The sequence below is a fragment of the Gossypium hirsutum genome, chromosome D12 (genome assembly GCF_007990345.1).
Source record: "Gossypium hirsutum isolate 1008001.06 chromosome D12, Gossypium_hirsutum_v2.1, whole genome shotgun sequence".
NCBI lineage: Eukaryota > Viridiplantae > Streptophyta > Magnoliopsida > Malvales > Malvaceae > Gossypium > Gossypium hirsutum.
In genome coordinates this window covers 49,729,943-49,789,889 of record NC_053448.1, presented here as the reverse complement: position 1 = coordinate 49,789,889, position 59,947 = coordinate 49,729,943, and the positions used below count along the sequence as shown (strand labels likewise).

Genomic DNA, 59,947 nt, shown 5'->3' with positions numbered 1-59,947 from the left:
GAGAAGCAATAGTGGCTGCGCTGAGATCAAGAAAAAGAATGGGTTTTGGGGGATTGGGAGATTGTTCGGGAAAAAAAGAGACAAAGATTGTAATGATTGTGGTAAGAGTGAAGGTGGAGTTGATGAGAAAAGCGATTTGTTGGTCGTTGATTGCACTGGCGTATCAAGGTCAAGGTCTCTTTGTAGTTTCAGGGGTGGTGGGTTTTTTGGATCGGAAGATAGAGGCGATTTGACGAAATTTTCAGGTGCTAGGAGCTCCATTTCAGCTGCTCGGAGTTCTGGTTTCAATGGCGGTTTGGGTTTCGATGCTGAAAGGAAAAGTGGGCTTAGTGAATTAGGAGAACCGAGGAAAAGCGGTTCTGATAGTGCAGCAGATTTTAAAGCTACGAGAAAAGCTGGTGGTGGGGGTTTCATGGAAGTTGATGGTGGTGCAAACAGGCTGGTGCAAAGGTATTTTAATGGTGGGGATGATGATTCAGGCTTCATTGACTTAAAATTTGGTTTTCAAGCAGAGACTAAGGGTGCTTTGTCAGCTTTTGGCAGCATGAGAAATGGTTGCTCCATTGAAAATGCAAGTTCATGTCAGATAACAGTGGCTGAAAGAGAGATCAAACAAAGCAGAAAAAGTTTCAAGGGATGGCGATGGATTTTCAAATCACCAGAAAAATGAAATTCTTATAGCCCCAATCTTTCAAATTTTTAATCTCTGTTTTTTACTTTGTATTCATGTCTAAGATCGAGTGGCTTGTTTTGATAGAGAAATGTATTCATTGTTGGTATACAGCCTTTTTAAATAAAAGAGAAGATGTTCATAAGGTAGCACCAATGTGAATCTCAACCAAAGTAATTTCTTTTGTTTTCCAGGTAGTTGGATGTAGAAAGAGTATCTTTCAATTCCAAAACCTTATTGGATATTCATAACAAGGTTGAAACTGGAATTATATTATCTTCCTAAGTTAAAAAAAAAAAACATCAAATCTCACTGACATGAACCATATCTTAATCCAATATAGCTGAAGCATTTCTCTCTAAAAAAAAGTGTAGCGGATGACTTGCTGAGACCAACGAGATTCGAGGTTTGTTATCCAAGCCTAACAAAAGTGGTTGTCCAAGTGAGAGTGTGCAAAACCAGTGATGATCGTGAGTGTAACACGGGATTAAGCCAAGAAATGCAAGATATTAAGAAACGGAGAATGGGAGGTGCAGCAAAGAAAGCATAGAATTTCTAAGAAGCTTGAAAGAAACAGAGTTCTGAATTAATGAAGCAAAAAAAAAACCTGACTTTACAATTCTCGCCCTGCTTCTTCTTTTCTCTGGTTTAGAAATTGATTTGCAGTAAACACGCAAAGTTTCTCCCTCAAGGAAACAAACGACTCTACAGACACTGGCTTGGTCAGAACATCAGCTACTTGCAAGTGAGCTGGTACATAATTAACTTGAAGCAAGGCCCTATCTACTTTTTCGTGCAAATCATGATTGCCATGCTTAGTTTTAGCATGCAGAACAGGGTTAGCAGCCGTTTTACTGTATTGGTGTTGTCACACTAAATTTTTGGAGTATCAACAATGTCCACTCCAATATCCCCGAGACAGCTTATACCCACATTACTTCTGATGCTACATGAGCAAGGCTCCTATATTCTGCCTCCGTAGTGGACCAAGACACCAACGTTGCTTCGAGCCTCATGTAATTAACTTTGATCCAAGGAACACACAATACCTTGATGTGGAGCACCTATCATCCACATCACTTCCCCAAATCTGCATATGAGAATGCTGCAGCATGCAAAACTTTCATGGAAGAGAAATATGCCCATGATATATGGTTCCTTTGAGGCTTTTTTTTTTATAATGACCCTAAAATTTTGATTAATTACTTAAATGATCTCCTATTCTGATTTTATACGTAAATGACCTAAAATGAACAATAAAAGTTGGTGGAGCCAAAGAGAGTGGTGCCACCAACATGCCATGCCAGCCACCTGAATAAAAAAAATTAAATTTTTGGTAGTGTCAAAGAGAATTATGTCATCTATATAAATATCAAGGAAATACTTCAATTAAAAAGCATTTGGAGACTTCTAAAAAAACAATTCATTTTTTGGTGGAGCCATTAAGAATGGGCCACCACTTTTTTTACATGAGAGGCTTTTTTTTATTTTGGTTTTTTTTTAATTTTAAAAAATGTTATTTTATTGGAGGCTTCATTTAGAATGGTGCCATCAGTCCACTGTGCCCCTTTTTTTAATGTTTTTTTAAAATTTAAATATAAAAAGTAATATTTTATTTGGTAGAGTCATTCTTTTCGGTGTAATCAAATAGGTATATATAACACACAGTAACAAATCAATTTAAGTTGAATAATTTTTTTCAATTAAATTTTGTTAAAGATGAATGGAAGAGAGATGATGAACTTTTTTTTATGTATTTGTGTTTTTATTAATTTAGTAATTTTTTAAATTTGAAGGTATGTTTTGTTTAACAATAATCTGATGGAGCTTTGACACTGATAAATTTAATGGTTATTTTCGGATGCTAATTATTTATTTGGTAACGGATTTAAATTGGTTATGCAGCCAACAGATAGATTATTTAGGATTTCTTGATTCATCGAGATGTTTGAAGGTTTTAAGAAATCCCAAATCGAACTGCACGGATGAGATCATCAATATCGTCAACATCCGAACTACAATTTAATAGCACTGAGAAACTTGCTCGTGTTACGATTAAACATTGTATTTTTCAATTTGTAAGACACAATGTTGTCAGTCTTGAACAAAATTATTTAATTATGTTTTATTTGTAAGACATAATGTTGTAGGTCTTGAACAAAATCGTTTAAATATGTTTTTATTAGTACTAAGAAAGTTGCTTGTATTGTAAAATTATATATTGCAAGTTAAGTGAAATTATTTTGGAATGTTGCAAATGGAAAATTATATTTTGTAAAATATAATTTGTGAATTATGTAAATTTATAGTTATTTGAAATGTTGGCAATTTAAAATAATTTTAATGTAAATCATGTCTGTAATGTGAATAAATCATTTGATAAGGGGTTTTTTAAAGAAATCAAGAAATAGAGGATCGATGGTCTAAGTGGAGCTACTCAATAAAATCAATTTTTTTAAATTTTAAAAAACCAAAAAAAAAACAGAGAGGCTTTACATGCGAAAAAGTGGTGGCGTCATTCTTAATGATTCCACAAAAAAATGGATTATTTTTTTAAATCCCACCAAATGATTTTCACTTGAAGTATTTTCCTGGTATTTATACAGGTGGCGCCATTCTCCTTGACACCACCAACTTTTACTGTTCATTTTAGGTCATTTATGTAATTAAGCAAAATTTTAAGATCATTTTATAAAGAAGCATTCCTTTGAGATACCTCAAGATTCGCTTGAAGTAGTCAAATGTACATCACTAGGCTCATGCATATATTGAGCAACCTTGTTTAGGGGTGTTCAATCAGTTAACCGAGCCGAACTAGCATTAACCGAATTAACCAAAATTTTGAAACCCTTAACCGTTAATCAAATCGAATTTTTTTCAAAACAAATTAACCGAACAGAACTATTGTCAGTTAACCGAATTAACCAATTTTTTTATGTTTTTGTTTTTTTTGTTAAAACAAGTATAATACATATCAAAAAATAAATTGGTAATGTTCATTTAACCGAATTAATTGAAATTAACCAAAATTAACCGAATTGGTAATATATAATATTGGTTTTTTGAAAGTTTAGCTAATTCGGTTAATTACTCTATTTCGAACTGAATCAATCGATAACAGAACTTTCAAAAAACTATTAACCGATCTTCGACTGAATTAGATCAGTTAACCAATCGATTAATCGAATTAGTTTGATCCGGTCGATTAATTCGATTTTAACAGAAATTTGAACACTCCTAACCTTGTTAACACTAAAACTAATGTCAGGGCGTGTATGACAAATGTATTGGAGAGCACCAACCACACTTCTATAGCCTTAAACATCCTCAATAAGGCAACCAACAACCTTTGACAACTTTTGAGACACTGTCATAGGTGTGTTGACAACATGAGCTTCATGTATATTGGTTTCATGAAACAACTTCATTATATACTTCATGTATATTTCTTAGCAATTTGATTTATAATAAGATATTATTATGGGATATTATCTTTTAGCAATTTGATTCATACGTAACTACTATTTAAGGGATTACTCTATTCTTGGCATGGCATCTGAGCAAGGTTTTTGACAAAAAAAAAGTTATTTCATCATCCTAAATGGCTGGCGATGAGTCTTCTCCTCCTCCATCACCATCAAGCCTAGGGGGCGACACTTCCTGGTTTTACCGTTGAGCAATGACAATCTCTTCTAGCGGTGTTCGGTAATAAACAATCAACTTTCACTTGATTGAATGGTAAGTTCAATAATAATTGGATTACTAATACAGAGTGTTCAAATCATGTTATGGGTGGTCTTATGTGTTTAACAAATGTGAGAGATGTTGTAGCATGTTTCGCGAGACTTTCTTATGGCCAAACAGTGGTGGCTACCTAAGAAGGAATAGTTAAATTGACGGGCAAAATTTAATTAAACCATGATCTTTACGTTTCTAAATTAAATTGCAATTTAATTTCGGTTTCCTATTTGAATGATGATATGAACTGTTTTGTCCAATTTTATACTAACATATGTACTATTCAGGACCTTCATTCGAGGGAGCTAATTGGAGCGAGTGAGAAATGGGATGAACTTTACTACTTTCAGCAGATTTCGACGGTCAAAGCAGTTTTGGTTGAAGCTTCATCCTCTTTGGAACTTTGGCATAAAAGATTGGGTCACCCTTCCGATAAAATAGTAAAGTTACTTCCTTATGTTAGTAACTCTAGAGATCATCTAAATAAAACATGTGAAATTTGTCATCGTGCTAAGCAGACTAGAAATAACTTTCCAATTAGTGAACAGAAAGTCACTCGTATTTTTGAGTTAATTCATTATGATTTATGGGGGTTTTATGATACTCATTCATCTTGTGGATCTCATTACTTTTTGACATTGGTTGATGATTTCTCTCGTGTTGTTTGGGTATATCTATTGGTTAATAAAAAAGAGATTTTCAAAGTTTTCATGTCATTCATTTCTATGGTTTATCGTCAATTTTCTCAACAAATAAAGTGTGTTAGAAGTGATAATGGGACGAAATTTAATTGTCTCCAGGATTATTTTCTTATAAATGACATTATTTTTCAAACATCTTATGTTGGTACTCCTCAACAAAATGGGAGAGTGGAGAGAAAACATCAACATATTTTCAATATAGCTCGTGCTTTGCGTTTCCAGGGAAATTTGCCTATATCTTTTTGGGGGAGTGTGTGTGAAGCTTCGGGATTTTGACATTCATATCGTAATAAAGAAAAATTCATCTCCTACCTCACCTGCTTTAGAGCCTTCCTCAGTTACTCCATTTCCTATAGCTCATTATTTTAATTGTAACAAATTTACTATGAAACACTAAAATTTTATTGCAGCTATTACTGAAAGGGTCGAACCACAGTCTTTTAAAAAGGTAGTAAAGGATGTAGGATGGCGTGATGCTATACAAAAGGAGATTTGTGCTCTGGAGGATAATGATATTTGGCCTATAGAAACACTTTCTCCTGGAAAGAAAGCACTAGGTAGTAAGTGGATGTACAAGATTAAATATAACTTTGATGAAAGTATTGAGAGGCTTAAAGCTCGTCTTGTTGTTTTTGATAATCACCAGGTAGTAGGTATTAACTATGATGAAACTTTCGCACCTAAGGCGAAAATGGTGACTATTTGAGTTTCTTAGCTATTACAACTTCGAAAAATTGAGAATTACATCAGATTGATGTCTATAATGCCTTTCTGCATAGTGATATTGATGAAGAGGTTTACATGAAGCTTCTTCCAGTTTTTGCTCCTGATAAGAGTGGAATGGTTTGTCGTTTGTGCAAGTCTTTGTATAGGTTGAAACAAGCTCCTCGGTATTGGTTTGCAAAGCTTGTTACTGCACTGAAAGGGCATGGATTTCTTCAATCATATTCTGATTATTCTCTCTTTACATACACTAAGGGATTTGTACACATTAATGTGCTAATTTATGTTGATGGTTTTTTTTTTGGAACGATTCTGCTGCTTTGAAAAGTTTTAAAGGGCATTTCAGTTCTTGCTTCCGTATAAGGATCTTGGTGTTTTGAAATATTTTTTGGGGATAGAGGTAGCTCGTAACTATTTGGGGTTATTTTGTTGTTAAAGAAAATATGCACTTGATATAATTTCCGAGGCGTGTCTTTTGGTAACAAACCCCGTAGGATCATCAATAGAGCAATACCATAAATTAACGTATATTATAGGGTTTTGTCTGATCTTTATCCGTACAGAGAGTTAATGGGTTGTTTTGATTTATTTGGCAGTGACCAAGCCTGATTTGGCATACTCGGTTCATGTCTTATCCCAATTTATGCATGAGCCAAGGCAAGAGCATTAGGATGTGATGTTGTGTGTTGCCCGTTACTTGAAAGGCTCTCTTAGCCAATGGATTCTTTTGAGATCTGATAGTGATTTGCCCTTGAAAGGGTGGTGTGTTTCGGATTGGGATACTTGTTCGTTAACCTGGCATTCGCTTACTAACTAACTTTTTTTTCTGGGACAATCTCCTATTTCCTAGAAAACTAAGAAACAACATACTGTTTCTTGTTCTTCTGTTAAGGCTAAGTATAGGTCTATGGCTCCCGTCACTTGTGAGCTCAAGTGGATGAAGGCCTTGCTATTGAGCTTAGGTGTTTATCATCTTAAAACAATTCATTTATTTTGTGATAGTCAATATGCGTTCCATATTGCAAGAATCTCGTATTTCATGAGTGTACCAAACATATTGAAGTGGATTGACACTTTGTTAGGGATGTAATCCAAGATGGGTTGATTGCACCTTCTTATGTTTTGACTTCTATTCAGCTGGCTGACATATTTACAAAGGCGTTTGGTAAATTGCAAATTGAATATCTTCTTTACAAGTTGGGCATTTATGATCTGCATGGTCCAACTTGAGGGGAGTGTTAGGATATTATTATGGGATATTATCTTTTAGCAATTTGATTCCTAATAAGATATTATGAGATATTATTTATTAGCAATTTGATTTCTAATATGATATTATAGGATATTATTATGACATATTATCTTTTAGCAAATTGATTCCTACGTAACTACTATTGTATAGATATATATATGCCTATGAGGTATATCAATAAAATTCAAGAGATTACCCTATTCTTGTCAGTATCGAATGCCTAACAAGAGTATTTGAATGGATGATTATCTCCAGTGCGGTGCATTTAGTTTTTTTTGTCTCACGTTACAATGTTGTTACAGTATCTAATCTCACCGTCACCGCTGTTTTTAAACTAATCGCAAGTAAACGCACCGCTCATCTAAAGAGGTCCTTAGTGTAAATCTAGCAATCAAAATTGATGGCAAAAAATAATCTAGCAGTCAGAAAAGAAAAATCAAAATGTCATGAGAGAATCAGTCTTTATTACAACATAAACCCAAGGAAAAAGTATCAAACTAAAATACAATAATATTAATTGACAAATTATGCTTATTTCATTTGCTTATTATTATTTTATATAAAAAAAGAATAGGTAAAATAAAGAAGTAAAAGAAAAAAGGAAAGAAAAGGGAAACTTAAAAGAAGAAAAAAATATAAATAAATTGCTTAAAAAGAAATAGTTATAAAAAGTACATGTGCAATTTGACCTAAAATTTTTGTTTGAACTGATAATTTAATGGGTCACGTTAGTTTTTCATTACCGCGGTTAATGACTCAATGGTTAAAATGTTACAAATCGGTAATATTAGTTACAATTTCATTACAAATTAAAGTTTGATAACTAAAACATAATTTAAACCATACATAAACGACTATTTCTAAAAGGGATAAATCTCAAAACTATACATGGACTATGGTTTAAAGTGCAATTGTATCCATGAAATTTTGATTTGATCCAATTTTTATAAATTATTAACACAATTATTGATATAACATCATTTTATACTTATATATTACATACATAAGTAATTATATTTATCCAATATAAAAATAAATTGATATATTTATTTCTTTAAATGTTTAAATGTGTATGATTAAATCAAAATTAAAACTTCATGTATACATTTGAACCAAAATTAGAGTTTTATCTGTATAATTGCACCAAATTAAAATTCATGTATACAATTATTAAATCAATGTTAATGTATAATTGGATCAAACTTAAATTGCAACCGAATTTAGGCCCAAATAGGTTGGACATTATTGGACTGTAGCCCAAGAGGATTTATATTCTTGAAATATGGGCTAGGCCTGGGGATAGCAAACAAAATATAATTGTTTTTTCAATTTTAAAAAAATGAAAACCCAAACCCTAAAATATCTCTGCGGGAGAGCATCAAACATGGAAAGAATTTTCAATTTTGCCACTATTCGTACCTGAGTCAGTGTTTTTTCCTGTCTTCTTTTCATCTCTTTGTTTCAAAGAGCGGGAAACGAAGACTAGGAGCTCAAAAAACATCAGAAAAGCGTAAAGTTAGGGGTTTTGTGTTTTTTTTCTTCGAGTGATGGCGAATGTAGCAGTGGATAAAGATCAACAATGGCTAACGAATTGCTTATCTGCTTCTCTGGACCCTAACCAGGAGGTTCGTTCTTTCGCTGAAGCATCCCTTGATCAAGCCTCTCTTCAACCAGGTTCCTCTCATTTCTCTCTTTACAATTTCCTTCTTTCTTTTTCTAAATTATTTTCCTTTGAATTGTTAGTCTGATACTCGCCTGCTTTGATCGTAATTTTAAAACTTACTAATGGTAACTAGTTGGTCTGCTGTACGCGTTTAGATTAACAAGAGAAACAATGTTTTTGAAGTATTATTAAAGAAACATTGATAGATAACAAATTGCATGATATTACTTTTAGTGTTACATTTTGAATTTTTTTTGTTCATTTTTAATCAATCGTAACTTTGTTTTAGGTTTACTTTATAGCGAGATTTTAAGAAGCAAAAGTATCGAGGAAATGGAAACTTAATTGTCAAACTTGTTGAAAAAATAAATAATTCATAAAAAAGTGTATTTAAATAGTAATTTTTAACATAATTCATAAAATTTTCAATAAAAAACATTCCAGACGAATCGACACTAGAAAGCTACTTCTAACAAAAGTAACTGACAACTATTAATCTTTATTTGTATGATTATTGTTTTTGTTTTTCTTTCCTCTAAATATAAGTTGAAAGGGGTTGAGAATATTGTGCAGTCACTCAAAGATTTCAAAGACACAAATAGATATTGAAGAGAAATTTCTTTAAACAAATGAAGTAACCACAATGCTTTAATGCTCAAGCAATGAAGGCTCTGATTTCGTTCGTGCTTTTGTTTATTTTTCTTTAATAGAAAGTGAAAAGCAAAAAATAAAAAATTAACTGCAAAACAAAGAATAAACGGCAAAAAGAATAAATGATAACTTGTTTTTTGTAAAGCCTCTCCTCCATATATCTAAGCAAACATCCTTGTAAGAAAAAAAAGCAACCTTGGATAAGAGGAACAACGACAAGCATTTTTTCATTTTGCTTTTAGAATCAGAGAAAGATCAGCTGAATATTTGAGAGCTGGAGAGGAGTTATGGTTAGGAACAGAAAATGACAACACTTTGTTTCTATATACACTTTTATTAGCATTTGACTTGAAACTAAGTTGTTTTTAAGTCCTGCTTCTTTAATGACACTGCAATAGCTTGGTTTATGTAAAAATTTCTATTTCTGCCCCTCAAAGTGACAGCTAAGGTGTCAGGTTTATATATATGTGCGCCTATGTGTGTTTAATTCTTCTTTGCTATACTCTTTTTTAGAAAATCAAGTGTACATTAGCAGCCTAGCAGCTTTGATTTGTTTTTAATCTAGAGAGTAATGCAATGTTTTATAGAGATGAAATAATAGTCATAGATGGTAATATCAAATCCTTTTTAGTTTCCCCTTTTAATCATATTATTTCACTTGTGTTTTATATGGTTATCATCCCCATCTTTTCTTGTCTTCTTCTGAAGGCTTTGGCAGGGGATTATCACAGGTTGCCGCAAACAGAGACCTTCCATTTGGATTGCGTCAGATATCCTTTTCTGAAAGTTGATTCACTTAATTCATTCTTAATTTCCTGTTGTATTATTTGTTAATGAGTTCCAATGACATTCCCATTTGATTTCCTGTTGATAGATTCACTTATGGCTCATCTATTACTCAGAAAGAATCTGTCAAATGTTTCTTTAGTCTCTTGAATTTTATTATTCTTTCTTATTGTTTTATTTGAAGAAAAGCAATCCTCTGTCTGCATGTTTTATTTATGAACATCTTATTTCCTTCATACTATTAGAAGAAACAGAGAAAAAAGGTGTTTTGCTGTTTCCATCTTTTTGCTGATTACTTGAAAGAAAAACTTTCTTGGCCATCACTGGATTGTCTTGTATATTAATACAATGTGAGGCTTTTAGTTTTGTGAAGCTTTAACGTCTTCTACCTAGCTGCTCTCATTTTGAAGCAGTTTATCAGAAAACATTGGCAGGAGGGTGATGAATCATTTCAATCTCCTGCTGTTTCAAGCGACGAGAAGGTACATAATGAAATATGACACTGTAATAGTTCAATTTTATTTCCTACTCTGTAAAATTTTTCTTTGCATATTTAAAATTCATATGGGCCTCTTTTTTCTCTTTGTAGTTGTATGCTTTTTGTGTACTTTACTGCTGTATCTTTACATATTTTTAGGCCTCATTTGATTGGCAAATTATAACCTCTTCATGAAATTTTTGTGGAAAGCATTTTCCTCAAAAATAATCTATACATGTGTGTTTTAGACCTATTTCTTTGCATTTTTAAAGGAATATGAATTTTTTCTAGCTCTACATTTGTTGCGTACTTCATAATTTTGTTTTTGATTCTAGGCCCCATTTGGTTGGTCTAAGGAAGCTTTTTGATGGAATTCCTTTTGTGGCAAACAATTTCCTCAAATGTGGCTTGCAAGCTAGTTGAAAAACATATTGTACTCTTTAGTTAGTGGGTCAATCTAATTAGATAACTTCATAATAGGAAAATCATTTGCGAAGTTCTATTTTAAATTTTGTATTTTACTTCACTGGAAAAATCATTTGTATTATCAAATTTTCTTTGTGCTTACTAGACAATGGGAATTATCTTCCAGGTAATAGTTTTTTGTGGATAAAGGCTTCTAATCTTCATCAGTTGTTTGATAAGAGGTTTTCATGATATTTCTTGCTAATAGAATTCATTTTTTGGTTTTTGGCCTTTTCTTTTACATATAAATCTTTGACCTAAGCTACAAAACTTTAGTTAGGGTTTTCTTGATAGTAGATAAACCAGTAAAGTATTGAGAATTAAACTTTTGAATGATTTGATCTATTGATCTTTTAGTTTGTCTTTAATATTGTGATACCTCTTAATAGAATATGGTTTTAAATCCTTTTATTTTTATTGACTCTATCACCTCTATAATAATCAAAATTTTATTTCATCATGTTACTGTTATTTGATTACAAAATCTGTAAAATTTCACACACACGCACACACACACACACGCACACACACATATGTATGTATGTATTGTAAAATTTCTCATATAATTTACGAGTTTGTCTTCTGTAAAACTGCATTAAAATCTGTTCACTATTTAATTTAGCAAAATTTTCATCAGTTTTAAATGCATAGTCAAAGCTTTGAGTTTTTCCTTTTTTAAGTAAACACCTAATTTTGGTGGCGATTATGATGAAATTAGCTAACTGTTTGCTTGAAATTCATTACAATAAAAGCTGTGCCTTGCTGAATAGTTGCTGAAGTACATGCATATCTAATAAATATTAGGAAGCTTTGGCTTGAGGGCATTTGACAGCTTCTTTCTGTGCTACTTTTGTTGGCTTTTAATTCATTCTTGTTGTATACTTCTGGCATTGGTTACTGTATAAAGCCTCAATGCTTCTTTGCATAGTTCTAAATATGCCTTTGCATGTTTTTGTTTTTCTGCAGTTCTACTTCTATTGAACAGTTATGGCTTGGCTGAAACATTTATCCAGCTTTTTATTGGTTCCTTATCTATACATGTTTACCAATAAGTGTTAAAAAAATATTTTTCCTCTTGTTATTACCTGCTATTGAGCTGATCTAGACACAAACATACACATATCTTTTGGCTTTCTTTCTCTATCTTAATTTTCACTTTAAATTTTGAGATGAAACATATGAATGGGTTTTCCACCTCTAAATGTAGCTAGTAATCAACAAGTTGTAAACATCTTGTGTTTAATGTACCCTGTCCACCTCCATATTAAATCAATCATGATTTTATTGTCAGGCAGTTATCCGCGGACTACTTTTATCAACTTTGGATGATCCTAATAGAAAACTTTGCACAGCTATCAGTATGGCTATAGCAGCTATTGCAGTCTACGACTGGCCAGAAAGTTGGCCAGACTTGTTGCCGTTCCTCCTAAAGTTGATTGGTGATCAAACTAGCATGAATGGAGGTAAGAAATAGAGCATTTGTGCTCTAATTAATACTATTGCTTTTTGTTTCCTGATCTTGAACATTTTCTTTTCATGTTTCGGTGGTTTGATAGCCATCCTAGATGGCTTACGTAGATGCCTTCTCTTGTAATAACTTAGTTTTGAATGATTGATGGCTATTCTTTCTAACCTTTTTCATAAAGTTCTATTTGTATTTAAGTGTGTTATTATTAGTACACTCTAAGAATTTGGTGTCTGGTGAAGGATTCATTGCTTATTTATGTTTTAGTTGTTATTAAGGAGGTTAATGTAGATATAAATCTTCTCATCTGGTTATCTATTTTTTTTCCCTTATATATTTTTTTCTTTTTTAACTCTTTTATATCAAAGTTCCTTTGTGGTAGGAACCTTTTTCCTTCTATTTTCCTGGGTCCTTAATTTATTTGTGTTGATTCTTTTGTGGCCTATCATCATGCCTTGATACATTCTTATTTCTCATGGTTATCCATATTAGTAAAGTATTGAATATTTTTAGTTGCCTTTAAGCTTTTTGCCATTGTAAATTTTATCCTTTGGATTCATTGGATTAAAGCATTCCCAATTTTTTCAGTGCATGGTGGTCTTAGGTGCTTGGCACTTCTCTCTGGGGATCTAGACGACACGATGATTCCAACATTAGTACCTGTCCTCTTCCCTTGCTTGTATACCATTGTGTCATCTTCTCAGGTCAGTTTTCTTTTGCTTTGATATAGCTTTAAGTAGGTCTGTTTTTGTTGGCGGTGTTGGTGTGTGTGTGTGTTTAATTTCATATGATTTTGAATCTTATTTTCTGGAGATGATGATTTTGGGATGTGTGGTATTGGTGTAGCTGTGCATGTGCTCATGTATGACTGCACATGATGCAGATGCTGTCTGAAGAAAGCTTTATATGTGTAATCTAACAAAAAATTTAAGTACTTAAAAATTTTCAAGCCTGTAATTTTATTGTATTTGCCCAAAATTAGTGATTTGGGCAGTCTCCAAATTCCTTTGTTATGAGTGTCACACAAATAAAATCGAAACTCCTAACATGTTGATAAGACTTTCTTTTGCAGACCTATAACAAATATTTGCGCACAAAAGCTCTCTCTGTTGTTTATGCTTGCACTTCCATGTTGGGGGCTATGAGTGGTGTATATCAGGTACTCTCATGCGACCTATTTTTTATTGTGCTGGATCTTGATATGTTGTTAGTTTAATTTTGTTGTTAATTAACAGAACTAAGATATTCATGTTCAGGTAGAAACTAATGTATTGATGGAACCAATGCTTAAACCATGGTTAGATCAGTTCTCTTTTATCTTGGAACATCCTGTACAGCCTGAAGATACCGATGATTGGAGTATTAGAATGGAGGTTGGTATTATGCTTTCATCTCTTTCCATTGCCATGTTTTGTACTCTTTGCTTACAACTCAAATTTCCCAGGTTTTAAAATGCTTAAATCAGTTTGTTCAGAACTTTCCTAGCTTCAATGAGAGCCTATTTATGGGTTAGTTGGCCTTATCTCTGTATATGTTTCTTTGAGCATATTTTCTGAATTTTAGTTTTGATGTCTTATTACTAATGGTGCCTTCCTGAGGTTCCATTTTTGCAGTTATTGTGGGGCCACTATGGCAGACATTTGTATCATCTCTGAGTGTATATACTCGATCATCAATAGAGGGTACAGAGGATCCCTATGAGGGCAGTTATGACTCTGATGGTGCAGAGAAAAGCCTTGATTCCTTTGTTATTCAGGTAATATTAGTGGCCAAAAGAAAAAGGTAAATTTAAATTTAAGTACAAAAATGCTTGTTTATTTGATACACAACAATATAGGTAGAAGTAGATCCTGATCTTTTTTCTAATTTGGTTTTTCTCCAAGAGTAGGACTGACATGTGCACATTCAGATGCTTTCTAATCAACTTTTGGTGATAAACTTGGAAGTGTTTAAAAGGTTGAGATAAAAGGGTTTGCTACAGATTATAGATCAATTTATATAATTAGAGTTGGGTTCTGAGTTGAATGAATGCTATGGTATTTGTACAAAGTTGGGAGAAGCTGAATGTAAAGTAGCCATCTTCTTATGGTTAGGTTAGGGTGTCAACAGGTTAATTTTTCTTGAAGTTATTCCAAAAACATTTGGAAAGTGAAAATGAATTATCCCTGGTTTGGTTGGCAATAAGGAGGTAGATGGCTGTGATAAAAAGCTGCAGTGAATGTTTTAAACTTCAATTGTTGATTTTATTTGAAGAAAGTGGTAGCAGGCTTGTTCTTGTATATAGTTTTGGGTTCTCCTAAAACATTGGTTTTCTGTCAAGTGCACAAATATCAGTTGTTTCTCGTTTAATTGATCTTTCCTCTCCATTTTTTGTGTTTGACTTTGAACTTGCAGTTGTTTGAGTTCCTTTTGACTATTGTCGGTAGCACGAAATTTGTACAGGTGAAATTAGAAGACTCTATATCATTTTTAATTACTATTTCTATTTTATAATGATTTATTATAATTTATTATAAAATTGATCATGTAGGTTGTTGCAAATAATATTGCAGACTTGGTATATTACACTATTGCTTTTCTGCAAGTGACAGAACAACAGGTAACTATTCGTTATTTGATGTCAGAGTGGACTTTGACGTATATCTTATTTGGCTGCCATCTTGAGAACTGAGAACATAGGGGCTTTATGCATCTTAACTAAATCCAATTCCTTGCACAATTTTAAAGTAACCCTTCATTGTGCTTCCTCTGCCACTCTTTTATCTTTGAAGCTAAATAAAATGGAGTTTTACCTGCAGCATTTTGTTAATCATCTCAACAATGCTGTCATAGTCGTTTACATATTCAACATGACTGATGTGCCTATTAAGTCTTCCTTTTCTTGGAATGTATATTCCAATCCAATCTGTGCATTCCCTCTCCTGCATTACATCCTGATATCACTACTTTTCTCACTCTCTATGAAACTAGTGGACATGCATGCCTACTGATCATTCAGTGTTGGTAAAATTAATTAAACCATTGTGGTGAGTTACTTTGAAAAATTATATGAATCACTTGCCTGATATTTTAACTGCTGCAAACTTATTACTCACACTAGTCATTGACCTCATGCCATTGAGTGCAGTTCATCATGGTGGTTCATCTTTAAATAACTGTACAATAGCTTAGCACTTGCAGAGGAGAATTATATACAATCAAAACATTGTACAAGAACTTCAAACTTAATTTTATCTAGTTAACTATCTTAAAATATGCTCGAGTTTCATCATTGTGATTTCTTGGGGCAAAGATTGATTCGTAATAGCAGTTGAATCTCTTCATTCAATCATCAATTACAACCAAAGGAAGCTCCTCTTATCATAACCCTTCATTTCCTTCCTTATGTTTCAGAGGACCTAGACATGCAATTTTTATCTGCCTCTTTCTCATTTTTGCAGTAAAAACTTTAAATCTTTTGGGTGCTCCTCTTATCATAACCTTTGATTCCCTTTAAATTTATTTCTTCTAAGATTCATTTTCCACACTTTCCCCCTTCCTTATGTTTATGTTTGAATCCTTTCTAGGTACATACGTGGTCAATGGATGCTAATCAATTTGTAGCTGATGAGGATGATGTCACTTATAGCTGCCGTGTGTCTGGTAAGTAGCTTGTACATTGGTAACTTGTGATCGGATATTTCTATTGGCACCCAGACTAATTGGAATTCCTTAGTGCTGTTATATATGGATGTTGTGTTTCTCTTGAAGCATGTATTCCATGCATCTATGTGTTGACTAGGTCATTCTTTTGGTCATGGTGGAAACCGATAGCTTGTCCTTTTTCCATATTAAGTGAAAATGCTTCAAATGATGACAGCACCTTTAGAATATCTGTTGCAAAGAACCTGACTCCAGGAAATTCATCATGCAAACTATGTGATAGGAGCAGCAACTATGGAAAAGAACAACTGAAAAATGGAAAAGAATTAAGAAGTTTTATTGGCTGAAAATAGCTCAAGAATCTCAAACTTATGGAAGCTACAAAACTCCTAGACAAGTACTCAAAATATTCAAATAGGATCTAGACAATTTCTAGCTGGACATATATATATACTGAGAACCCTGTGTGTTATTCAGAAACAATTAAACAAACTTCAAAGAAATAGAACTGGTGGAGGTAATATAGAGGTGAAGAGGGTCTATTGCACTAGAAATTTATGGGGAAGTAGGTGCAGGCCTCCCTTGACTGCTTCATACACAGTGTCACAGGTGCTAGACGGTTGAGACATCTGTATTAAGCCAAGATGCTGGTCATCCATTTTCTTGCATGCCCTCTTTCCAGAATAAGCCAATAGAGGCGGTGGCAGTGGATTCTTATCACTATGTTTGCTATACAAATTAAAGATAAAACGGAGTTGTAAAAACTATTGATTTTGTCTCAAATTGATATGCTTGATTAAGATTAAGAGACAGAAAGGCCTTTGGTCACTAATAATCTCAACTTAGGTTTTCTTATGCTTCCTGATGAAACTTCAAAGAAGGAATCAACAGTCCATTGAATCCTAGTTGGTTTGTTCATGAGGTGCAATTATCATATTAGTTGTCAACAGACAGCAGTCTGTAGTTCCAAAACATCATTCTCTGTCTATGTTCATCTATCCTCTTTCTTGTTCTCAAGCTCAACCCAGCTTCAACCCAGTTGCTTTTGTCTCTGACAAATCTTTGATTGCATTTGCATAATGTTGCCATTTTAAGTCTTCAAATCTGTTTATGGATCTGATAGCGTCTCCTTCTTACATTTGCCCATCTCAAAGAAATCAAGACTTCCTTGACCTTATGAAAAAGTAATTTCCTATAAAAATTTACTTTCTGTAGGCGCCCTTTTACTAGAGGAGGTGGCAACTTGTTGTGGGGGAGATGGCATCGATGCTATTATTAATGCTGCGAGCAAAAGATTCAGCGAGTCTCAACAAGAAAAAGCTGCTGGTTCTGTGGTTTGGTGGAGGGTAAGTAGAATTTCCTCTTGTGGCCTACCATTTATGAAGGATTTGTCTTTTGGGCTCTAAGTTTTCTTTAAATGTCTTCCTCTCTCTGTGCATAACTTGTTTAGTGAGCTTGGTTTTTTCATAATCATGTGGAAGAACCTGTTCTAAATCATTTTAATGGAATACCTTTTTCTTCATGCAATCTCTCTTTTTGTTTTCTTTATTTATTTTTTTAAGACCTCCTCAAAACTCATTTTTGAATGGTAAATTTTATAGATGAAAGAGGCTACTTTGTTTGCTTTGGCTTCCTTGTCTGAGCAATTACTTGAGGCAGAGGTTTGTTCTTTCCATGATAATTTTCAATTATGAGTAATCACTTTCACCTTAGGCCTGAGGCATGATGTCCAAGGACTTATCACAGGTTTCAACTTTAATGTTGTATTGAATTTATGGTAGCAGGTTTCGGGACTTACAAAAGTGAGCATAGGGAACCTTTTAGAGCAAATGATTACTGAAGATATGGGAATTGGTATTCGCTTGGTTTTTTATTTTATTGTGTTTTATGGTTATATTATATCGTTGATTCAGTGGACACATCTTGTCAATTATGATAAATTGGATCAGATTTTGCCAGTTTTTTTCTTCTGCAGTATCTAAACGTGACATGAGCCTGAAAGTCTTGCCATTTTTGTTTTTCAGGTGTACATGAATATCCCTTTCTTTATGCTCGTATGTTCATATCAGTTGCTAAGTTTTCCTCTGTGGTAAGGATGTCCTCTCCCTATTTTTGAGGTTATCTTATGGTTATGTCCTTTCAGAAAGATCTAATTCAATTTTTAAAATGTTGTTCAGATGAGCGGTGGAATTCTTGAACACTTTCTTCTTGCTGCTATGAAGACAATTGGCATGGACGTGTAAGTCTACCTACCGCATTTTGATATCTCCACCAGGTAATTGATAGCATAAAATCTTATGTTTTCTATTGGCAGCCCTCCAGCTGTGAAAGTAGGCGCCTGTCGAGCACTTTCACAGCTGCTTCCTGAAGCAAAGAAGAATACCATTGAGCCTCAGATGATGGGATTATTGTCATCACTGACTGATCTTCTTCATCGGGTAATGTAAAACTGTGTAATTCTTGAAAGCAGTTGTTGAAGTGACAATACGTCTAATGGCTGTATTCTGATTCTGATTTCAGGCTTCTGATGAGACATTACACCTGGTACTTGAAACACTGCAAGCTGCAATTAAAGCTGGTGAGTTTAGATATAGTTGGATATATAATTCATGAATTATTTTCATCTCCATGATATATTTAGGTGTTTTCTTTTAACATTACAGTACTTCTATGTTTCATTTTTATTTGCTGTAGGTCATGAGTCATCAGCGTCTGCAGAGCCTATTATTTCTCCTATAATCCTCAATATGTGGGTCTTTCACATTTCGGATCCTTTCATTTGTATTGATGCAATTGAGGTTCTAGAGGTAGTAATGCAAATGCTGTTAACAGTATATAATAAGCAGTAACTTAGTGTCTTTTTGTTCTTAATATTCCATTTTTTAATTTTTAGAATTGTCCACTTTATACTTGGCTTCCATTCCTCAAGTCTGGTTATTTAGTTTATATGTGTTAGGAGAGATTATATTTTCATGTGTCAATTTGCGATGGTAATATATCCTTTGATCTCACGTTGATTAAAATTATAGCACTTAAACAGAGATTAAATATTTCATTTCATAATTGTAGGCAGAAAATCCAAATTAGAATTCTAGTTTAAGGAGAATAAAGAGACTCATGAGGAAGAACAATAGGGATCAAAACTCATTTAAATGGCTCACTCCTGGTTTCTTACTCTAAGGTCAGGGAGTAGATAGATTCTTTCTTGAATGTTATTGCCAATAAAATTTAGCCACGTTGAAGAGGAGTACTTTATGTTACTAAACAGAGTACAAAACTATATGAAAATAAGTCTAGCTTTCAAAATTATTCTTGGTCCAAACTGTACTAATAATTGAAGAGGAGCACGAAAACCTATAATATAAAAGTTTCTGTAGTAATTATCCAAAAAGAAAAAGGCATAATGATAAATTTAGCCCCTAATGTTTGCTTCTTTATCTCTTTAGCTATGATTCTTTTATTTTTTATGGATCACTTGGGCTTTCAGCCTTCAAAATTTAGTCAAATTGCTTTTTTTTAGATGGAAAAGTTAATTGTGGCAGCTCATGTGAAAGTCCATTTATACTTCAAAAAAGTTATTAAAAAATCATAATTTTTTTTAGAAAATTGTCTACATGAATAATAAAGTACATGTAGACTGCCACGCCGGCTGTCAGATCTATGCCATTAAAATTTTAACATTTTAGTCAGGTTTTTATCGGAAACAAAGCTATTTGACTAAATTTTGAAGTTTGAGGGACAGTGAAAAAAAAAAGAATTATGATAAATTTTAACATTTTGTCACTTTGACAAAATGCATAAACGTTAGGGGCTAAATTTGTCTTTATGCCAAAGAAAAACTACCATAGCAATGTGGATGGTAGAAGTAGGGTTGCCTCACAGTATCACTATGATATACTGCATAGTAACTAATTAATTTGTTGTTATTTTGCTCTTGCACTGTGGGAGCTAAGATCTTCATAATTCGCTTTTGCAACTTGTTTTAGTGACCATTGTTTTTAAATGCATATTTGTCCTTTTATTTTTTAACATGATAACTTTGAGATATAAGATACCTGATATGCCTGCTGTTAATTGTCTTTCATATCTTTTAGGTTTTGAATACTTCCGGTTGCTAGAACTTTTGAAGTATTCATTCATGTCTACAGAAAAAAATTATGAAACCCTTGTAAAGCATTGCTAATACTATCTGAGCACCTTCAAAATTTGCAGTTTATACCCAAGTACCTCTAGAAAGCTTATATACATGGTTTTACAGAATTTTACTTGAATTGCAACTCTTAAGGCCTAACAGAATAGTGCAATGAGTATAAACAGTTTGAGAATGTTTTGCTTTAAAATTATATTGTTAACAACTTTTGCAAGTTTGAACATCATTATATGTTGCTAGGTGCCAGACACATCTGAATCCAGGTATCATTAGGCTATGTTATAATGTCATTTTTCATTGAGTAAAAGAGTCATGGGACTGTGTTGATTGAAAGTTTAATATCTTGTTTTGAAAGCTAGTGATAGCCTGAATTTCTGCCTTCATTCTTGGGCAAAGAGTTTTGTGGAAATATGTTACTGTACATTATCTAACCTTAATGATGTAAAAATTATCAAGGGAATTAAGGCTAAATAATGTAAAAATTATCATCATTGAACCTTAATTCCCTTGATAATTTTTACTTTGTTATTATTATGAATTTTTTATTGGACTAATTTATGGGATTGAATTATGCACCTTTTTTTTCATCTATAATCATCTGAGATGTATAGTTTTCCTTTTTATACTTTTCCGGGCATTCTTAATTAGTTCTGTGTTTCTTTAATATTTTTTGGGATGTAAATTTAGTTCTGATATTTCTATTTTGAAAATTTCACTCAGGCAATCAAAAATACTCCGGGTTGTTTTCTTCCTTTGGCTTCCCGAATTTTACCATATATTGGTCCAGTATTGAACAAAGTATGACTTTTCAAGTTACTTTCTTGGTAATGGATATTTGAAATAAAGTTAAAAATGATTTGTTATTAATGCATCTTTTGATGGCAAATTTCCAGCCCCAACAACAGCCTAATGGACTAGTGGCCGGGTCATTGGATCTGCTAACTATGCTATTGAAGGCAAGTGGTACTTGGATGGAAAATGTCATATGTACCTCTTTTGTTGAGTTTAGATTTTTTTTTTATTTCAAAAATGTTATAATTGTATTATATGTTTTGCTAATTACAGTTTGTGATAGCATTGTACAGAATGCTCCTACTGATGTGGTAAAAGCAGCATATGATGTTTGTTTTGATGCTATTATCCGGATAGTTCTTGAAAGTGATGACCACAGTGAAATGCAGGTATAATGTTCACTTATGTTTCTTTTTCTTTAATGGTAATTGGCTATCTATAATCTGAACATAAGTGCTGCTTTCTGCTACATTGATCAGAATGCAACAGAATGTTTGGCATCTTTTGTATCTGGTGGAAGACAAGAACTTCTTTTTTGGGGTAGTGATTCCGGATTTACAATGCGGAGTTTGCTTGATGCAGCTTCAAGGTTACTTATTCTTGTCTTGATTCTTTACTTCCTGCACCCACACAGCCCAACCTTTTTTCCTCCTTCCAAGCTCTTTTTTATCTTTGCTTTTGTTTTTACTGCGTGGGAATTTGTGAGTTAGTAAGGTGTTTATGGTTCCGCTACGAATACCAATAACTAAAAGAAAAGTAATTTTACATTTATTCTTTCAATGTACCCAAGGTTCTCTTGTTAAGCTTTATCAACAGCTCTCAAATTGAACTGGGATCATGGTACAAGGATTGCATGTTTGATGATAGCCAATTGATTTGCTTCTCAGTGTTAGTTAAATTGTTGCATATTCATAGTAAAGTGCCAAAATATATTTGAAAGCTTGTTCAAAGTATCGATACACCAAAAAAATTTTCTGAGGGCTTAGGGGGGTGTTTCTTGTATAATCTACTGATTTGGAAATAACTTTATCAAATACAAGATTCCTGCAGTGAATTCAAATTTCTGCAAATTGTTCTAGCTAAACTCTAGTACTAAAGTTTTCTCATGTCCATGTTTTTGGATGCTTATTTTGTGCAATCTGATTTGCAGGCTTCTTGACCCTGATCTAGAAAGCTCTGGGTCTCTTTTTGTTGGCAGCTATATCCTTCAACTTATATTGCATCTTCCCTCACAAATGGGGCAGCATATTCAAAACTTGATTGTTGCTCTTGTTCGACGTATGCAATCGGCTTCAATAGAAGGATTGAGAAGCTCATTGCTACTTATTTTTGCTAGATTGGTATTGTGTCTACATTTCAACTTCATCTTGATTAATCTAATTCCTTGTCAACTTTTATGCTCTGTTTGGGAATATGGATTTCAAATTTTGGATTTGGATTTCATTTATTAAGTAAATGGTAAGAATAGGATGCATATATTATGAGCAAAGTAGTTGAGATTCCAATGCAATATATGTTAGAAAAGGTTAAAAACATGGATTTGTTAAATCCAAAAATATTTTAAGAATTTCAAATTTATTACTGAATAGGCGCCTAACAAATCCATGGGTTTGAGAAAGTATCATGAGTGTTATATTTCTAAATAGTTTATTACTCAATTTACACTATTTTTGAAATTCAAATCTAAATTCTAAAATCCTAGTTCCAAACGCTACCTTATAGATTCAACAGAGTAAAATTTTTAACGTCTTCTGGATTGTTAAGCAGAACAATTACAATTTCTTTTTTGTGAAAAATGAATAACAAGAAGCTAACTATTAAAGTAGGATTGACAAGTTTTATTGCTTATATTTATAACTTTTGATTAATATGGTTTTTTAAGTTATTATTTCAAAACAATCTGAGGCTTTCCAAAACATATATTGCATAGAAGAACCTTTATTCTGAAAAGCAAGAATGTATTTCAGCTAACCTAGAACTTGTTTCCATCTTTTATTTCTGGAACAGAACAGTAATCCTTATTATAGTTCTTATTACTTTAAGTCCTAATGTTCTGCTATCTTCGCTCTGTTTTCCCAGTTCTTACAGGTTTATGGTTAGATGCCAGTCTCCCCTCTTCTTCTTTTTCATGGATAACCATTGCATTTCTTTATATGCAGATTCATTTGAGTGCTCCAAATGTTGAACAATTTATTAATCTGCTGATGACTATCCCGGCTGAAGGCTATCAAAATGCCTTTGTTTATGTTATGTCAGAGTGGACCAAACAACAAGGCAAGTTTCTGTATGCATTCCTACTTTTAAGCAAAGGAAAAAAGTAATGTAAAGTGGTAATATGTTATGTCAATGTCTGTTTGGGTGCTCATTTGATGCAAACAAATCAATTGTTTGTGAAATTTCACGGTATTTAGTGCATTTTCTTTGGACCTAGCACCTATGAATGCTGGAAGCAGTAACTAGTGTTCGTAAGCTGTCCTAGGACTGGTTCTAATTCAATTCAACAAGATAAAACATAAAAACAAAATTAAAGGAGCTTGCCCTTCCAGTCTAATTTGGCATGTCTAAATTCTAATATGAGGGGTTGAATAGATTGTCTTAGACAAAATTGTGACCTAATTTTATTTCTCTTTAGTATAAGTTGCATGATTTGTTTTCTCTTAACAATATCTTTGCTGGACTATATTGTCTAATGGTGTCAAGCTCTTTTGCTTCTGCAATTTCCATGATTTACAGTGTATGAGAAGGATGTGTAATCTTTTGTCTCTTGTTAATTATTTGTGATTATTAACCAAATCCAATATTTATGAAAGAGAAAATGAACAGTTCATTCTTGCAAGAAAGTAAGCTTGCATTTGATATTTCTTCTCATACATCCTTTGGAGTGCAGGGGAGATTCAGGGGGCATATCAAATCAAAGTTACCACCAGTGCTTTGGCCCTACTGCTATCCACTAGGCATCCTGAATTAACAAATATTAATGTCCAAGGCCATCTAATTAAGGTTGATATTTTCTTAAATGGTTGAACATCATTGTCTCTTGGTTATGCTTACGAGGAAGTAACTTGATATTTTTTCTTTTCTTGTTTTTTTTTTCCTTAAAAAAAGTCTATCTCAGGAATAACCACTCGTTCGAAAGCTAAATCTGCCCCAGATCAGTGGACTATAGTGCCACTTCCAGCAAAGGTATTTCTAGGTTATTCCGAAATACAACTGAGAGTGGGATTAACATGCGAATATTGAACACAAAAAATAATAGTCTGACTAGCTTAGTACTGCAGATATTGGCTTTACTGGCGGATGCATTGATTGAAATACAAGAACAAGTTCGGGATGCCGAGGATGAGGTAGTTTTTGTCCTTTTCTATTATTTCTTACGTTCTTGAGGGGTATTTCCAGTTCCTGTCCTGAAGTCCAGGTTTCCTGTATTGCCAGTGGGTTAATCCCCAAGTTTAATAGTCCCATTTCCCCAAATAATGATAGAATTGACCGACGATGGATGTTTAGGCTCTGAACCTTTTGTTTTTTTTTTTTGCAGGATAGTGATTGGGAAGAGATTCATGGAGACATGGACTCTGACAAAGATTTGTTATCCTCAGCTGCTGCCACACCATTTGGCAGGTCTGGATATGAACATCTTGAAGCAATGGCAAAAGCATATAACGAGGTTTGATTGAATAGAAATAACAATGAATTCTCTCTTCTTCTGTGGTTTCTTTTTATTAGGCATTATTAATCTTAACTCTTGATCATGAATTTGAAGAATCAAGAGGACGAGGATGAAGACAACATATTAAGTGTTACAGATCCCCTTAACGAGGTGAAGTTTTTTACCACTAAACTTATTTACATGCTCAACATTTTAAAATTCTATATAAACTTCAAATTCTACCGATCAATCTTGCAGCTCAACTTGGCAAATTATCTTACTGACTTCTTATCGAAGTTCTCTCAAAGTGACCGACAACTATTTGAAAATCTTTGTCAGGTTTGGTTTCTTGTCAAGCATTTAAATCCAGTACCTGCTAAGTAATTGATATGTGTGTGTCTGTGCATGCGCTTAATCTCTTTCCGGACAATAACTTTGAAGGAATGCATATTCTTTTTCATGAAAATTGCAGTGTTTGACACGGGCTGAGCAAGATGCTATTAAGATTGCTTTAAATTGATGAGGTACTTATCTGGTTTTACTTCTCGATTGTTGATGTCAAGTACGGTAAGTCCATTAATCATCAAGCTTTAAAGCTAAAAGTTCGTCTTCTTTGTTCATAGTACCGTATGAAAAGATATATTGAAATTGGGGTTGGTTTTTCTATTATAGGAGCCTTTTTTTTTTGTCGGTTGATTTGTGTGAAGTAGAGCTCCAAATCCGAGTTTGTTATATATATATTTTTGCCCTCAAATCTGATTGAAATATGAGTTGATATATCTTAAAATGTGATAACTTTTATTGTATAAAAGAAATTACAATGAATTAAACTATTAGAGGATAGAATTATTTTTAACTGGGAAACAAAATAAAATGATTTCGCCTACCAACTCGTTGTTTTAGTGACCAAACTTTATTGTCGATTTGAAGTCTGGTTGACAACAGCTTTAAGGTTCGAATAATCCCTTTCCCTTGCCAAAAAGCAACAAAAATAGATTTCACATAAAGAAGAAAATAGTGAGTTTTCACCTTAGGCGGATTTTGGTAATAATTAAAGGAGTAATGAACTTCAAAGTGTAGTTCGAAATAGTTGAAATGCATGGATAAAGTTGGTGTGGCAAAATCAAACATAAAAAATGAGTAACACGAGATGACCATATTGTTCATACTGTTATAAATATTTATACAGACTTGATGAAAATTGGCTCTCGAATTATAGTGTTTTTTTTCACATACATAAAAGGTGTTTTTTTCCAAAATATGCCTAGAATATGATTTTTTTTACATAAATCATTTCAATCCTGTGCTCTATTAAAAATTTATTTCATTCTAATTATATTGTAGCATGTGGCATTTAAAAAAAATTAAGTATATAATAATTATTAAATTGCATTAGTTATAAAAATTATAATTAATTATAAAAATGCTTCTCTTTCTTTATTTTTGTTATCTATTTATTTTATTCCTTTTTAAATTTGTTCACTTTTAGTTCAGTCATGATCGATGCCCGCATCTTCATGGGAACGGATGACATTGAATTAAATGACTGATTGATGCCCGCGTCTTCATGGGAATGATGACATTGAGTTAAAAAGGAAGGGGAAAAGTAAATGAGAGATTGTATTTACTCGTCGATTTCTCTGATTGGCGAATAGAGAGGAAGAGAGAATAAAGTTGGGACATCAAATTATAGTTTAAATACTATTTTTGACAAAAACAAGAATTTACCTAAGTGAAAAAGTTATAGCAGAGTTAAATTTGCATTTAAGCCATTTCTTTAATGTAAATTATAAAAGTAAAACTTGTATACATATTACATATTTCACACATAATTATAACATGTAAAAGTGTACATATATACACCTTTAATGGGATGAGTGATGAACATAGATAATGGTCTGAGCTTAATCCCAATAAATCTTTGAAAATCCAAAGAAATGTTTATTAATCAAACCAACGTAGCAAACATCCATATCAAAGCAAACTTAGCTTAGCAAATATAAGCAAGTTACCAATATTAAATTAAAGTGTACGAGAAGATAATTTGCTTGAGAATGGTGGACTGGATTAATAATAGCACCTTATAATTAGATCCTTGAAAGACTTATCAAATACATGAGAAACTTTAACATAATTTAACATAACCATGTTGGACACACTCATAACCTACCAGAGAGCAATAAAGAATGTACATCTTAAACTAATTTTATATTCTTTTGCAAGTCATATTCACATGGATATCCCTTGACGACATGCCTCAATGAATCCCAAATGTGTTTTCACCACTGTAAGTCATATAAAGGAAACCATCTTCATCATGGTTTTCATCATATATGGCAGACATCATAGCGGCTGCACCAACATTGTCGATACACCATTTGTTAAAAAAAACTGTTAATACAGAAAATGCAACAAAAGTGGGTTGTAAGATCTAAAGCGTTAATCTCACCAGTTGGTGGTAGAATGTTCTTCACAAAAATGAATATAGCCTTCTCAGGACCAAGCTTGATCCTCTTCCGGACAACATAAACGAATTGACCAACAGTTAGATCAGCAGGAACCAGATATCTGCATTAGAAGAACCTTTAGCTTCAAAAGAAGTGAAATTCAGGATAGGAATAGGAACAGAGAACTATGTTGCTCCGGCTCTTCATTTTTGACACCTGTGATTGGATACACAGATACGACCTTCCAAATAATGAAGCATACCTGTTCGGACATATACTCATATTCTATGCTTGGACCAAAATCCGAATAAAATAGAAAGAAACCAGTGCTAAAAAATTTAATATCATGTTTCAACAGGAACAACCAAGTATCATACTAGAAACACCATCTCACCTAACAAACAGAATAATGTCAACTCAGATTAAAAATTACCTAACAAACATCAATAACATATTTATATTCAGTGGCTGCCCTAAGTAACAGAATATATTTAAACTTCCTACTCATGCTGGGGCAATATCCAACATGCACGAATATTAATTCAAGAAAATTAGACCAGGGAAATACATCACAGTGAAAGCATACAAGTTCATGCTCCTAATAAGTTCTTACTATGATACCTTTCCTTCCAGAGCAACCCCATCTCCAAATGGTTAGACCTAGGGCATATAGTCGAGCCAAGTCAAAACTCATGCTGTAAAAAGCTTGAGCTCAACTTGAGAAATTTGAGGTTAAAAACTTAGCTCAAGCTCAATTTGAGATAAAGATCAAACTATTTAAGCTCACTGAGTTTGGCTTGATTAAGCTCGTTTATCTAGTAAAAATGATTTTGATCCTCATGCTCAACTTCAAGCTCAATTATTTGTGCTCAAGCTTGAGTTAAAATTGAAAAAATTCAAAATTAATTAAAAATAAATATATCTCTCTCTTACATTCTTGTTTTTTTTAAAAAAAAAAAGAGATGGATTACACTTGCAAGTTGCAACCTACTAGAATCTAGCATTAGGACATCTAAGTTGGCTTGCTCGAGCTCGACTTGATAATCATGAATAACAAGCCAAACCTAAGTTAGCTTGCAAGAACATGTCTTGTATACACTGCTAGTTATATAACCATTTTAACTAGGAAATATTTATCCACATTAGTTAGAACCCACGCCCACATAAGAACAAGTAGAGAAAGAATAACTGACTTTTTCTTATCAATATCAGGCACATCGCTCTTATCGGCCCTTTCAACAATAACCTACACCGAACAATCAAACACCAATGTTAATTATCTCAAAATTTATATCACACAAATTATTATTAGTGTATTGAAAGTGATAGAAATATAAAATACCAAGTCTAAAGTTGCATTCAAATACATATAAATCAAATATGACATACTGGGATTCTGTCCGGATACTTTTCCCTAATGCGTGCAGCTTCAGCTTGCCTCCTTTCTGGCACAAAACAAACAACAAACACTTCAACATTATAAATATAACATGATAAATTGTTCCTTTGTCTGATTATTATTATCTCTAAATTGGGTGTTCCAAAATTGAATCTATCACTGGGAAATATTGCAACAATTTAAAAAATGGAATGACCAGGCAAAAGAAGAAAAAATTCAAGGGTTAGGGTAAATTAATAGGGGAAAATATTAAAATTGGGGCGTCATAAGATCAACAGCAGCAACATCGGATAAAAGAAGATGATGAAGACGAACCGAGAGGGTGTTCCAACTTAAAGGAGCTCTTGGCCATAGAAACAAAATCTACAAAACAAAAACAAAAAGCAAAAGCAAAAGAAAATTTCAATCAATAAAGCGATCAAAACTAATGAATATGATTCGTTAAAAAGGAAAGAGGAAATATAGAGAGACGGAGAATGTTACATACCGATCGGAAGGGGGAGAGAGTGGTCTAAGGGATTGAAGAAAACAATAGAAATATCTTTTGATTTATTATGAAAGAAGTTGTTTCCTTTACACGTGTGAGGGCCGCTCTTCCAAAACCAATTTTGGTTTATTACTCTAATCACTTCAATTTAACACATTCTACCCAGGGTAGGGGCTCGCAGGTAGTACCCTAAAATCGAAAATTTTTCAGTTAATTTTTTTAAAATTTTAAATTAATAAAATAAAATCGTACTTTGATTCCCGCAATAAAAATTTTATTTAATCTTTTAAAAATTATAAAGATATAAACTATTATAATTGAAAAATTACATTTACTATTGTAATTTTGACTCATCGCCCTTAATTGTACTCTTACTCGTTTGAATTTAAGATACAACATTATTAAAATAACAATTATGAATACGTTGAGTTTTTGAAAATTTTAAAAAATACATTTATAAATTAACTATTTTTTAATTTATTATTATTTAAATCGTATGATATGTGAATTTTATTCAATGTACCAATTGAATAAACTTTTATTATCATTTTTCTGTTTTCATTACATTTTAGCAATCAACGTTTGACGGTAAAAGGTTTAGCTTTAAATATTGACCAAATTAAGTTGTTTTCTAATAATTCACTATGATGTCAAACTAAATGTAGCTAATTTATTTCATTGATATGGAAAAATCTTATCATTGCCTATTTTTATGTTGAGAATAGAAATTTTTAGAGTTTTAATCACAAGGTATAACAACAACAACAACAAAATTTAACTTTCAAATTTTAGCGGGGACAAAAAACGGTTGGAGGTTGAAATGTTGAATGGTTAAAGTAAGTCTGTAGAAGGAGGGGTTGAAAAAGAGAAATAAAAAGATTTGCTCATATATGGTTAAAGAGGTATTTATAAGTGAAAGTGACTCTCTTAACTTGGGCTCTAGTCATGCCTATGGCATAGGTCATATCATGGTCGGCCACTTGAGCGACACTTTAAAATTCTAAGTGGGTGATGATGGGAAGGGGACAGGCTAGACGAGGTCCCTCGTGTGAGACTTTTTGGAAAAGGCCTAACACCTAACCTTGGCAAGGTAGGATAAAGGAGCTCCATGTGTTAAGCATATTGTTTGTTCATGGAGCTTGACCTTGACAAAGTGTTGCCCTTGACGAGGTCTAAGTGTTCACAATTGTTATGCGATGAGGTTGTGGCAACGAAGTCTATAGGTGAGGTACCTATAACAATTGCCTCTAGTCGAGGGTAAGGTTATAATAAAATGACCTTTTCTGAGACAATTTAGCTTTTACGGTAGGTAAAAGTGATCATGTGTGTGATACATGCTTGGTAGGAAGGTAGCGCGTATGTAGATGAAGACATATTACTGTTTTATTTCAATTTGAAAAAGGCGTCTATTGATATTTCGCCAACAAATGGGGAGGACATGCATTTGCTTGAGATAGGAAGGGGAGTCAACATGTCATAATTGTGCATGACGCGGCATAATGGTATTGGTCCTTGGAAGTTGTTTCATTTTAAACTTCCTTCATACACTTTACTAGAGTTGTTCAAATAGTCGTTTTAGTTATTATTTGAACCGAACTATCATTACTTGAATTAATCAAAGTTCTAAACCTCTTTACTGTTAATCGAACTGATTTTTTTTAAACTCAATAATTGAACCGAATTAATTTTGATTAATGACAAGGTTTGTTTTCTTTATTTTAGTTCAAATAAGTTTAAAATAAGATAAAACAACAAATAACAATGACAACACTAAGTTAAAAACTGTAACGATATTCTTGTGGTGTTGGAAAAGTTAGCTATGGACCAAAAATTTTAAGTTGAGATGAGGAAGTTATAGGTTAAACAAGGGAATAGAAAGTGGAATTAGTTAATACTTAAATTGATTTAGTAAAAATAGTATGAGGATTAAATTGCAAAGTGATTAAAAGGATAGAAAAATGATTAGAAAATTTCACAAGTCCTTAGAAATAATTATTCCATACTAAAAATATGAAAGTGGGAATCGATGACTTTCTTCATCATTGTCTATCAATTAGCATTAAATAATAATAATACTTATAATTAGTAATGGATTAAGACCAGATTAATTAAATTATTTTATTAATCATGCTAAGCCATTTTAGTGGGGGAGAGAAGGTGGAAAGCATCTTCTCCATCTTTCTAAACCGTTTACAAATTGTAGAGAAATATGACATTAGTAGCTAAATTATGCGGTAGAAATAGTGAATTAAGCTGGTTGAAATTAGGAATCAAATTGAATAAATTAAGATTATACTATAAATTAAAAGTACAACGTTCCTAGTGAATAAATATAAAATCAAATTTTGATTAAATGTTAAATATCAAAAGATATAAGAACTAAAATGAATAAAAATAAGTTATGTTAAATTGTTGTGTTTTCATGTGTTTGTGTGAAACTAATATTATTTTTATTATCCTATTTATCATACATAACTAAAGACGACATTGGATCATCTCAAAATAAAGGAAAGATGAAAGTCATAGACAAATAGTCTATTCTTATTTGTGCTTTCATGATTTGATGTCAATATATATATATAGTTTGATGAGTGTTAAATTGACCAAGGTAATGTTTATATGCTTTCTCATGACTTCGTATGTATAAATATATATATGATTCTCGAAACCATTTTTAAGTTTTTTTAAAACGGAAATGGGGAGTTGCCACCGATCCTTTATTGAGGTGTGATCGGCTCACCTTGAAAATAATTCTGGTCTGCGAAATTTGAGAAAACAGGTTCCGGAGTCGGTTACGCACGAGGAAGGGTTAGCACCCTCGTGACGCCCAAAATTGGTACCGAATTGATTGTTTAATGTCTTAATGTCGAAAATTTGAAAAGATTTTAAAATACGATCCTTTTATTTTGAATAAAATGAATTAGACGATGAGATTCACTTATTTCAAAGAAATAAATTGTCACACTCAGTAAGTTAGAGTGCAACATTTTAAATCCTCAAAATTAAGTTTATCTCTCGTCTTTTAAAACCTATGCATCTTGAGGAGGATGTCCGATTATCTGGGTCAAATGAGAAAATCAAAACCCAATAAGTTAGGGTTCGATTTTACAAAATTCCTAAATATCGAACATTACCTTAAAATCCTCGTCTCGAGAAAATAATACGTCATATTCAATGCGTTAGGGCACGACGCGTCAAATTCCCGAGAATGAGCTTTTATTTATGTGTTTTAATTAAAGAAAATTTGATTATTTAGATTCAACGAGAAAAATTAAAACCAAATACGTTAGGGCTCAATTTTCTCGATGATTCCAAATTTCGAGCATTGCCTTTATTTTGAGATTTGTTATGAATTTAAGTGAAAGAATAATAAAAAGTTAAAAAACGCATTTAATTAATTAGGTTTTTTAGAGAAATCATTTAATATGCAAAAGGAATTGTACATAGCTATTAATAATAATACAACATGCATTTAAAACAAAGGCCTAACATACATCGTACAATACAAATGTTTTAATATTTAAAAGTTCTAGTATCAATGTGCATGAATAATAATAATACAATGACATGTATAATACTACGAACTTAACAACGACAATGCCCAGAATAGATCTAAATTTGGAAGCATTTGACATTATTAAATAAATAGATAGCGAGAATAAAGCACAAATAATACGCGTCAACCAATAAACATAAAGCAAATGAATAATAAATAAATAAAAGACCTATAAGCTTAATTGGAAATTTAAAACAAATAATTAAACGAATATCAAATAAAATAAATAAATAAAATTAGTAACCATTTTTAAAAAAAAATTGAACTTAAATTGATTAAGGACCGTATTGGAGTTTAAATAAAATCAGTGGGTTGGATTTGAAATATAAAAAAGGAGTTGGTTGGAACACAAGCCAAGATGCGGGGGCTAATCGGGAAATTAATCCCTGACCCTTACAGGCACCGCTTTAAACGAGACTAAAATGAAACGTTAACAAAATTACACGGGAAAATTTAAAACTAAAAAGGACGCCATTAAGAACTGAATCAAAAGCGGAGGGACTAACCGCAAAAATAACCCTTTTCATTCGGCACAAGACATCGTTCTAGCATGGTCAGTGCAGAAGGTCTATGGATCAAATCGCAAAAAAAAAGGATGCCTGGGGTAAAATTAAAACAAATGACAAAAGGGGATAGGACCCAATTGTAAACGGCCTCAAACACGGAAGGACTGAGGACGAAATAACCCCTTCGGTCCAAAATCGCGCGGATCCTAGGCGGGTCAGGTCGAGCACGTGGGTATGGCCTTATACGGTACCGTTTTGAGGCCACTGGAACTCGGCCTCAAACGACGCCGTTTCTAGCTACATAAAACTGGAACAAACCCTAATCTAAGCAGACATCCTTTCATTTTGCAAAACGGAACTAAAAAAACTAAAAAAATCCGAACGCTCCCCTCTCAGCGCCGCTCATCGCCTCAGAACAGGGCTTTCCGAATCCTATGCTCGACTCCGATTTGCGACGAAGAGAGCACAAGGCTGGTCCCAAGTGCGTTCTGACTCCTCTTTTCCTTTTATTTGCTTTTCTTATATATACAAAGAGGCGATTCAAAAAGAAAATGAAAAGAAAAAAAAGACAAACTTTCTGATTTACCTCCAAGCTTTTTTGGTTCTTTTTTGATCTTTGTATATATTGGATGTGTAAAAAGGGGGGATCCTTTACAAATTCCCAAAGCGGCTTTTATATAGCCGGAAATAAAATCAAGATTTACAAGAATTTTTTTCTAAAAAAATCTGCTATTTTTTCTCTGCTATTCTCTTTTTGCCATTGTTGCCTTCTGTTTTTGCTCGTTTGTTGGTCCTTTGCAGGTACATGGTCGAACGAGGGCCAGCATGTACGGGGGGCTATGTGTGGGAGGGGCGTGCTCGTACGGAGGCTCGCGCACACACACGAAAGGGGGCTCGTGCTCTATTACGGCACGGTAACTGCTGCCTAGGGTTTCTGATTTCCCCATGTTAGGCTAATTTGGGCTGAGTGATTTGGGCCTGGAGGGTTAAGTATTGAGTTAACAGTTTAGGCTTGGGAATTTTGGGTTTTGTAATCGGGTTTGGGCTTGTTGTAATAAACTGGACATTTATTTGGTTTATTTTATTTTTTTATTTGGGTTCTAATATTTGTATCGGGCCGGGCAAATTTGGGCATTACAATGATGATATGGATATGATGTTTTGATGCAAAGATTTGAGTAGAAAATGAATGTCACAAATAGTATGACAAGGCATGATAATGTTAGGTGATTTTATGTAATGGTATATAATGATTTGAGTGTGATCTGAAATTGTTACATAATGTCTTTTAACATGAGAATTATATATGTTTTGAACATTGAATATTTTATTAACGGTCTTGAATAGAATTAGGTATAATTGGTATGTCATAGGATTTGTGTATGGGGTTTACTTCGGTTTATATCGATGAAGTGCGAAGTGCACATTATATTTCGGACATATTGATGAGGTGCTAGGCATATTTATATATATTACTTCGGTTTATACCAATGAGGCGCGGAGCACAATACACTTCAGACGTTCCGATGATGCACTAAGTGCTAGTTATATTGGTATGATGGTTGGTTGATTCGTGTATCCATCTTGAATCTGTGTCCGGTTAATAGAAATTATAAAACATGCAAATTGGTTAATGATATTAAAATATTGAATGATGAATTCTAAATTGTATATAAACATCAATGATAGCATGTAAAAGACCATAAAATTAAGTTATTACGAGTCTTGAGGGCCAATATGAATATAAATGAATCAATGGATTCAAGAATGAAATGAGAAAATGAATTGTCCATATGATATGCTTTAATTTACATGTAATTAAGATGGCATTATAGATTATTTCAAATATTGATATGTGACATGAAAATGAGCATGAAAACATGATATTAAAAGCATGAGAGAAAAAAATGTAAACATGATAATTTATTATTGTTTTGAATCATGTTAGTACCACTAAACCCTATTACTTAGCGTATGATTTTGTTTGTTTCTGGTGCGTAGGCCTCAGATAAGAGCTTAGTAGACTTGAGGTCAAGCATCCAATTTCTCACACTCAATTTAGAAGTAATCTTGTTACTATTTTGTATGTATATACGTGTATATACGTGTTTTAGGTCGTATGATATGTATCTAAGTCGGTTGGTATGTTCTTAAGTTAATATTTGGTACGTTTGGTATTATGACCTATAAAGTTTAAAAGGTTAAGTTTTATCTTTTGATTTGTGACTATTTATGTTTGTTTTTTATAAGTTTGAATGTGTTAATTAATAGGTTAAACCTTAATGCATTGATACTAGGATTTGATGTTGGTTGATTATGTTTACATGTGTTAATGTGGTGATTTAGCATTGGGTTAATAATTTAAGTATGTTTTAGGTACAATTAGGTAAGGTTTGAATGATTGAAAATGTGTTTTTTAGGTCATTTGACCATTAAGTCTCGAGACAACAAGAGCATATTTCGGGATCGTTATAACAAAAACCTACCTTATCATGCATTCAATCGCTTAATGTCTCAAGACATGTCAATTTGGTCTCGAAACAAACTCATCTAAGTCTCAAGACTAATGGCCTATGTCTCGAGACAAGGGCATATCGAAACTAAATAATTTTTTCCTTGCTCCAGGTCTCGAGACAAGAACCCCTTAGCTCGAGACATGCAAACATCGAAGCTAAAATAGGAAGACAATGGAGGCTTGTCTCGAGACTCAACCTCCAAACTTGAGAACCATTGTTTTAAGACATGAACTTCATTGTCTCGTGACATGTAAACATCGAAGCAAAATTTTAAAAATTTATGATGAGGCCTGTCTCGAGACATGTTGTTAAAACTTGACAAAAAGAGTTTGTATTTGATTCACAATCTCGTATTAAACCTCATTTAAACCCTAAATGAATAAATTGTGCTTCATATCTATTTGTGGTTTGATTATATGGAATGACATGTATGTTTAGTATGAGTTGTTTCGGCAATGAGTGTGACATTTCATACTCAGAACTAACGATCGAATCATATGAGGTGTTACAAAAATATTACAGGAAAAACATAATAACAAACATTACATAAAAACAATATCCATGGGAACACTGAATTAAAATATTGCATTAATATTACTTTTCATAGTATTTTTTTTCTTCGGCTCATTATATCAATCGTTATAAGTCATTGGGTTTATATATATATCATATATTATTAATTTCAGGTAATCAATTAATTATCGGCTTTTGAATGGAATTAATTGATAACCAAACATTTACAAAACTTTTAATCAATCTCTAACCGAATTAATTTTGATGACGGACCGATTAATTGAATTGATTTGGTTTTGACCGAAGTATGCACACCCTTACACTTTACCCCTTCTTCTATAAATTGCTTTACTTTTGAAGGACTTTGGTTGTTCTAGTGTTTCAAAGAAGATAGAAGTTGTGAAGAGACTACTCTCAAAATTTTTTGGGTAGGAGTTTTTTCTAGCCGTCAATCGTTTGGTAAGTAAACCGAATGAAAAATAATAAAACAAGTTTTCTTGGAAAATAAGAAAACCTCGACAATATAAGGATTTTTGAACCTTCAATAAACCTTAAACAAATTAAAAATCAAGAATTTTCATAACTAAATAAAAGAAACAAAGATGGAAGAATGGAATGATAAAATCGAAGGCAGAAGATGAGAGGTGAAAGGCGACAACATAAATGGATAAGTCGCCCAGCCTTCTCTGACGAACTTGCATCAACCCTCCCAATTTACTTGAATATGGCTTTGGCTTCTTCAAGATTTCTTTTCAATTCTGTATTCTTCTTTGATTCTGGTTTCTTGGTTCATACTTGAGCTACATTTTCTAGACACACCAAAAGTGGCCACGATTTGGAAGAAGAAAAAGGAGGAGGATAAAGAGCAATGATGGGAAGGGATTTGGGAGAAGAAGAAATGGGTAGGGATTGGAGAGAAGAGGGAGAATTAGAAATTAATTAATTCAAAGTTTTTATTTATTTATTTTTAATATATTTTAGTTAATTAAAATTAAAAGGAATTCAAAAGAATAAGAAAAATTCGATTTATTTTTTAATACACATGGAATAATTTGATTAAATTTGTAATATAATTTGGTTGGTTAATAATATCAAATCAGTAAATATGAATGACATTAGTTTTTAGGTAATGTGTTTAACAGTTGACGAAATACCAACTTGATAATAAAAAAAAAAGTTATTATCCAAAAAAGAACTTGAAATAAAATTTAAAAATAAAAAGGGACCAAATTGCCTAATTGGGAGATAAAAAATTACTTTAACATTTGAATAATAACAAATCAGCATCTGGGGGAGGGGATTTGAAGCAGCCAGACGTGCGGTTAGAGTTTGGTAACGTTGCTAGGCGCACATCGACTGATGAAGGAGCATTCTCTGGAAACCAGCAACGGGTCCAACCGGTGCGTTCCTTCGAGGTTTAGTCACTTCTCCAAGAGCGACCCATCTTCACTTCTGGCCCATTTTGTTTTGACCCAACTCTTTCGTTTCTCCTGCAGGTCTCAGAGCCTTCCAAGTTACTCTTTGGACCACTTCCTTTTTGTTGTATCTCTTACTTCTTTGCTCTCTCTCTACTTCTTACTTTATATAAACGCCTATATCTTTGGAGCTGAACTAAGACAACCTAAGACATAACCAGACTCGAGAGGAGGCAAATAAAAGAAAGCATGGGTGGAAGCTTTAAAGAGATTTCTAGCTACAGAAACAGATGTTTGGCAAAGGCTAAGGAGCAGAAATCAAGATTTTACATACTATGGAGATGTGCTATAATGCTCCTATGCTGGCATAAGCACGAGGATTCTTAGCTTCTGTTCTTGTTATTATTATCTATCAATTTACGCTTTTAAGATAGTCAATCACTCTATTTAACCGTGTGCTTCTTTGAAGTTTGTAGAGTTGCTATAAAGAGCAATGCTTTTTATTGGACAGTAACTTACAAATTGACCCTCAAAGCTAAAACAATGGGTGGGTCATGGGTGGCAGCTGCTTCCTTTTGTGGGTGCTAATATGGTGACAGGAAGTTACGTGTTAGAAAGTAGCCGTCCACAAATCCTACTCAACTTCCCCTCAGCCGATGAATTTTATTCCTATCACCTGGCCTACAAATATGCTAATTTCCTTACTTTGAGAGGGACTCCATCGTAACCATGGTAAGTATGAGTTGGAACTAATTTGATTACACTTATTTAACCTCGTTCAATAAGTAAAGAAAAAGTTGAATTCTCACCTCTACCTTTGGATGCCCGTTTAGTTCCGGTGAGGTGAGATTTTTCTTGGTTTTTGTGCAAAGGCACCGCAATTATCTGTTTGGATAACAATGTTTTGATTTTAGTCGAAGCATTTCTATCGCACTGCAGCTGTGATTTTCCAGTAGAACTTTAAGATCCAGTTGAGAAAAATACCTCCGGTAAGGATAATTTTTTTTCACCATTTAACCCTTCTTAGCAGCATTAGAAACAATTGTTGATGGTTGCCGCAAAAAAGGGGATGCTAAAATAGTGGCTGGTCTAGGAGCTTGGGGGACAGTGCACAAGGCTAAGGATTGGTGGAAAACGACTGGATGGTGGACATGAGGTTGAAGGTGTTTTAAGGGAGGAGAAGGCAAAAGAATTAGAGTTTTGATTGGTCAAAAAATATATATTATATAATGCAAAAATATAAGTTTGGTAATTAATTAACGGTTAGAAAGTAAATATTATTATATAATTTTTATATAACAATCTAATCAATATATAAAATTATTATCATAAATATATAAGTTTAATTATTATTTAATATAAAATAATTTAAATATATTTTATTTTGAATATAATTTAAAAATATTTAAATTTTATAAAATATAGTTTTAATTTATGTTATATTATTTAATATAAATATAAATTTAATTCTTTATTGTATTATAAATACATTATAAACTAATTTCTATAATGATCATCTTTTATTTTAATATCATCCCACCGCAAGGTTTGAAGCTAAACATATATATCACGCTACCGTAATCAATCTCACTGTCGTAATTATTTTTATTTGAGCTCAAATTTATATTAATTGATAAAAAATAAATATATAGTAAAAAATGTTGCAATAAATTTACGAATTTAACTTCTTCAATTGGTGGAGTTCGTTCAAGCACATTTAAACTTATTTTAGTTAAGTCGTAATGTTGAGCTCAAAAGCCTATAAACCGGTGTAGCCCACAAGTGCAACAGAAAAAAGAAGAAAAAAAAAAAGAAACCTAAGCAGCGGAAAAACCCTAAAAGAGGAGAAGAAGGATGAAGATTAACGCTATATTCTTCCAATGAAATTATTAAAGTAAGTAAATTCTCTCTTTTGATCTCTATTGATTAAGAGACAAGAAATATGGATTTGGGTCTGAATACTACCGAGATTTTATATATATGAAATTTCATTTAAGTCTAGTTTTTAAATATTCAAAATTTCAAGTTGATATGATTAATTCAGTGAATCTTATGCAAGTTGGGTAAGCTATTATCTATAAGGATTTGAGTTACTTTGGGTGATTAGTTTATAGAATGCCTATTTATATGATTTTGAATAAGTTCTTTTGGTAATCTAAAGTTGTTGGAAAGATGGAATTTTAGAAAAAATAATTTTTGATTTTGGGTTTCAGTTCAAGTAAGTGGTTTGATATCCCTTTGATGTTTTAACAGGTTAAAAATCAATTTAATATTTCTTAGATTTTGTGTGTGTATATATGTTTTGGTATTTGGTTTCATAAATTAGATTAAGCATCCAAATTATGTATGTGATATATTCTTATATGAAATTTTAGAATGTAGTTCCCTTTTAAAATTGAGTTTTCAAATATGTCATTAATTCATTCAAACATAATTTGTTATGAACTTTACAACATGAATATTTAATTTTTAAATGTCGTTTCTATTCAGTTGTTTATATAAAAATTGATTTTCTATGTAATTTGATTTGAAAGAGAACATGAAATGCGATTGAATTTTTGAATAAAATGTTACCATTTCTTTGTATGGTCAATATTTTAGATATTTAGAGAGGTACACCTACAAAAACATTTGAGATTTAGATCATGTCGAAATTTTTTAAAATTTCAAATTAAATGACTATAATATGATTAATTAGTTAGATTTAAATCAAATATTTAATAAAATTTGATTAATATATTTTTATATAAAATTTAAAATATTTTATTGAAATAATATTTTAACTAAAATTTATTATTTTTATTTCGCTTGGAATAGAATCAGTTTTATTAAAATTTGATATAATAGGTTGTTATAGAGAGATGAGCGTAGTTTATACTTATAAAAGGTAAACCTAAAATATAAAAAATCGATTCTGCAACCAACTTGACTGTTATAATGAAATATTATTATAAAGATGGCTGACCATCTATGACTATGTTGTGACCGTGGCCCTACTATATGCATGTTGTGATAAAAGTCAATTTACTGTGCGACTGGTTTATAATAGTGGTTTGTAGTGAGGTTAATCGTAGCTTTTAACTCAACGAAATTTGCGTTAATTGTGGTTTTCAACCCATGCCATTCGGGTTGAATGTTTTAATATTTGATTTTATGAAATTGTGTTTAATTTTGGTATTTGAAAATTTTGAACCCGAGTAAATAAGTTTATTGAATATGAGATTCTCCGAATTATGTTTTTGAGTAATTAATTACCATTTTGACTTAGCCATTTTGTGGCATACTCAATAGTCAGTTAATTATTGGAGCTCCTTTCTCATGGATGAATACCGTGTAGCTCATTCACTCCTACCAAAAGGCTGAATTTCATTGTTCTTCTTTCAGGAGATCAAACCAGCACTTCCATACCTTGTTGAAACTAGTTCTACAATCCACAACCGAAAGAAAAACAACGTAAAAGTGCTTCAACTTTCTCTTATCTACGTTCAAAACAAATGAAGCTATGGAATATTTATAACCTCTCTCCCGGAAGTGATACGGTTTCCCAAAAGCCGATGTTCCTATCAGAACTCCCTATTACCCAAATATAAGATTTGGACTCATTACACTCAACAAGAGTTGCTAAAATATGGACATAACTGCAAGCAAAAGGACATCATTTATGTAATAATTGACTTCAACTAATGGTGAATGGCATCACCACAAACTTGCCACAATCTGAAAAAGCATGGATGTCAATGCATACCATACTGTCTCGAAAGGTTTCAGCAGCTGCTCCAACCAGTAAATACTACTTTGGTTAAGCACATCACTTTAATACTTTTGTATATTAAAAGCAAGTTCTCCATCAATGTTTCGGTTAAAATGTGATTTCCAAAAGTTTCTTTCTTTAAATGCTTTTCAAAAGTTTTATGAAAAATATAGTTTGTTAAATATTTTCCACTGTTGCTAAAAATTGCGGTTGGAAGTTAAAGTATCTTTTTTAAACATGATAGTGGAAAGTTAAAAATTAATTAAGTTATATGATATTTAAATAATTTAATATAATAGGAATTTAACTAATTAATATAAATTATTTGTAAAATTAATAATACAAAAATTATTTTAAAAACTTAATTAATTTAAGGGTAAACTACAAAAATAGTCACTTTTGTTTGCTTCAAGTTACATTTTAGTCATTTATATATGAAATGTTACGTTTTAGTCACTTACGTTATTGTTTTATTACGAAGTGGTCACTCTACCGTTAAACTCCGTTACTTCCCTAACAACAGTCCTACGTGACAGTCCAAATAGGTTTTAAATGCCAACTTGAATATCCTGTTGCTGAGATAAAAATAAATTTTTAATTAAATAAATTTAATTTGAACTGCATCGTATAACATCCAAGCTGACTTTTAAAACTCATTTGCACTGCTGTGTAAGACTATTGTTAGGGAGGTAGCAGAATTTAATGGTAAAGTAACTATTTTGTAACAAACGATAACGTAAGTGACTAAAATGTAACAATTCAAATATAAGTGACTAAAATATAATTTGAGGCAAACAAAAATGACTATTTTTGTAATTTACCCATAATTTATTATAATAAATTATAAATTAATCTAATCTTTTAGATACTTTTGTATAGTTAATAGCAATAAAAATTAAAAACACCTATATCCTCAACTTCTGGGTGCGAGTAGAAAATCACTTTTCTACAGCAATTTTAAACCCAGAAGTCAATTGTTCATATTTGGCTAAGCCAACTCGCGTACTTCCAGTGAAAATCTGGTTTTAATCCTGCAAATGATAAGCGGAAAGGTTATCAACAGTGATGTGATCGGTAATATTCACAATCTAAGCACAGTTTTCGCAACAATGTAGCTACGTCGGACGCAATGCTGACAAGCACGAAAGCAGTTAATCCTTGAAAGAACAATAGATTTAATTGATCAGAACCCTAATTAACGCTAACATGACTAAATAGACCAAGTAATGAATTTACTTAACCAATTCATCAAAACATTTATCAAACAGCTTTATCCTTTTTTCATTAATTAATTAAATATGGAACTCAGGTTTGATTTCCTAAACCATATCAGAAAGCTGTATAAAATTGCAAATAACAGATTCAAAAGGGAAAATTGAAAATTGATTACAGCTATTATTAATTTAATTTCTCAATCATTAAACAAGAGAAGTGTAACTGAATCTACAAGCCTAGGGCAAATGAAAGAGCTCAAATTCACAGATTAAACTAGTTTCATTCACTAGTTAACAAATCCACAACCGGATCTGGCAAATCCAGAGCTGACTGTGTTGAACTCAGAAATAGCATTCCCTTGGTCGCGATTAGCTTCTTCCTCTGGGGACAACGGGGCCCGTAGACTGTCGGTGTTGGCACAAAGCAAGGAAAGCCGTCCATGGCTGTGGAGAAAGCCTGACCGCCGTTAGAAGGCTGAAAGGACGGAGAGATCTGAAAGAGGGAGGTGGAGCGGTGCGATCTGGCGCTGATTCTCGAGTCCCGTAGGCGAGCTAGGGCGACTGGTTTGAGGAATTTCAGGAAGGGTTCGGATCGAGGCAGGGGATGCCTGGCTAAGGACCGACTCCTACGATTCATGATTGGAGACGGAGGGTTAAGAGATAGCGAAAACGGAGGGTGTTGGCATGGCGACTGTTGTTGAGGAGAGGGAGATAGGGTTTGGCCGTTTGGAAAGATTAGGGTGGGTGGATTGATTGATTATTAAGGAATGAGAGAGCGGGAAAATAAGGGAGGGAACGGGGTTTTGAAAGAGATGGTCCACAGGCGCCACTTTAGGGCTTAGCTAAGAGGCCTGAGGCCTAAGGCCTAAGGCCTAAGGCCGATGGACCGGCGAGGCCTGCTTCGGCTACTCCCATCCGCTGGTTCTAGGACCACTCCCGGAGCAAGTTGTGTTTGGTTGAAAGAAATTTATAAATTTTTTAGGAACCATATTTTCATAGAATTAGCTTCTAGGAGGCTTCTATTAGAAACCTATAACTAAAAAGACAACAAGTTAAGAATTTAAATATTAGATTTAGAGTTACGATTGCAATACTTTTTAAATACAATTATTCAATAATTAATATTTTAAAAATCAGAATTTATTGAGAGAAATTTATTAAAATCATGTTAAAAAATTAGATGAATTTTAAATTATATACAAAAAAAAAATAGTCGCACATCCCAAGAACTATACCATCCAAATTAATTATTATCAATAAGGGTGGCGCACCAAGAACAGGCGACACCCTCCATATCTATACCTTTCCAATTCTATATGATTTTGAAATATTTGTTATTTAGGTCCCTTAATTTTAAAATTTATTTTAATTTTAACCTTAGTTCATAGTTTTAATATATTTTTTTATTTTGTCCTTTCTTTTAATATTTTTGAATTTAGTTTACATCTTGTATAGTTTTTTAATAATTAATCCCTATATGGTGAAGATTCAATTTGCCTTATATGTATTTTTAGTTATGCCTTTTTATTTGTCTCTTTTAATATAGATTAATTGTACACGTTAATAATTAAAAAAATTATGTAAACTAGATTAAAAAAAATTAAAAAGAAGGACTAAATAAAAAATTAAAACTACAAAGTAATGTTGGAATTAAAATAAAGTTTAAAATTGAGGGACCTAAATAACAAATATCTCTAATTTATATATGATTTCCCTCCTCGCCCACGTGAATTGTAAGGGTTTGGAGGGTGTCCCCTCCTTGGTGCGATTTATTGTACAAACATACCATTTTCGTATGTAATTTAGAATCATTTCATTTCTTAAATTGTTTTTTAGTATTATTTTGATAAAATTTCTCATGATCTGATTTAACCCTTGGCCGTGAGTATATATATATATATATAAAAAGTACAAAACTACTTTAAATTATTCTTAAAAATTATACCAAATATATTTTATAATTTTAGGCTTAATTCACGATTATACCTTGAGGTATATTCATTTTCTCCTTTTTAATATTTAATTTTCTTTTTGTCTCAAATCGGTATCTAAAGTATCAATTTCTTCTACTTTGGTCAATTTTGTAACGGACATTAAACAAAATCTGTTAGGCAACCCTGACCAACGGAAAAGTACCACGTGGCATGTTTTGGCCAATGAAGAAAATGCCATATGGCAATTAGGTTTATTTAAAATAAAAATATTAAATTTAAATTAAAAATAGAAATTTATAATATTAAAATTTAAATATTAAAAAAATACTTTTAACATGTTGACAATGCCAGTCATGTGCCGCTATTAGAATACGCCACATGTCCTTTTTTAAATTTTTTTAAAAGTTATATATTATATTGATTAAAAATGTAAAAAAAATTCATATATAATATATAATTTTTTTAAAAAAAGTTTGAAAATAAATTTTTATAAAAATTTTAAAATATATAATTTAAATTTAAAAAAAATAAAAATAATCTATAAAAATTAAAAAGGTGTTTAAATTTCTAGTAATTGCAAAAAAAATTGAAAATTAAATACCTTTTTAGAATTTTAGAATTATATATTTTATAATTTTATAAAAAAATATTTTTAAACGTTTTTTAAAAATATTTTTACAATTTTTATAATAATATTATTAATTTCAAGTAATTTATTTTTAATTATTGTATCTTTTTGTAAATTTTATTTTATATTCTATAAATTTATATGTTTTTTTCTATATTTTATATTTATTCTGAATTTTTATACATTTATTTTTATTTTATATATATTAATGTGTAGCTAGATTTAATAAAAGAAAATATTTATTTTTTACCTAAAGACGTCACATGGTGCTTTGTGATTGGTTATAAAAATTTTTAACGTCTATAAAAAATTGACTAAAAAATATAACTTTAAGTACTAAACTGAGAAGTAAATACATATTAGGTATCAATTTGAATAAAAAAATTAGATACCAAATTAAAAAAACAAATATATTTTAGAAGTGAAATCGTGAATTAAGCGTATAAAATTTAAAAGATAAACAGCTGCAGTGGGAAAGGGAGAAAACAAGAATTGTCCACTGCGATTGGTCTCTACCTAAAAGGTCCATTTACACGGCCAGATTTTCCTTTTTAATAAAGAAGCCAAATGTCCTTAATGGCGAATCGTAAACGTTGATTTGAAAGTCCACTTGCATATACCTCCGCCCTACAGTAACTAGCTGGACAACCATATGATCATCACATTGTTTGGTATTGTTGTATGATTGGTACAATCAAATGGGTTGGTGCTAACCGTTCCTAAACATTACCGCAGCTGATTAATTCTTGACCAGAAATTCAGGAGGAACTTGCGTCTGAACTGGCCAGATCCGTTCTAGAAAGCGGGCACGCAGCTCAAGGTCCGTCCCTTTATTCGAATATGTTTTATGCATCAAATATATTTGTAAAAGTGTATATAAATAATAAATAATGTTCATTTATCCCAAAATTAGCCATCATCATTATATAAGAAAACAATTATAATTATAATTATAATCAAAATTGAGATATTCTAAATATGCTCATACATAAAGCCTTTTTATTTGTAAAGAGTTTTGAAGAACTCAAATTTGAGAGCTTAAAAAAAAAAGGGGTCAAACTTATTTTTCCATGCAGAAATAAAATTTTAGTTAGAAATCGCTTTTTGAACCCCAAATTTGGATTTGAACACCGTCACCTCGGCTCGGCTCGATCATACATGTTGACTTTTTCCTCATTCTCTCTCTCCACACGCTGTTACCTTTCTCATTGATTCATGTTTTAATGATATAAAGCCAGAAACGGCCATGAATTTCTGTTTGGTTCCTTACATTCATTGAATTATCTCCTTATCTTCTGCTTCCTGATTACTGCCATTTATATGTGAATTCGTGCCCGTTAAACCGTGTGATATTGATCTTTCGACGTCATGTATATAACGGCCTCATCTTCACCTTCTTCATCTCTCTTAAGAGCTGCTTCCGCTTACTCTCCAACTCGCTTCTTTCGTTCTTCCTTTCGGAATCTCACTTCCACCAATCAGGCCTCCCTTTCTGTTATCAACCACCACCGACGATCTCTTACCTCCGCCGCCGTTCGCTCCTTCCACTGCTCTGTTCCGCGGTGGAGTCACCGTCTCGATTGGAGATCTCCTCTTAACCCCCGTTCTGAGATCAGAGCGTTTAACCCCATCATTGAACAGTTGCAGAGGAAGTTTGCTACCATGGGTACTACTCTCCCAGACTTTCGGAGTTTGTTTCTTTTGCTTGATTTCTGAATCCCATATTTAGCTTCCATTGAACTGCTTATTATATGATTTATTAATTTAACTCGATTAGTTAAGGTCTCTGTCAACCTCTTAAGTTCCAATAATGAGAAGTCTCAGATTTTAAAAAAATTGAATAGTTTTTTAGCCGAATAATAATTAAATTATCACTCATACTTTAAGGATCAAAAGGACAAATTGTATCAAATCAGTATAACGATTGTTAAAGGACATTTATCTAGCATCATTTTTACCAGATTTTAATCTTATGAAGTATCTTAAAACTGATAATTAAGTTGAAAATTGATCAGCTGAGAGTGTTTATTTAATGAACTTTTTTTATTATTTTCAGCCGCTGAACATCCGTTTAAGGCAGTTTTGACAAGTCTTCCCAGGCCTGGTGGCGGTGAGTTTGGAAAGTTCTATAGCTTGCCTGCGCTCAACGACCCAAGGATTGGTAAATTTTCTCGTACAGCTTATACATATAATGTTGATTCACTTGATGACTGATATACTAATTCATGCCTGTGTCCAGTCTAGCAGTTTCGGTTAGTTGTGTGACTGATCATATGTGTTCCTTGTTTCTGTTGTACATATAATAGATAAACTGCCTTACTCTATCCGAATCTTGCTTGAATCTGCAATTCGTAATTGTGATAACTTCCAAGTAAAGAAGGAAGATGTTGAGAAAATAATTGATTGGGAAAATACAGCACCAAAGCAAGTCGAGATCCCCTTCAAGCCTGCTCGTGTTCTCTTACAGGTATTTGTTTAACCTATTTATATATATATATGCATATACTTATTTCGTTAAAAGAAATAAATAGTGCTTGCTATATCTCTTATCCATTCTGCTTTGTTGCCAGGATTTTACCGGAGTGCCAGCCGTGGTCGACCTTGCTTGTATGCGTGATGCTATGCACAAGCTTGGCAGTGATACAAGCAAGATTAATCCTCTGGTGTGTTTGTTTACATCATTTGCATGAATGTTTACTCAAAGAGTGCTGAAAATTCGGTCTGCCATTTTCTATTTTGTGAGGGATGAGCAATTTCTAGGTTATATAGGTTAAGGTTGCAAGCTTTACATATTTTTGGCTTAATAAGATAATAAGGGTGTCAATATTGAGAAAACTTTTACATATCAAATTTCTAGTTAGTGTGCAAGCATTTCCTACTGCTTTTTTTATCATGTTCTTAGCTATTCTATTTAGATTTTTAATTTTCCCTATAGTACCCCTATCGGCACCTGTGTCTGACACATAATCGAGCAGTATAATCCTCCGAATATATGGAAAAATATAGAAAAAATTGAGCCTAACCATGTCAAATGCACCCGTATTTGACATTCCCCTTTGACTTCAGGAAACATAAGCTTATTAATATGAGACATCTTGTTTTTCCTCTTTGATTCTTATTGCTGTGTATATTATCTATAGGCCGTTATGTAGAAGTTTCTAATTGATATCAGTTCAATGATATGTAGTTTTGAATGCCCAATGTTCAATTACAACATGCCTGGATATTTTGTAATAGTTTGTCTGTCTACTCTATCTTTATTATGTATTGCTGAAAATATCTTGTATTCAGGTTCCTGTAGATCTTGTTATCGATCATTCGGTTCAAGTTGATGTAACAAGATCAGAAAATGCTGTGCAAGCAAATATGGAGCTTGAGTTTCAGCGAAACAAGGAAAGATTTTCATTCCTTAAATGGGGATCTTCTGCCTTCCGTAACATGCTTGTTGTTCCTCCTGGTTCTGGTATCGTGCATCAGGTATGGTTTGTTAATTTGATAATTAGTGTACAATATGCAATAAATGCTTTTGACATAATGGTGAACATATTCTCATTTATTGCATGCATATAAGTCATAAACAAAGAAGCTTATAATTTTCTTTATGTTGAATTTTCTGTGGACATTAAATCATGTGAATATGGTGGCCAAGTGAGCTGACACTTTAACATTTCAGGTTAATCTTGAATATCTTGGTCGGCTTGTGTTCAACACCGATGGCATTCTCTACCCTGATAGTGTGGTTGGAACTGATTCTCATACAACCATGATAGATGGGCTCGGAGTAGCTGGCTGGGGAGTAGGAGGTATTGAAGCTGAGGCAGCCATGCTTGGTCAGGTAGGTAATGCCATAGGCCACCAATAATTTTACCCTTGGAAAAAAGCTGTTGATGATCGTTGCTAGTTAAAGTCTGCACCTCAATTGTAAGCAGAACATGATTCCTTTCTGCTTAGTAAGACAACAAATTAATGTTTCGGTATGAAGTGCTAAAATGAATGGTTAAAAGATCAATCTAAACTTTCACTGCAGGATTGTGAAGTCTCTTTGAACTCAAGTTGCCTCATTAATTTGATTGTTTCTGCATGTGATCTTTGTCTCGATTACTTGTTTGTAGCCTTTATTTAGTGGCTTCTTTTTAGCTTCTTTCAATTTGCATTTTATGAATGCTTGTACATATCCAACTTTTTATTTTTATTTTCTTTCAAAAAGGCTGTTCTTGTGCTTATTCATTTGCTTGAATATAAATCTCTATCATTTGTATTTTTTTCTGATTAGTCTATTTTGAAATTAACAGCCGATGAGCATGGTTTTGCCTGGTGTTGTTGGATTCCAGTTATCTGGAAAACTAAGAAATGGTGTGACAGCTACTGACTTGGTTCTGACTGTGACACAAATGCTGAGGAAACATGGTGTTGTTGGCAAATTTGTTGAGTTTTATGGTGATTACTTCTCATGGGGATAACCTGAAGTTATCTTTCCTTGCTTGTGTGGCTCTCGAATTCTTTATATAAGGTTTTACTTCTCTATTTTGTACAATTTTGTAGGGGATGGTATGGGTGAACTATCATTGGCTGACAGAGCTACCATTGCTAATATGTCTCCTGAGTACGGTGCAACCATGGGATTCTTCCCTGTTGATCACGTCACTCTGCAATATCTCAAATTGACTGGCAGAAGTGATGAAACGGTGAGTCTTCTACTACATAATATTACTGGCTTGATCTGCATTTATTAATTTGAAGCACTAGCTGACTTCCTTTTCCTTAAATTCAGGTGGCAATGATAGAATCATATCTCCGTGCAAATAATATGTTTGTTGACTATGACGAGGCAAGAACTTTTCTTCCTCTTCAATTTTTCTTGTTTAAGACTGTCAGCTTCCAGTTGTTCTACTTGTATTTGGATAAAACTGATCTCTTACTTTCTACTGTTTTCTCTCTCTTTCTTTTTTCTCCCAACTTCAGCCCCAACAAAAAAGAGTTTACTCTTCATATCTTGAACTAAACCTTGCGGAAGTTGAACCCTGTATTTCGGGACCTAAGAGGTTTGCCTTCTGTGCCAGTGTTTCTCATTTGTTTCGTTCGGGTTCAGAGCATTAGCTACTTTGTTTTTCTTTGGTATTTGATGTGTTGTGCTAATTTGAGGTAATTGCTTCTAATCTTTTCAGACCTCATGATCGAGTTCCTTTGAGAGAAATGAAGGCTGATTGGAATTCGTGTCTTAATAATAAAGTTGGTTTCAAGGTGAGTCTTGAGCTGGGTGCATATCTAAGTTTTCATCATCTATGTCTTGATTAGAGCACATTTTCTTGTTTTACTTACAAAATTAATTATTGTGTATTGCTTGATAGTTTGTTTCTCTAACTTCCCCTGGGTTAGTTGAACAAAGCACGTAACAAGTTGATATAAACTATGATGATCAGGAAAACTATCTTTGATTGATGCGTTTTTTATATTACTTTCCATATAAGATAATTTCCTTATGTGACTTAGTAATTGGTGTCAAATTTCTATCACGAGTCTGACATAGAACAAGATGTCCACCTTGACTCTTCACATGGCTAAATTCTCTCTTTCTTTTTTCATTCTTTCTAGAACTTTTGCCTCTCTTATCTTCTGGAATTTTATACTCCGCTTTTCTAGAAATCTGGTGACTAGAGCAATTAGAATGTGAACCACTCGGTAGAAAAATAAAGGAAATAAATAATAAGATTAGGTAGGAAAGGACATGAAAAAATCCAAGTTTAATCCGAACTCTGCTTTAATATGTAAATTTAACAGTATGACCTTCGGTTAAAACGTTTGAACACTCTGATGAACGTCTTACCATGTTGTAGGGCTTTGCCGTGCCAAAAGAGGCACAGGGTAAAGTAGCAAAATTTTCATTCCACGGGCAGCCAGCTGAGCTTAAACATGGTAGTGTGGTGATTGCTGCAATTACAAGCTGCACCAATACATCAAACCCTAGTGTCATGCTTGGGGCAGGTCTTGTTGCAAAGAAGGCTTGTGAACTTGGTTTACAGGTATGCCAAATTTTTGTTTATATGTTTTTGCTACTCTTTCCTTCTCATCAATCTCTCCTACTCTCGTTTTTTTCTCCCTTACAGTTCCAGTTCTACTTCCTCGCCCCCCCCCCCGGTTCTCTTTCTCTTCCTCTTCAGTATATTCAGTTTTCTTGAACTACACGTGTGCTAATATAACTGTGCATAAAAATTTCATTACATAATTGTTCTTCAGGTCAAACCTTGGATAAAGACAAGCCTTGCACCAGGTTCAGGAGTTGTTACAAAATATTTACTTCAGAGGTATTCCTTAATTTCCAAATGTATTTAAACTTGACTTAGAGTGATAACATTTGTAGAATATTTCTACATAATTATGAGATAATAGTTAACTAATTCTGGATTTGTTCCAGTGGGCTGCAAGAATATCTGAATAAGCAGGGATTTCATATTGTTGGATATGGCTGCACAACATGTATTGGAAATTCAGGGGACTTAGATGAATCAGTTGCCTCTGCTATTTCAGAAAATGGTACCATTATAAAATTTAACTTGGATAAAATAAGCTCGTAAATACTGAACTATTGTGTTAGTTCTAATGTGTTAAGCGGTATTCCTTTTCCAAATTTAATGTTCATTTTTCCACTTACTAATTGAAGTTAATTTTAATGGTATACAGACATTATAGCAGCTGCTGTGCTTTCTGGGAACCGCAATTTTGAGGGTCGTGTTCATGCCTTAACAAGGGCCAACTACCTTGCTTCACCTCCTTTAGTGGTTGCTTATGCCCTCGCTGGCACGGTACTTAATATCTAATAAGCATTAGTGATGTCTTTATTTGTAAAATATTTACCAAGATTAATATTCTCTTTTTATGATCCAAATAATCTGATGACAACTCAAAATGTGATGATCCAGGTTGATATTGACTTCGATAAGGAGCCAATCGGAACAGGGAAGGATGGTAAGAGTGTATATTTTAACGATATCTGGCCATCTACTGAAGAAGTTGCAGAGGTAGACGCCCTAAAATTTGTATAAATTGTCAACTTTCATGCATATAAGAATGAAATTAATGTACTAGGGCTTCTCTGCTGTTTAGGCTGTTCAATCCAGTGTCTTGCCGAATATGTTCAAAAGTACTTATGAGGCTATTACAAAGGGAAATCCCATGTGGAATCAGCTATCAGTGCCTTCTTCCACCATGTACTCATGGGACCCCAAGTCGACTTACATTCATGAGCCTCCATACTTCAAGAACATGACTATGGAGCCACCTGGTGCCCATGGTGTAAAGGATGCCTACTGCTTACTGAACTTTGGTGACAGCATCACAACAGATCACATTTCGCCAGCAGGAAGCATCCATAAGGACAGTCCTGCTGCAAAATTCTTACTTGACCGTGGGGTGGAGCGCAAGGACTTCAATTCATATGGAAGTCGTCGTGGTAACGATGAAGTGATGGCTCGGGGAACTTTTGCTAACATTCGCCTTGTGAATAAGCTGTTGAATGGGGAAGTTGGACCTAAGACAATACATGTCCCCACAGGAGAGAAACTATATGTATTTGATGCAGCAATGGTAAGTTCTTCAATGTTAAATGTATACCACAATTTATCATAAAACCAATATGATTTTCAATAGAAACAACTAAATATCATTTTCCATTTTTCATTAGAGAGAAACTAGTCCATTCTTGTTAGTTTTACAATCAAATTTTTGGTTTTGATTGGCATGTAATTGCAGAGGTATAAAGATGCAGGACACGACACCATTGTTTTGGCTGGAGCTGAGTATGGAAGTGGTAGCTCCCGAGATTGGGCTGCCAAAGGCCCAATGCTATTGGTAAGAGTCCTGATTTCGCCACAATGAGGAAATTCTTATTGGTCTTTACTTTTGTGCTTGTCCTTTTCTCTCTAGTAACCATGTTACTGACTTTTTAGTTTTCATGAAGTATTCATGTCCAGCACATATTTCGATGAGTATGGGATGTTATCTACGAAAACGAAAAGCTGAACATTCTTGTATGAGGCATATATCTATATCTGATACTAGTCCCGAATTCAAGTAACGTGCTAATGTTTTGTACGAACAGGGAGTAAAAGCGGTAATTGCAAAAAGTTTTGAGAGAATCCATCGCAGTAATTTGGTAGGAATGGGAATCATTCCACTTTGTTTCAAGTCTGGTGAGGACGCGGACACACTAGGTTTAACAGGTCACGAGCGTTATACCATTGATCTCCCACGCAAAATAGATGAAATACGACCTGGCCAAGATGTGACTGTCACAACTGACAATGGGAAATCTTTCACCTGCACTGTCCGCTTCGACACTGAGGTAATAAATGGTTTCACAATAATTTGTTATGAGCAACGTAATCCATCATACATGTGTTTTATAATCTGCTACTGTCTGATTATCGCTGCCTGGACATTTCAACATTCTTCCTTGTCTGAATTATACGTTACTCTCTTTTTTTTTTTTCTTTAAGCATCTGTTTTGACAAATATTCAGACATGAATATGAAAATAAGATATTTTAAATATATAAAAAAATTAGAAGTTAAATATGTTCATCTAAGACACAACCTATTTAATACTTGTCCTTTAAGTCCGAGTAAGATTATTCCTTAGTCCTTACATGACATGTTTATCTACAGAAATCAAAGTTGACTTATTTCCAATCTTGCTATGTTGCTTCAACTCTTTATTTTCTTGAAGTGTCCATCAAAAGTCCATGTCCAATAAATTCAGATATGAATATCAGAATATGATCTTTCAAAGACCTTCCAAATATATAGATAAACTTTTTTTTTTTAAAGGCATAGTTGTTTCGGACACATAATCATGCAACGCACATCGAAATCCAAATAACATACCTTTTATCTTTATGCCTGGCAACTTACTGATGGAAAGTGTACATATTTATCTTGTACTCCAAGCAAATTAATGCTTGGGATGTGATGTGATTCCCTTGAACTGATGTATTCCTTGCATCAAACGCCACTGCATGTAAGCATAGTGAGAACAGTTTAAAAAGTTTATATGCTATACGTCTTTTGTTTTTTGGGACTTTAAATACTAAAACTGAGCCTTGTGATTGATACTGCAGGTTGAATTGGCATACTTCAACAATGGTGGTATACTTCCATATGTTATCAGAAACTTGATTAGGCAGTAAATCCATGGGTTGGGAGCCTGCCCTTCCAAGATTTCCATCAAATGTAGAATGTGAGATGCAAATAAAAATAAAGGCTATCAAATAACCGAAAATTTCCCATTACGGGGACTTGGTAGTTTCCCCCTTCAATTTAGTTTTGCAGACAGGCTTTGTCTGCTAGTGAAGAACCAAGATTATTATTTTGAGAAATGCAGTCAATTTTTTCCATCGGCATATTGATATTGCACACAAATTCATTAACCAATCACCTAGTTTGCACATAATAAGGATGTTGAAATTTAAATATAATAATGATGTTGTTTTAATGAATTTAAACTCTTGAGATAACTGATCATCTTAATGCACAAATTTGATGTCAACCATGATTGGATTTTTGAGAGTGGAGTGGCTGTTCGTTCATTGGGTTGCACATGGTGGAGATTACTATGATGTTTTGAAGACTTTTGGCATAGTGTACGTGTATGCAGCGAAAAAGTAAAGCGAACTGACCCGATACTATATTATCAGACGTTTAATTAAAAAGCTGGAAATAATGCATTCTGCAAACATTTAAATCATAATTGAAAAAAGAAGAAGAAAAGAATCATAGTACATGCAGAAAAGGCCGAAAGGACATCCACAGCAACATATGGCAAAGGCCACACAATTGGAATTGGCATCCATATTCAATTCCCTAATTGACTATCATACTAAAAAATTGATACCTCTTGGTTCTTGATTTTCTATTTTTCCTAGTGAATGAATTGATAGATAATATATAATTAATATAAATAGAATATATTATATTCGACTTTATAAATTTATTATTTATAAATTTTTATATATGGAATATATAATTACTTATTATATGAATAATTAAAATTTGATATTTAAAACTCAGGTAATATACATTTTACTTTAATACTATAAAGATAAATAATTCAATATAAATTTTATTTTTTATTTTTTATTAAAAAATTATTAACAAAAGTCTTTTAATATAATCATACTTTTTTTATTAAATAAATTTATTTAATCAAATATTTAAATTTTAATAAAATTAGAATTACTTGTTCATATATATATGATAAATCTCATAAACAACAGTTTAAAATAACAAGTAATATAATGAAGAATAAAGATCATAATGCGTTAGGGTTTTATGTATATTATAGATAATTTTCAATTGAAAATAATAAAAATATAATTATTATAAAAATATTTTAATTACTATTAAATTATAAATTTCATTATATTTTAATATTATCATATATTAAATAAGTACAATCGCATTATAATTACTAATAATACATTTGAATAAATATAATCATAATTAATTATCATAAAATTCAATTAGACAGACCATAATAAATCTATACATGTATTTTCAATTGAAAGTAATAAAAATTTCTAATTAATTATAAAAATATTTTAATTACTATTAATTAAATTATAAATACATTATATTTTAGTATAATATGGTGTTAAATATAACATATTTTTTGAATTATTATATGTAAGTTTCCTTTTTGAAGTTACAAGTAAAATCAGATTGAAATTACAATGAATACATTCGAATAACTATAATGATTAAATAAAAATAAATCTATATAAAATCTAAATATGATGGAATAAATAAGAATAAATATAAACTGAGAACCCATACGTGATTTATACAAGTGAAACTCGAATCTAGTAATCTTAAAGTTCTTAAGGCATTGACCCTGCCATTAAGCTAGGGCCTCATTAATTGTAAGTTTATTTTTAAAAAAAAACACATGTTGTGAATGATAATTATATTTTGTTTTTCTCTTCTATTTACTTTTTTTAATAATTTTTATGCAAATATTTTTAGCTATTAAATTTTAATTTAATTGTATATATTAACTTTGAGATAATTTTTATCTTTTAATCTTTTTAATAAATTTTTTCCATCAAAACATTCTAAATAATAAAAACTAATTAATTTTAGATAAAATAAATTGAATTCATCTCGATGCTAATATATAATTGAATTAAATATAAATTTAAAATACTTAATTTTAATTGAAATTAAATATATTTTTATGAAAAAAAGCAAATAAATTTAATTTTATAGCACTATAATATGTAATTAATTTTTTATTTTATTGTAATTAAAATTTCTAAAAATGAATAAAAATAGAAAATATATTAACAAATAATAATGGCATAATTATATTTGAAATTTGTTTATTAAGCAAATAATACATTATATATAACATTTGATTATATTGAAATATAATACCATCTATGTAATAACCCAAAATTTTAGTCTTTGAGAAAAGATAATTATTTTAAGGATGAATTAAGTATTTGGAGAGAAAGTACGAATAGTGCAAAATTTAGTAAGGACTAAATTGAAAATTTATAAAAGTTGAAAGACTAAAAGTGCAAATTGACCTTTTTTTGTAAGGAGGTGAAATTGAATAAATAATTTTATGAATTTTACATGAATATGTATTGATGTGTGGAGTTGGAAAATCAAAGTATGGACTAAATTGAATAGTGGTGGAAAGTATAGTGGCTAAAGTGTAAATTCCCCATTTTATGAGAAGAGGACTTGAATGAAATTTTAGCATTTTAATTGATATTTGCAGACATAATGGTAGGATTAAAATCCGGGGAATATGGTAATTAAGGATGAAACTTGTTGAAATTTGATTGGTTGTTGGAAAATAAAGATGAAGTTAAAAGAAAAGAAAATTGTAGAATTTGATTTTGGCATGGGATGGCAGCAAGCAGCAGCAAGGAGAAGAGAAGAAGGGAAGAAAAAAAAGAGAGAAAAGGGAAAAAAAATTCATGAATTTTTCTTGAGTTTTACCTTAAAATCGTAACTTAATTTCATATCCTAGAGTGCTATGAGATCAATTTCTATCATGAAAGTCAATTTGTTGAAAGAGAAAGTGAAGGAAAGCAGAGGAAAGTGAATAGAAAGGTTGAGTTCGAGTGACGAAATAAGTAAGTACTGAATTGAATTCATGTTTGTTTATTTTATTTTGAATGCTTGAGTATTTAAAATTTTAATATGAAAATAAATAAGGAGTATGTAAATAAAGGTATGTTAGTAGTGTAAGAAATGATAAAGTGATAATTTAGTGTTCACTGAATTTCATGAACCTAATGATTAAACTACAAATAGTGAAATTTTATTTATTTGTCATAAATTGACAAGTGAATAAATGTACTATAGTGAAATTAACTAAATTGTAAATCATATAAAAGGTGTTATGTGAAACTAATATTGTGATAGTAATGAAGTGTAAAGTGATATAATAATAATTATTAATTTTTTTCATGAATTTAAGGACTAAATTGTAAAATGTTCAAAAATTACTAAGTGTGCTAAAATAGTGAAATAAAATATTTAAGTGAAGTGTTATAAGAAAGTAAAATGCTTAATAATAGTGAATTAAAATCTAAGCGCTAAGTGTTGTGAATATATGTTATGTTTATATTTTTATAACTTGTGAATAAGTGGAATAAAAATGTAGTGAATGTGTTTACACTTTAGCCACTCAATTATAAAAAGTTACAATTTAGCCTCTCAACTATTTGAAATTGATCATTTATGTCACATTCCGTTACCTTGGTAACGAATGTCAATGTGAGTTGTTAAGTCACTATTCCTTAAATGCGCTGTTAGTTACACAATTATTAGTAAGCTTTCGTTTTAGTCACCCAACTTTGAAAAATTGCAAAATGATCGTTGATGTTATCAATTTGTAATGCTTTAGTCACTTGTCTGTTAACTCAATAATAGATTGATGACATGACACATTAATTCATAGGTTTAATAGTTAATTTGATCATCAATACCGAAAGGGGGCTTCTAGCTTCCAACACTCCAAATTCCATTGTTCATCAATACATATTTTTAGAATGATCCTTTCTACTATAAATTAGAAGGCTGAACCAGATTTTGTAGAGTAGTGACAAAAATTTGGAGAAACAAAACCGGGCGGTCACTACTTAATATTAAATTTATTATATATTTTACAAACATATAAGAACATATTTAATATATAAATTAATAAAACTAATTAATCTAAGCAACCATGATCCCTAACTTGAGTACCCTTGACACCCTAAACCCTAAATCCCTAACCCCTAACCCCTAAATTCCTAACCACTAAACCCTAACCCCTAAACCTTATATCTCAAACCCTAATCCATACATCCTACTCCTTAAAATACCTTTCAAAAAATTCCCTAAATCTTTAATAATCATAAAAATAGTTAAAATCGATTAAACAATAATTAATAGTTAAAAAATTTGTATAAAGTAGCAATAAACAATACTAATCTTTATAAAATTTATTTTTATATAAAATATGGAATTTTTAATATTTTATTTTATTGATAAATGAATAAATTTCTCTAATTAACAAATTTATTATATTCTTAATTTCTCAAATAGATAAATGAAAACAAGAAGGACGAACAACTATATAAACAAGAAGGACGTACATGCATATATTTTAATTTGAATGATTTCAATTCAAATTCACAATTTTATTTAAGTATTTAATTAAATGTTTGTCATGAATTATTTGAGTATTACTATTCCAACCTTGAATTCAAATTAAATAATATTATCCATCAAAATTTTTAATCCTAATAAAAAACATAATTTTAAAATTTTAACCTTTTTTTGGATATTCACATCCACAATAACCAGAATTTGAATTTAAATTAATACTATATTAAATTAATAATCATATATATATACCTTAAACCTAAAACCCTAAATTAACTATACTGATAATTAATTAATTCAATATTTTAAATTTAAAATCATACTATCTGTTTACGATTATATAAATTTTTTTTACTATATGTAATATAAAAAATAATAAGTATTAATCATGTACCCAAAAATCTTAAAAATTATTTTAAATAATAGTATTTTAATTTTTCCATGTGATTTATTTCAAATTATTTCTATGTGTTTTTTTTGAATATTTTAAATATTTAATTAGATTTAAGTTGAATTTTATTTAATTAATCTAAATAATAAACCAATTAAGATAAAAATGTTTTTTGCGGCGCTTCAACATAAACGCCGCTAAAAGACCATATATTAGCGGCGCTTATCATAAAAACCCCGCCAAAAATCTTAACTTTAGCGGCTCTTATATAAAAACGCCGCTAAAAGACCATATATTAGTGGTGCTTCAAAGAAATCGCCTAGCGGCGGTTGATTAAAAACGCCACTAAAACCCTCAACCATTAGCGGCGAATACTTAAAAATGCCGCTAAAAGTCAAAGCATTAGCGGCGCTAATACAAAAACGCCACTAAAGCCCTCCGAAGGCTACCAAACGACGCCGTTGGGATTTTTATTAGCGGCGCTAATGCATATTTTTAGCGGCGCTTCTAGCTTATTTTTTAGCGGCGCTTTCTCACAAGCGCCGCTAATTCCTTATTTTTACCGGCGTTTTTTGTCCAAACACCACTAAAAGTGCCGCTAGAACCCTGTTTTGGTGTAGTGTAGGGGAGTGAGTTTGATAGAAACGTAGTCTTTTCGAAGGTAGATTCTGTGTCTTCTCAGGCCACTTAACCGCACAAAATTAACGAGG

At 32.2% G+C, this 59,947-nt stretch overlaps 4 protein-coding genes and 1 long non-coding RNA gene across 10 annotated transcripts in view; 4 read left to right on the top strand and 1 right to left on the bottom strand.

Annotated features, from left to right (window-relative positions):
• LOC107946341 (uncharacterized) overlaps positions 1-819 on the top strand; it is a 1,412-nt gene extending 593 nt beyond the window's left edge. The window contains exon 1 of the mRNA XM_016880612.2: positions 1-819. This exon is cut by the window's left edge and continues 593 nt beyond it. Coding sequence (XP_016736101.2) covers positions 1-670 — 670 coding nt within the window. The 3' untranslated portion in view covers positions 671-819.
• A 7,624-nt stretch (positions 820-8,443) lies between these two features.
• Positions 8,444-26,562, top strand: LOC107946339 (importin-9). Of its 6 annotated transcripts, none has more exons than XM_016880609.2 (34): positions 8,444-8,758; positions 10,107-10,168; positions 10,574-10,666; positions 12,419-12,590; positions 13,181-13,296; positions 13,665-13,751; positions 13,849-13,965; positions 14,037-14,100; positions 14,206-14,348; positions 14,987-15,034; positions 15,123-15,191; positions 16,159-16,234; positions 17,450-17,580; positions 17,836-17,895; positions 18,019-18,088; positions 18,259-18,323; positions 18,412-18,473; positions 18,549-18,672; positions 18,755-18,812; positions 18,929-19,041; positions 21,105-21,182; positions 21,278-21,340; positions 21,470-21,565; positions 21,656-21,765; positions 22,327-22,516; positions 23,336-23,450; positions 24,064-24,176; positions 24,282-24,359; positions 24,455-24,520; positions 24,712-24,840; positions 24,937-24,993; positions 25,081-25,161; positions 25,295-25,346; positions 26,317-26,562. In XM_016880609.2, the coding sequence occupies exons 1-33, from the start codon at positions 8,632-8,634 to the stop codon at positions 25,340-25,342; spliced, it is 3,081 nt and encodes a 1,026-aa protein (XP_016736098.2). In that variant the 5' UTR covers positions 8,444-8,631; the 3' UTR covers positions 25,343-25,346; positions 26,317-26,562. The 6 variants fall into 6 exon arrangements, with proteins under 6 accessions (XP_016736098.2, XP_016736099.2, XP_016736096.2 ...); XM_016880610.2 differs by having other exon boundaries at positions 26,312-26,562; XM_016880607.2 differs by having other exon boundaries at positions 25,295-25,389.
• Positions 26,563-26,865: 303 nt separating this feature from the next.
• LOC107946340 (autophagy-related protein 8C-like) lies at positions 26,866-29,275 on the bottom strand. Its single transcript, XM_041106962.1, has 6 exons — positions 29,156-29,275; positions 28,984-29,031; positions 28,659-28,714; positions 28,463-28,515; positions 27,272-27,390; positions 26,866-27,174 (listed from the first exon to the last, which is right to left on the bottom strand). The coding sequence occupies exons 2-6, from the start codon at positions 29,018-29,020 to the stop codon at positions 27,080-27,082; spliced, it is 360 nt and encodes a 119-aa protein (XP_040962896.1). The 5' UTR covers positions 29,021-29,031; positions 29,156-29,275; the 3' UTR covers positions 26,866-27,079.
• A 3,794-nt stretch (positions 29,276-33,069) lies between these two features.
• LOC107946338 (uncharacterized) lies at positions 33,070-34,494 on the top strand. Its single transcript, XR_001696904.2, has 2 exons — positions 33,070-33,698; positions 34,019-34,494. It is a non-coding gene; the product is annotated as an uncharacterized lncRNA (long non-coding RNA).
• An 11,529-nt stretch (positions 34,495-46,023) lies between these two features.
• LOC107946337 (aconitate hydratase, cytoplasmic) lies at positions 46,024-54,582 on the top strand. The gene is made up of 20 exons (XM_016880605.2): positions 46,024-46,854; positions 47,245-47,349; positions 47,495-47,655; positions 47,759-47,851; positions 48,480-48,665; positions 48,862-49,023; positions 49,481-49,625; positions 49,731-49,873; positions 49,960-50,016; positions 50,151-50,230; positions 50,354-50,429; positions 51,023-51,208; positions 51,423-51,490; positions 51,601-51,719; positions 51,867-51,988; positions 52,106-52,204; positions 52,290-52,769; positions 52,935-53,033; positions 53,284-53,526; positions 54,301-54,582. The coding sequence occupies exons 1-20, from the start codon at positions 46,557-46,559 to the stop codon at positions 54,367-54,369; spliced, it is 2,991 nt and encodes a 996-aa protein (XP_016736094.1). The 5' UTR covers positions 46,024-46,556; the 3' UTR covers positions 54,370-54,582.
• The last annotated feature ends 5,365 nt before the right edge of the window (positions 54,583-59,947 follow it).

Bases quoted from the DNA above. Each gene is read 5' to 3' on its own strand.
- LOC107946339 (XM_016880609.2), top strand. From the start codon at position 8,632: ATGGCGAATGTAGCAGTGGATAAAGATCAACAATGGCTAACGAATTGC. The intron at 8,759-10,106 runs GTTCCTCTCATT...CTTCTTCTGAAG, and splicing joins TCAAGCCTCTCTTCAACCAG to GCTTTGGCAGGGGATTATCA. The intron at 13,297-13,664 runs GTCAGTTTTCTT...TTTCTTTTGCAG, and splicing joins CCATTGTGTCATCTTCTCAG to ACCTATAACAAATATTTGCG.
- LOC107946340 (XM_041106962.1), bottom strand. From the start codon at position 29,020: ATGGCCAAGAGCTCCTTTAAGTTGGAACACCCTCTCG. The intron at 28,516-28,658 runs GTATGTCATATT...TGTTCGGTGTAG, and splicing joins AGTATCCGGACAGAATCCCA to GTTATTGTTGAAAGGGCCGA. The intron at 27,175-27,271 runs GTGAGATTAACG...ATGTTGGTGCAG, and splicing joins GAACATTCTACCACCAACTG to CCGCTATGATGTCTGCCATA.
- LOC107946337 (XM_016880605.2), top strand. From the start codon at position 46,557: ATGTATATAACGGCCTCATCTTCACCTTCTTCATCTCTCTTAAGAGCT. The intron at 51,720-51,866 runs GTACCATTATAA...AATGGTATACAG, and splicing joins CTCTGCTATTTCAGAAAATG to ACATTATAGCAGCTGCTGTG. The intron at 52,205-52,289 runs GTAGACGCCCTA...TCTGCTGTTTAG, and splicing joins CTACTGAAGAAGTTGCAGAG to GCTGTTCAATCCAGTGTCTT.